This window comes from Mesoplodon densirostris, chromosome 14 (genome assembly GCF_025265405.1).
Source record: "Mesoplodon densirostris isolate mMesDen1 chromosome 14, mMesDen1 primary haplotype, whole genome shotgun sequence".
Taxonomy (NCBI): domain Eukaryota; kingdom Metazoa; phylum Chordata; class Mammalia; order Artiodactyla; family Ziphiidae; genus Mesoplodon; species Mesoplodon densirostris.
Window position 1 is genome coordinate 17,170,416 of NC_082674.1, and position 72,089 is coordinate 17,242,504.

General features: G+C 37.6%; 1 pseudogene; it reads left to right on the top strand.

Moving 5' to 3' along the window:
* The first annotated feature begins 13,034 nt into the window (after nt 1-13,034).
* Nucleotides 13,035-33,462, top strand: LOC132501299 (E3 ubiquitin-protein ligase Mdm2-like; annotated as a pseudogene).
* The last annotated feature ends 38,627 nt before the right edge of the window (nt 33,463-72,089 follow it).

Consider the following 72,089-nt stretch of genomic DNA (forward strand, 5'->3'; position numbering starts at 1 on the left):
TATTCATTAAAAGGATAATTTATTGATTTGGACATGATTGTGTGATTCATTTCATATTTAATCAATTTATTATTAGCAGGTCTGATTTAGAAATGATCACCAGGAAATAACTACTGGGGTGACTCGACACTGAACTAAAGTACACGGCTAAAGGTTGTGTGAAAATTGTGAATGTATTCTGTGGTTTCTGGGATTAGATATATCAGGGTAATACAGGAAAGATAATATTGCTTGAATTGTGCTAGAAACTATTCTGTTTAAATTCTTCAAATCATCAGACGTAAAATGATAAGAACAGAATATAGTTCTCAGAGATTTGTGTTCAAAAGTAACCTTCTATACTTAAGAAAAAAATATATATGTACGTACACATATACATTTATAAAAATATATGTATTTTTATTATTGTTAACATTTTATTAAACAAATAAAACTATGTTTCATTATTTTATTTTCCATTTTTGTTATTTTTTATATATATTCAATACTATTCTGAATCTTACATCTCAGCTATAAAGAAAATTTAGTTTCCCCAAATTTGACTCTCAGAATGTAAATAACATATCCAATAAAACATTATGAAACTAAGTAATCTTTCCTAAACTATCATTAAAGGAAATTAATTTATATCACCAGAGGAAGGATTGAATTGACTTTGTATTCTCATGTCAGAAGTTATAATTACAAAATCATTTTCAAATACAGGAACAGTTAAAGAAAATGCAGCCAAAATAAAATAGTAGGAAAAATAAAGAATTATGTTAAAAATTTTATAAATAAAATATTATATTGTTTTCCTGGATCTTATTATGATTATGGTATTTATTGTAATATCTTTTCTCATTATGAATAAATGTTTACTAATTTTATATTTTTTCCCTATAGAAGTGTTTGTCAAAATTGTATATGCTTGAGGCCAGAAGAGAACGGAGTGAGAGAGAACTCACACAATTATGCACACTTCTATGTGGGAATGAACATAAAAATATAATTCATAACCCTCAAATATAAGAATATTTAGCACACAAATGCCAAATATTTTTCTCTTTACCTTTTCCTCTTCCCCCTTTCTTCTTCCTCTCCATTATCCTTCTGTGTCCAATATCCTCCAGCTTTTCTACAGTCAGCTACCGATACATTAATGACTTTAGTTTTAGAATTTTTAAACCTAAGCTACACTTTTTTTTTTTTTTTTTTTTTTTTGCGGTATGCGGGCCTCTCACTGTTGTGGCCTCCCCCGTTGCGGAGCACAGGCTCCGGACGCGCAGGCTCCGGACGCGCAGGCTCAGCGGCCACGGCTCACGGGCCCAGCCGCTCCGCGGCATATGGGATCCTCCCAGACCTGGGCACGAACCTGTATCCCCTGCATCGGCAGGCGGACTCTCAACCACTTGCGCCACCAGGGAGGCCCTAAGCTACACTTTTAATGAGGGTGAAGACATCAATCAAAGTGGACCTAGTAGTGATCTTAGTATATGAGAAAATATGGCCAACTAGAGCTCTCAACCCACATACATCTCCAATTAGTTGTGCTACTTTGGACACGTTATTTAAAGTCGCGGGTTTCACTTTCCTCCTTTATAAAATGGAGTCGAAAAGCCTTGTGGGTGTTTGTAAATTTCAAATAAAGTAGTGCAAAGGTAAGCACAAAGAAAATATAAAAGTTTCAAATTTTTATTGCTTACTTTGTGTCTTAGTAAAAGCTTTCCATGAAAAACATGTAAATACCAGAAGAAACTGTAAAAAAAGACAACAGATACAAAAGCAATATGTTTCAGGCACATACTGAAAGAAAGAGGATACATCCCAAGTAAAAACTGTCAGATAAGAAGAGAAACTTTCACAGAGTAAAGCGAATTAAATAAACACAGTTGTCTTCGTAATTCGGCGAGCATATAGTGAAGGCAGAGAGGAAGCTCAGTCCTCTGGCGTCCCAGTGAGCACGTGGTCGAGTCTCCCCCCACAGGGGCCGCTGCTAACACGGAGGCCTGGGGTACATGACCAAATACCAGGTCATAGGGAACATGAAATTTAGTGAGAGGGTAAGGATCTTCTGTCAGCTTTGGCATCCATTTTCCAGTCACTTGACACTGTTCCCCAAAGACGTCGGCGGAGCATCTGCTCTGTTGACAGCATGAGCTGCTTGACATTTCTTCTGAGGAATGAACGATTAGGGTTCTTGGAAAGCAGGATGGAGCCCGGCAGGCAGTCGCACAGCTTCCGTCCACCTCTGCAAACCGCCTCCCAAACGTCATGGATGCGATTACATTCAAAATTTTCTCTTAATAAGTAAGTGAAGGGCTAAACCACAGCCTGCTTCTGATACCAGATCTGCTCTGGGCGCAGTTCCGAGGTTTCCACACTGACGGCAGGAAAGGATGAACGAAAGGTTTTCTTTCGAAAGCATGTGTGTCTGGTGCAGGCCTTGGGGTGGACCTGAACCACACTACACAGAGTTGATCGCCTGTTTTTATGACATTTTCTCATTACTAAGACAGCTTTTGAGTTACTATGCTGCTTATTTCTTGAAGAAAGTGTATATAATGGTATCAAATGCCTATAGTAAAAACTTGCAAGAGGTATAAGGAAAAATAAATCAGCCTTTGACTCCACGTTTCCAGGATACACTGCAATGTTAGCCACCGTCACCAGGTTCTTATGTATCCTTTAACCAGCATTTATAGATTTACAGCATTTTTTTCTTAATGACTGCTTGGTATTCCATTGCATGAAGGTATTTTCTAAAATTCCTATATTGTGTGGTATTTACATCATACCAATACTGTTTTGATAAAACTACTGCAATGAACAGCCTCACACATTCAGGGAAAGGCAACCAAATTTGGTTAAGAGCCTGGAGTGTAGAGTCAAACTATCTAGAATCAAATTTGAGTTTTTTGGTTTTTTTGGGTTTTTTTACTAGCTTTGATCTTGGGCAACTCACTTAACCTTTATTTGCTTTAGTTTCCTCATAAGTAAAATGGGATAATAAAGTAGTACTGGCTTCATGGAGTTTCGTGAGGATAAAACTAGCTGATGAGTACATACATAAGTGGAATACCTAGGCCAGTATTAATATGCCTTTTAAAAGGTATCACATACTTCTATCCCCACCCACAGAATATGAAAGAGCCAGTTTTCATTCTTCCTCAGTAGCAGAATAGTCTAACATACAAATAACCTTTGCCATTGATAGGATGAAAATTATATTTCACCGTTGTTTTAAATTTTATTTCTTAATTACAAAAAAAAGGGTATTTATATGTTCTGCACCATTCTAACTGATTTTTTGGTGAACTCTCTATTACTATTTCCTCTCCCTATTTTACCATTTTGTTGTTCATAATTTTTCTGTTAACTCATGGAGATGCTCTATATCTTAAATATGACAAGTATACTTCTATCCATGTATTTTTTATCTGTTGACATTTATTTTGATATTTATATTAGGCCAAGACTTTAAAAAAATATCTATTTTAATAATACCAAATATCAGTAAATATTAGTAAATTAAAATACCAGTATTTTAATTGATGACTTCTGGTTTCTTTTATGTGCCTTAGAAGACCTTTCATCCTCCTTTAGTAGAATGGAACAGAGAACCCAAGGGGAAAATCACCATATGTGGGTGTTCAATTTGTTTTAGAAGTGATTCTGTAGATCAGTGGGAAAAAGACTTTTTCCAAAGGGAGATTGGATATCCATATGAAAAACAAAAGTTATTTGGCCTCTTTGTCACAGTACAGCAAGTCCCCTACATATGAATGAGTTCCGTTCTGAGAGCGCATTCGTTAAGTCCAATTTGTTCCTAAGTCCAACAAAGTTAGCCTAGGTACCCAACTAACACAATTGGCTATAAAATACTGTACCATAATAGGTTTATAATACTTTTCACACAAAGAATACATAAAAAACATACAAAAAAATAGAGAAAACATTTTCAATCTTATAGTCCAGTACCTTGAAAAGTACAGTAATACAGTACAACAGCTGGCACACAGGGGCTGGCATCAAGTGAACAGGCAAGAAGAGTTACTGACTGGAGGAGGGAGAGGAGGTGGGAGATGGTAGAGCTGAAGGATCGTCAGCAATAGGAGACGGAGGGCAAGCTGCAATTTCACTCACGCCTGAGTCACATTGATGGCGCAGGTTCTGGTTCCTTGCTGGATTCAATTCTATCTACCCTCTTGAAAAAATGATCCAGTGATGTCTGGGTAGTAGCTCTTTTTTTCTTGTCATGGATGACACAGTAGCACTGGGTTGCATTCTGAATGGCTGCTGCAACCTTCGTGTACAATTCTACATTTGGGTCCTATGCCTCAAAAACTAACAGTGCCTCCTCAAATAAAGAAAATCCCCTTGCCATTTCCTGCAACGTGAATCTCTTCGGTTCTTCAGTTACTTCTTCCTCTTGTCTCTCTTTGTCCTTTCTTGGTGCTTGGAGCTTCTTAGCAGTGCCAGCTATATCACTGTTGCTTTTACACTTGCTTCCGGACATCCAGAAATAAAGATACGGTACTACTGTACTCTATACAGTACTATACAGTAAAGTACACAAAAGCATAACCACTTGTAGAGGTGTATGCATGTGACAATGTACACCAGACACGTGAACTAACTTACGTGATTGGATGTGTGAATGCACGTTTGCATCTTTGAAAGTTCGCAGCTTGAAAGTTTGTGTGTAGGAGACTTAACTGTACACACAAGATCAAATTCTGGGAGATTGTATACCTATATGTGAAAGACACAACTTTCAGAAAATCATGGAGAATAATATATTCATGACCTTGGGGTAGGAAAATAGAATAAAAGAAACTGATATGATGAACCATAAAGGAAAGTTTGATAAAATTTGACTACCAAAAGTAAAAATTCACCTCCATCAAAAGCTACAATTAAAAGGAAAACCCACAGAGTAGAAGACGCTTACAACTCATATAATCTGTTAACAAAGGCTTTATTTCCAGAATATATAAAAAGTGTCTTCAAATCAATAAGAAAAAGTACATTATTGAAATGTAGGTAACACAGTTTAAACAGAAACTCCATGAAAGAACATATCCAAATGGTTAATGTGAAAATGTGTGATGACTCATTAGTAAGCAGGGAAATGCAAATTCAATAAAAATAAAATGTCACTGCCTATCTACTACAAAAGACTGATAATGCCATATGCAGAGAGAACTTAGAACACATTGCAAGTGTTAAGTGCAGAAGCATTGCTACGTCAGCAAAGAGTTTAGCATCATCACGTGAAAGAGGATGGTAACTTGGGCAGGGTGTGCAGTTGAAGTGGTGGAAGGTAGTAACATTATGTACATATTTTGAGGAGAGATGATAGATTTGCTGTTGGAATGTACGTGGTGAGGAAGAAAAAGATAGAGTGAAGCATCATTTCAAGGACTGGTCTGAACAAACGGATGAATGAGGTTGTCATCAATCAGTGTAGGAAAGACTGTAGAAGAGCTTTTATTTTTAATGGAGGAGGGGATGGCTCCGTAATCCAGTTTCCTGCCATGTTAATTTGAAATACCAGTTATGAATCCAAGTGGCAGTGTCAAATAGGTAGTTGCAGATACAAATCTGGAGTTCAGGGATAAGAACCAGGCTAGGAAACTATACTTGGATTCATCAGTAAAGGGAAAGTATTCAAAATTATGTAACTGGAAGTAATTACCAAGGCAGTGAATATAGGGAATGAAGAAAGTCAGTAAGAAGACTGACCACTGAAGTTTAAATGTTTGTGGAGGTGAGGAAGAACCAGCCAAGGGTATGGAGGATTGGTAGTGAGATAGAAGGGCAAGCAGGAGATGGTGGTAACCTGGAAATCAATCAGAAAAAAAATATTTTTAGGAGGAGACAGTAATCAGCTGTTAAATTCTGTTGATAGGCAAGGCAAGGCAAGAACCGAGAACTGAGGCCATTGGTGACCTTGAAAATAAAATTTTCGGAAGCCTGGTGGAGATGAAATCCTGAAAGAAATGGGTTCAAAGTAGGGGAGAAACCAGTAGTAGGATATAGACAACACTTTTGAAGAGTTTTGCTGTAAGGGAAAGGAAAGAAAAGGCAATAACAAGAGAAGGAAGTAGAGTAGAGAGAATAGGATACGTGTATGCTGATGACGGAGATACAGTAGAAAGATAAATTATAATGGCATAAAAAAGAGCAGATATGGAAGCAATATCCTGGAATGGGCAAAATTCATGAAATCTCATGTGCAAGTTGACAAACTTCTGTTAGGAGTAGAAGTAATTCATTTATTATAACACCAGAGAAGAAAGATCACTGGAGCATGGCTGCAGATAGGTGGTCAGATGTATTAATAGAAGCTCCTGAAATATTTGCTAATCACTTTTATTTTCTCAGTAAAATAGGAAAGACAGACATCAGCTCTACACAGAGAAAGGGGAGGTCTATAAGGATATTTTAGGAGAGAGAAAATGATATGCTGTTATCTTCCAGAAGAGTGGGAGAGTGAATGGGCAAGGAAATAGTAATAAGAATGCCAGGAAGCAGTAAAATACTAATTTGCACAGATTTTTGTGTAAATATGCAACAATATGACTTTTTAAATCACAAAACAGTATTTTTTTCTTTTATATACTAAAATAATTTATTGTGTTCTGAGAATACTAGATGGACCCGATGTATGTGGTCATTGTTTTTAGGGAGCTTACAAAACTTCCTCCTCTGAGGTCCTCTTGGGAAGCTAAAACATTATTTCCATTCATAGTAAACTACTGAGAAAACAGGTTTTGGTTCATTCTTTAGATATGCATTCAGAACATACAAACACAAAAACTATACGAAGAAATTTAGTTTCTGAAGTATTTCATTTTAAAGGACGTAATTATTCTCATATTATTTCAAAGTAAGTTATCTGTGAATTGCTTATTTCTTATCTGTCTTCTGGATTTTAGGGGCAAAGAGGGCAAAAACGTTTTCAACACCATTCAATCTTCAGGTCCTGGAATGGTGCTAGCACATGGTAAGAGCAAAGTGACTATGTGTTGAACATATAAATTAATGGAAGGAACACAGTATATCAGAATATGCTACTTGAAGAAATACCTGAAGAGAAAAAAGAATCCCACGTATTTTCCATTTCTATATTTTACACTATTTTGTTGAAGTGGAGACTTAATAAATATTAGATAAATGTGATTAATCTATTCAAAATATTTTGACTATAAGACGTATGTAGCCCTAGAATATCACAGGAGTACAGTATAATGGAACTTACAGAGAATTTTGCTAGATATTGTTTAAAAAGATTAAGAAAAGTTCTCAGCTCACTGAATTTCCATCTTCAGCAAATAAAGAAAATGTCATTAATTATTAATGAAAGCCTTTTCACTTATTAATCTGTGAATTGTACGTGTAAGATGAATTCGCTGTTAATAACAAAATGTGAATATGAAAGATAACATGCCCAACTATCAAGTTTGCCGAACAAAGTAAAGTTCTTACCTCTCCTGGGGATGAATTTCATTAGGAAAAATACACTGAGTATTGTTAGGAATGGAGAACAATTGGGCATGGATGAGGAAGTTATGACATTGATGTATATTCCTCTATAAATACTGAGATTTATCCTGTGCATCATTCAATACATATTGGTTAAAAATAGAGTTAAAGACCTCATATCAGTGATCTAGGAACATAATGTGAGAAACATGATAAATTAAATGATTGATTGTTCATGTTTTAATGCTTCACACATTCACCGATACTGAAAAAAAATTGTTCATTTATTTAGGCTCATTAATTATGAACTTAGAATCATTTAGGGATAAAAAAAAAAACTTCCAAGTTAATATTTTGTTGTCAGTTTCTGAATAAGTTTCTTAAGAAAACTGGTGAACTGGTTAGCTATGGAATCCATTATTTCAAGTTTCTCATTTTGAATTCAATGTGAAAGTTTACTTATTTATTTATTAAATACAAGCTGTGGTGTAATTTATTTATCTATTAACTACAAACTGGTGTATTATGTTTTAATTATGAAAACATCTGTAAAATATGTATGTTATTATTGAACTAAACAATGAAAGAGATATATTTTGTACTACCAAAAGTCAAATTTCAATAGGGTTACATTGGGTTGCTTAATGGCTTTTTAAATTTTTTTTTTTTTTTTTTTTTTTTTTTGTGGTACACGGGCCTCTCACTGTTGTGGCCTCTCCCATTGCGGAGCACAGGCTCCGGATGCGCAGGCCCAGCGGCCATGGCTCACGGGCCCAGCTGCTCCGCGGCACGTGGGATCCTCCCAGACCGGGGCACGAACCCGTGTCCCCTGCATCGGCAGGCGGACTCTCAACCACTGCGCCACCAGGGAAGCCCCGGCTTTTTAAATTTTGTAAACATGACTAATTCTGTTTTATTGATGACTTAAAAACTTAAAATCATGCAAATATAATTTATTTTGCCTTGGCACTAATCCAGACAGTACTTGCAGTAAGCATACAGTTCTCTATAAATGGTACTTCTCCTCAATAGGTGAAAAGACAACTGGTAAGTATAGTGAAATTCTTTTCCTCTAAAAATAGTGATGATCCCAATAAGTTATTGCTACACATTGACTATGGTCAGAGTCTTATAAGTTTCAGGAATGAAATTTCTGTTGGCAGCCTTACATCTCCCTACTTGCAAGGAATGTGCAAGTTAGGGGACCCTGGTCTTCTCTCTTGGTCTGTTTCCTATAAGCAGGACTCCTTGAGGATGGACTATGTTTCTAAGATCTCTGGCTTTCTTTTCAGACAGAATGCTTGAAATTACTCAGCTATATATTTAGCATGTCCACCATTACACTCAGCACTCCGAAATGGATATTGCCTCTGTCATCATTTTTTTTTATGTATCAGTTTTCAGGTGTTTATTTTTAAAATCAACCACTTTACTGAATCATCACACCTTGCATGTGCATTGTAAACAATAAATCCAAACATCAGTTAAGGGCAACACTACATTACTAATTGTATCGTAACCAAGATAAACCATTCTTCACCTGAAAAAACTTTCCCACCTTCATCATATATATTTTTTCAATGACTAGAACATTAAGTCTTTCATTGTGGACCTGTATATTTATATATATTTATTTTATGTATATTTGGTAGATTTTGTGTGTGTGTGTGGCATCATTTATTGAATCATTTTAATGATTTTTGAATGTCTGACCTGGCATTGGTACGTCACCTCTGTTTGTTTGAATCAGTTCCTGACTTTAATCTTGGCTTGAAGGCTATGGGGTTATTAGCAAAGTGCTGCTCCTGTATCATACAATCCCTACCGCTTTCCCACTACATCATCACTTCATTGATTAGGCAGAGTTCATCGTACTGCTCCAACATGAGCAAAGATTCTTTTCAAGAGAACTTGACCTTTCTATAACTTCTTGCTATTGATAATTCCCTGAATTGAACTTATTTCTAAGAACTGCATCACCATTCTCACATTCATGAAAAAGAGCCAGTTTTCTCTTTGTTCTATACACAGCCAAAAGCTATGAAATAGAAGTGTCTTCTCTGGTCAGCACTTAACTCAGTAAGGCAACTGGCTACCTGAATCCAGTTCCTCTCTCAAACTCACCAGTATGATAACTTACTTCAACTCTATATGGGGATAGTAAAAGGGAGGGGGAAGAACTGCTACAATAATGGGGCTTTAACACCATGGAAAAAAACATCAGTTTGAGAGGAAGTGTTTTCCCCAAATATTCCATGTCGTTCCATATCCTAACTCACTGGGTTTAGCCACTAAGCTTATGGTCAACCAAGAATGTGATTATTCTTCTACCATGAAGGAGGTCAACATTGCTGCCTTACTGTCACGAGGCCACTTCCCCAATGATAACAACTGCTCTTCTTGATCATCTTCTGGGAATACCACGACATAATACAGATTTGGCTACCCAGTAGTCTAAGATATATTACAACAGTGCATTTACCAATTCCATTCTAGTTCCATACTGTACCTAAGACTAGGGTTTTCCAATGTTCCATCCCAAATTATTTCAAGCCACTTGGTCCAGAACAGTTTTTTAGAGATTCTGTAATGGGGTCAAATGACCACATCAAGACTGATGTAAATTTCAATAAATACATGGACCAATTTGAATACAACTCACTTGCCATTATCAGAGTTTTAAGAATAAAATTATCTATAAAGCCAAAGAAAATAAATATATGCAATTTTCGAGTCAATCTAAACAAAAAATTGTTAAAATAAATCAAAATCCCTTATTAACATATCTTATATTAGTATACTTCTTCCTGGAATCAAGAAGTCACATGTTCCTATGTTCCTTAAAAAAAAAGAAAAAAAGAAAAAAGAGGGAGGAGGAATAGGGAGAAGAAAAGAAGAAAAAGAGAGAAAAAAAAAGGAAGAAAAGCATGTTCCATGTCAAAATTCTCCAGAAGTGTAAATGCAATCATACCAATTAAGGACAAGCATCAAATTAATTTCTAAGGGTTTTTTAGTTGCTCATATTCTGGCATGAACAAGGTACCAGAATGTGGAGTACAGAGGCTCCTTGTCATTTGTCTTGCTGTGTTTCAGAGCATCTAAGTGCCTACTCTTCTGTGATCAAGTTTCCTTTCTACACTCTAAAACTTTTCTACCAGTGCTGCTTTCTCCTGACAGTAGGGTGTTTATATTGATGACAGGCAATCCTACTGGTAAAATACATTGATTTATAACTTGGACAACTCCAGTTATTTGATCTCCACATACTGCTTGATCTCATTCAGTCATATTTGGGTGTCTTCAATTTCCTGATATCCCTAAACATGTATCAACCTAATTCTGTCTGTTCTTCCAACTTGGGAGGTGCCCTCACAATAGTTCTTGGAGTCCCTCTTGATGTATAAATGTGTTCATTGTTTAGATTGTTGGGAAAACAGCTGTGCTTAATTTTCTCTGTTGAATGTCCTTTTACATTTTTTAAAATAATATATGTCTCAGACCCTGCCGGAATCCTCTGTTGTAAGAAATGTGCTTCCTTTCATTTCTGGTTCTGTCAGAACATTCCTCTTTTTGTTCTCCTGAGTAGGGAAATCGTTTCTAAGAGTATGACTTCTCTGAACCCCAAACCTAGCCCAGATCTGGATTCTACTTATTGAGATCTGCCTGTTTTCCCCCTGGTTCATATCATCCATCCTTTATCTTGCCTTGTTTTATAAAATTTCCACAACATATTCTTTGAGAAAACTACTGGGGTCCAGGGCAGGCCACTCCAAAATGCACCTCAATTTTATATTGATAATTTGGAGTTAAAGTTACCTATGAAATGGCCGATGCAAGAGGAACAAACACTTTGACTCCCGGTCTCTGTCTTCTTGAAAGCAGGAAATAAATCTCTCATACGAAAGGTGTCCTCCTTGTACAGGGAGGTATAAAAATATCCCTATCATCAGAGATAGGGAATTCAGAGTCCAGAAATCTGTATAAATACACCTTGTTACTTTGTTAATTTACTACCCAAGCCCAAACTTTGCTGAAGTCCCTTATTAATTAAGCACCCAAAGCTATTTCTTTATCTTGTCAACTCCTCACAAATTTATTGTTTCTTTGTGTAAAAAGATATAAAATCTGCCTGCTTTGGGTCACTCTCTGAGCATCATTTTATGATCTCCTGTACACATGAAATGAAATTGGGTTTTCTCCTGTTAATCTGTCTTGTTTCACTTTTATTATTAGTCCAGCCACAAGAACTCAAGAGGGATAGAGGGGGGAGATTTCCTCCTCCCGACAGAATGGGTAAGACTGGTGACTCTGTTTATAATAATCAATTTACCTTGAAACTCACTCAACAATCATTTGAGCATCTTACACGGATACTCCTAGTCTTCTCCTATTACACCTGTTCCAATAGTATATAAGCTGTTATTATAATTTATCACAATCTTCAAGGACACAGTTTTCCATTCGTTTTTAGTGTGTACTTTATCTGTAGCTTTGAGATGGCATTTCTCCATAGTTTCCTGGGTCCTAGCTCCATCCAAAGAAATTATTTCAGTCTGATCTCTGTAATCTTAACTATATTCTTCTGTTAGCTTTCTCAAACCCTGATCACTTTTTCTGGCTGCTTATCAATAAAAATATTTACCTCTTGTCTAGCCAAAACCTTAAAAGTAGGTAAATCTTGGTATATTGTGTCCTATACATTTTTTTACCCTTTCATTTGAACCACGGCCTCTGAACCCTTGAATTTCTTTGAGGAATATGCCTTTTCTCTTTTTGCTTGGTTCTCCTAGATCATCCTCCGTCGTTTTCAAAGATAGACTTTTCTTCCGATACCATCTCCTATTCATCTAAACCACGCTTCAGTTTCTCTACCATTTTCCTATGCTCCAACACTGTTTTCATACCAGGCTAATTTTCAAGATTAATTCACCCAGGTGTAAGCTTTCTTGAATAATAATAATTGAAGAGTATAATAATAATAATAATTGAAGAGGTGGTTCAAGTATTTGTGATCAGCTCTCCTCTAACTGGATCTGTGTGAAGCTTATATATTCCAACCTGGCAGGAGCTTTCATTTCTATTTGTCTGTTCATCAATACAATCTATCATATTTCAGTACATAGGGCTACTACTTGGATTTCCAATATTCACAAGCTAATTATCAAATGATGGGTATAACTTTAAGGTATGTTAATAATAATAATAACAAAGGACATATAATTTTCTAGCTGGCCTTGCATCAGCCCTGGTGAAAAATAGTAGTTACAACCTCACAGCTTTATAAAAAAAAAAAGAACTTAGTAACCTACAAACCCGTCTGAGAAACAACACAGAGGTTATTAACTGCACAGAAATTACTCTAAACTGGGTATTAACTGGGTATTAACAAGCTTTAAAGAAAACCATGAAGATAAGATACCATGTCCTGGTTTCCTCAAAATGTCTCCACATGTAACTTTAGACTTCACAATTCTTACGTGTCACTGCTTGATGAATGAGTTGTGAGGATATGAGGATACTACACAACCAAACCCACAGGTCTCGCCACTGAAGGGCCAGGAGCCATGACTGTGAACCTGGAGCAGAGCAACTGTGAACCTCCGACAGACAGGAGAAAGACAGGAGGTGGACCACACACACTCAGTCTCCTCTTCCCAACCCCACTATCAAGGTAAGCTCTCCTTCCTCCTGGGGGTGAGTTATGGAGGGGCCAGAGACTGGCCTGAAGTAGTATCTCAGTGGGCATCCTGCTCTACAGATGAACATTTCGGATGGGGGCAGGTCATGGGGGAACTTTCCATTTCTGAGACTTGTAAGCACACTTATACATGTTCTTCAAGGAAAGGCTTTTGACTGATGGAGAACAAACAGTTTCACATTAAGCCCCACTGTGTACTCAAGCTTTCTGTATCAGAGAACTCTTTTGGACCTTCACTCATAGAAATATAAGACAAGGGAATCCAAATGTAACAGGAGGATCTGTGGCCATCTAATCCTGCTGTCCTGTTAGCTTAACCCAGAGCAATGTCTTCTTTTCTGTGTGAATTTTCTTCTGAATTTTCTTGATCCATTAAAAGACAGACTCATGTTTGTTACCTGCTGGAGTCCATTGCAGATCTCCGCTGCTGCTGAAGTTGCCTGTGGTGTGAATGTAGACAAAGCAACTTTAATCTGATTTGTGCTGTCCATTGTTGGGTGATATCTCTATTTGCAAGCGAGCAAGAGAGCAACTACTCAGAGGAGATGGACTTTTTTTCCCTAGATAAAGGTATAGTATGGGATTTATATAATAGTAGCAACTTTATTTTGACTAGTAGGTATGTTATGTAATTCCTGAGATCCCAGCAGCCTTTACTGAATTTCCAGAAATAAAAGGTAGGGACTGAAAGAAAAATACAATAGAAATGTATCTCTAATGGTGAAGACCTAGAATAATAGCTTATCACATTGAAAGAACAGCATAGTCTTAATTAACATATATAAGAATTAGGCTGATATTGCTACTAACCCCTTTAGGTTATAAAAAAGAAAGCTGGCGCAGTTGTTTTCATCTAAAAAATTATTAAGGGACCAATACATTCACACGGCCAGTGTGGTCGTCTTCACTGGGTATACGGCTTAGTTTCAGTGCCTTGAGAGTTACTACCAGTCGGTTTTGGTTTCTGAGATTTTCTAGAATGTGTGCCTTAACATAGTGCCTGATGTAGGGTTTATCATTTCAGTAGCCACATCCAGGAATTGATTCTGTACCACATTTGGAAAGGTAACATGTATGCTCTCTGAGGTTGCCTTGCGCTGTTGAGTTATCTTCTAAGATAATATATCCCACACACATATTTTTGGAGCTGGACTAAACTTGAAGGTATTATAGTAGCTTCCCTAAATATTTCTGACCTGAGATGATAATAATTATAATAGTAGTAATAAGTCTATCACTTTAGGTATTACCATAGACACAGAATTTATCTATTAGTTACCAGTTAAAATTAAACTGATTTACACTCTATATTTAAAAGATATTAATATACTCTTCCATATACTCCTGTTAAAAACCTGAGAAATGGATAAGGTAATATGTCTGTTTAAGAGATAATAAATCTGCCTTATGAAGAAATAAGCAACAAGTTTATGAACATTCAATAAACAGGTGGCTAACTTGAAGCCAGGTTTATATCTCTCCTGAATCTGCATCCTTAACCATTCCATGAAACTTTCTCTAAGGAGTAGAATACTTTAGCATACAAGCTGACAAGGTGCTTCTTTATAGGACCCAGGTAGCCTAGTTCATACAGCCCTTAAGCAGGAATATTAGTAGTGTTGAGCAGAAAAATAAGTCTGAGCCAAGGAACCTGTGTGATGTCCACCTGAGCCTCCCCATGACAACAAATATGTCCCAACAGGTTTGAAGTCTCAACAGACAGGGGATCAAGACCACCTCCCTGTACAACACTCTTTTTTGTCTGTACACCCTATAGCTGCATCACGATACATCCCAAAGCCTTGATAAATCAGTTTAGTCCTGGCAGTGAAGGCAAAAAAAAATCTTACAAGCTGCTGGAGAGCTAAAGAACATTCCCTAAATATCTACAGCAAAAGCAAAACCTGGATAAAGGTTTGAGGAAAATAATGAGGAGGATGTTACAAGGAGTGCAAACACCACTACAAAGGTACTAGCATAACTCTGAGAAATTTTCATCCTTGGGAAATTCCAAGCAGCCTTTGACTACCAGAGTGCTCATTCACCACTGTATTATTTCCTAGGGCAGACTTACAATCTGTGAGGTGAAGAGTGAGAAGGGGTAACCACCAAGGTGAGACTACTCATTGGACAGAATGTCAAGGTCAGGAGCAATGAAAATAGTGAATGTCCTTTGTCTGACCATTATTTGACAACAGTGCAGTTCTTTCATGGGGCTGACATCTAGTCACTTGGAGAAAAACGCTTTGAACTTTTAGTTTTGGAAAATAGACCTCATACAAGACAACACATAATAGGATGATAGAGTATTTTTTTTTCTGGTCCAGTCAAATACTTGGCATCAAGTAGTGGGGGAAAAAGTAGAAAAAAAAATCCTAGCCTAAGCTTTTTCTGTAATCATCTAAAATTATCTAGATTAAACTTGAATCTATCTACTGTACCTCATTAAACACCCTGTTCCACTGCCTGCCCTTTCTATCTGAAAATGTTCTCTCATTTTCAAATCGAATTTCTCTCCCATTAACTTACTGCTTAGGTATACTTTAATGGCTTTCCTTTCAATGTAAGCCCATTTGTTTTGGCTGTGAAATTATCTCATTTCATTGTATAAAGCCCAGCTTCATTTCTAATTTTCAGTAATTGTGTCCATTTCTAGGTGAAAAATGTAAGCCCAAACAAAAGCCCTCTTAAAACTGGCCTGTCGTTTTCAATTCTTTCGCTTGCAGACAGTGGTTGTTAATTTTCCTTACAATAATGCATGTCTGTTCTCACCCCCCCCCCCCAATGTACTGTTGTAACTAATACAGTGAAGCATCTGCACCTTGCTGTATGAGGTCATCCTCTGATAGGAAGCTGACAGCTTCACACAGTAATAGATAGTACAGGTGTTGTAGCCCTCAGGTAACCCATCACCCGTTTGCTTTCTGAATAAAAGCTATTCAGAACCACAGTCCTATCCTTAATTTTCCATTAACTAGAAGTCCACTGGCTGAAAGCTTTGTCATGTAGAAACTCTGAAAAAAGTATATTTTATTTTAATCCTCAATATATATTCCCCTACACACTCACACTTAAAACATGCACACATTGGATATACATTAGCATGCATGCACACTCACAAATATACACTCAGAAAAAAAAATCACATATATTATATAATACACTCCACACACACACACACACGCACACGCACACACACACACACAGAGTCTTTTAAAACCTTGTTTCAAAATGAGTTGCCAATACCCTTCAGTCTTTGATTTGTGTCAATTTGCCAACGGGGGAGAATGAATGGAAGATGACATTCCAAGTAGAGAAATGAGCTTATAGAAAGACACCATGTGCAGAAAGGACCTTGAAATTTTGCAAAACATGGCAAGGTAAGTACATCTGGTAAAGAAAAAAAAAACCACAAAAATGAGTTTGTAGCTGAAACTTGGAGTAAAACTGCGAAGAGCTTTATGTGCCAATCCTCAGACCCTGGGCATGATCCAAACACACGGTGTGTGAATCAAGTATCTGAACTTAATCCAAGTGATACGAAGGGCATGAAAATCATTTGAAAGAAAATAAAACTTATCAACCACTTTTATACACATGCACAAAATTATTAGTTAAAATGCATTTATACGTCTTCCCTTAATGATCCATAAAACACAGAAGCAAATAATAATAATAATAAATACCTATGTAGAAGGAGAACAGGTAGTAGGGTGATTATCAGTATAAGAATGAGGAAACCCAGATTTGAGGCATCTAAATGAATTTTCAAGTTCACACAATTCCACTGCATTGATGCTTTCTAACTGAGTAGCTTGAACACTACTACACCAATCTGGAGAAGGTTGCTAAGAAGAATTGCCAAAGAGGTAGACTGGCTCATAAAAATGGGTCTCAGTGTAGGTGCACTAAATGATTTCCAAGTTCCCATAGGAAGACCAGGCACCAGAGCAAAGAAGCATAGAAATGTGAAAGATTAATATTATATCTAGATTCAGGGAAAGATTTTGACAGAAATGTTTGCTAGGGGATTATTTATAATGAGAAAAAATGGAAATAATGTATGTGTTACTGAATGTGAAGGCTAAATAAATAATGTGTGTTACATATTTCAATATCATGTGGGCATCAGGAACAATTTTTAATTAAATGGAAAATGATTCACTGGATAATGTTAAGAAAAACAAAATACACACACAAACAAACATCAAAAAAATAACAATCAAAAAACCCCCAAAACTATACACACAGCCACATTCGTTTTCAAATATAATTATAATTTATCCATTCATCCAGCTCTGTGTCATCTATTGATTCTCCAACTAACCATGTTTTCAATCTGTCTATCTACCAGGCTTATAAAGGAGACTGGAAGGAAACACATTAATTAGATATTAGGGCTTTTTTTTCCTTTTAAAATTATTTTTCTCCATATTCTTCCCTGTGTGGTAGAGAAACCTGGTGAGGGAACTCACGTGCCACTAGTTCCTAAGGTAGATAATTTTGCCTCCTCTTTAAAATACACACTATTAGTTACTTATTGGCTTGTATTCAAATGACAAGTGAGGAATCAGGGCACAAGAAACTACAACACAATTATAAGTCAATAAGCATTTGCCATAAGTGCCTACTATGTGCTGAGCAAGGGAGATTCCCTGTCTTCATGGAGTCAGGTGGTGTCTATAGATGATTTAAAAAACCCATAGCAATGCAAATGTGATACATGTGATAAACAAGGAAATGCAAGGTATTTGGAAACTACATATTCAGAACATAGAATCTGGTTTAGGAAAAAGTCAAAAGGCTTACAGAAGAAGAGCTATTGAGACTAAGATCCTAAAGGAATTTTAGCAATATATGTCCAGAAAGAAAGATCAGGACGTATGAAGGCACTGGCATGTGAGAATCCTGCCACATTTGAGAAACTGAATGGTATTCAGATCAACTGGACCATAAGGTGTATGTTTTGGGGGGAAAGAATTTAAAGACAAGGCTTTAGAAGTAGGCAGTGGCAAGTCGTAAGTGCTTCTAGAAGTATAAAAAGAAACTTAGGGTCTATCCAGAGGGCAGAAAGATTCCACTGGAGCTAGCTGAGGGGTAGAGGTAATCAGGTCAGCATTGTAGTGGGTTTATTCTGGCTGCACTGTAGAGTGCTAATTGGTTGTAAATAAGATTGGATGGAGGAATATCTGTTAGGAGGCTGTTTCAGTAGTCTCCAAAAGAGATGATGGGGGACTTGATTCTTTCAGTAAAAACAGAAATGAAGGAATGATGATAATCCATAGACTTTAGATGCAATGATATAGATAGAATGGTGAGGCCCCAAGTATAACTGAATTGTTTTCTTGAGAGAGTTTGGATGATATATAAGTAGCAGAAGGTGTAAAAAAATAGCTTTTTCATATGAAAAACTTAAATTATCATTTAAAAAGATTATGTCATATATATTACAGCATACCTAAAAACATTTATAGAAGCGCTAGCCTTGGGACTCTCTGGAGAGTTTTTGTTTGTGTGTGCCTATATGTGTGTGTTGGGGGGAGTGTAATTTGAGACTCCGGGGACAAAATTAGAGAGAGTGAGGAACAGCAGACATCCTTGGAGAGGTGTGGGAAACACAGGTTTGAGTGTTCCCAGAGATAATGGGCGCTGGGTGGGGGCTACTTGGAGGTCTGTGTCTCCACCTGTGCTGGGGAGAAGAATGTCATAGGAAATGAACTTGGAAGTGCATGGAAAAAATATAATTATGGCATAGATGCAATTCATACCCACTTCTCAATGACATTTGGGTACAACTGTATTTTTCAAGTTTTCTACAATAAGCAGATATCATAAGACCCTTGACATTTACAAGGGATAAATCCCAAGATCTTTGCCAATTTCTAGCTCTGCAAATACACAGGAGTTTGTATAGTCTCTTGAGCTTCTCAAAAATTGTATTTTCTTCAAGAGAAATAAGTCTCTAGTGCATTTCCTTACATGATCAGCAAGTCTTACTGCTTCTAACCCTAACTACAGCACATATGTGGATTCTACCCTCACTTTTCAAACTTCACTATGACCACTCTAGTTTAAACCACATCATCTTTTCCTTGGAGAACTTCAATAGCCACTAAAACTGTTATCCACGTTTCCATTTTTGAACTATACATAGACCAGAATATTTATAAAATGTATATGATATCTCACTCCTCTGATTAATATCTTTCAACATCTTTCCCTAATTTTTAGAAACTAAAATCCACACTCATACTGCTATGACTTAAAAAGTTCTTCATAATCTAAACTTCCTAAATGTAGAAATTTTTCTTGCACTACCCTTTTCCATCTTTAATATGCTGCAGCCACTCTGACCTCTGGGAGTACAAACTGACAATAACCAGCATATAACCTTACTGTGGAAAAGATTAAAATTCATCCTTAGAGATACCGAAAACAATTTCAAATCACAGACATTCAGCAGTGTTCATGGTTTTAGTCAACATGAGCTAAGGTATGCTGCTTTAACAGATAACCATAAATCTTTTGGGCTTCACACAAAAATGATAACTTTATTTATAAAAATTTGCTCTAGGTCTAGGAAACTCTCAGTGGCAGCTGTCTTCCACCCAGCCTGCGGCACTCTTGGGACTTGGCCATCACAATAGGAGGACTCCTTGATAAAAGCTGCAGTAGTAGAATAATGAAATTAAAAACTTCTCAGAGTAGTTTTACTGCCTCTGCTTGAAAGTGACGTGTTTTACCAGCCAGAACCAGTCACATGGCCTCATCTCACTATAAGGAGGTTGTTGTTCCTGTAACTTGAGGCAGGAAAGGAGAATTGAATACTGACGGTCACTGGTAAATTCTGCTACAGTTTTTCCTCCCAGTTCTAATACATTAAGTTTAATCTTCATGCTAACAAACCCCCTTGCCAAGGAAGACCACCTCAATCTTATCCAACAAGAGCTTTAAAGTTTAGGTGTTGTGCAATAACGGTCTCTCCATCAGATCTGGACGTGGCTCCTCTTGGACTGGGAACCTATGAACTCAAATGACATTCATCTCTTCCTTCCCATACACGCTTTGTATATAATGGTAAAACAAGGCTAGGATAATTGTAATAAACATTTGCGTCCTGAGAAAAGAAAACTGAGAGTTACTGGTCACTAGAAAAACTCTGAAATCCCACTGAGTGGACATAGTGTGAACCACCTATCTTGAAGGTAGAGAATATTCCTTATCTTCTCTCCCAGGAGAAATTCCCTTTTCCGTTGTTCTCAGAGGCTTCCTAGCTCCACCTTCCGAAAGCTTTTTTTCCCTCTGTCTCTCATTATCTTCCGTGTCCTTATCTGAAGTGGACTTTGGGGAATAGGCCCTTCCTAACAATTATAACAGTTTATCAATCCACTATCTGCCTGCAGAAGTGTGAGGGCCCAAGGATCATTTTGACAATGAACATTAACATTTACTGGATGCTTTCTATGTGATAGAAATCACACTAAGCAACTGCATGCATTTAATCCTCACAATGACCTCTAGAAATGGTATTATAATTACTCTTGTTTAAACTGCCCAGTGTTCCATAGCTAGTCCATAATGGAACTTGGATGCTAACCCTGCTCTGTTCTGATACCAATCTGCAATGTTTCCCTTACTTCTATTGTCTTTATACCTCAGAGTTAAAGGAATTGTTTCAGGAATTGTTAAAAGTAATTCTTGGGGGTAGCTGAACATAATCAATACTTCTGACCCGTTCAAAGTCTCAAGGAATAACAGGCTTTTTCAGTCTAGGCTCCAAGTGTCTTTAGCGATATGATACTCCACACACACATACATACATACACACATGGTAGGGCTCTTACATATTTGAATCCATCCAGATCCATGTATCAGGAACCATACATTTCTTTACAGGTTCTCAGGTCCAGTATTTTCTCTGATTTTATTTATTTATCTGTTCTCTTACTTTTTTTCTATCCAGATTGATTTACTGAGTCAATTTTGAATAGTGTAAGAAAAGGCTCCACTACAAATAAATCTGATCTTTACCACAAGGTATTTTAAATATTGATATTAATTTATTGGGCATTGACCTTTAATCTGATCTTTGTTTTAAGGCACTTAAGGCTTTTGAGAAGTTTTAACAAAAGATAGGAAGGCCTTTAATGTATTCATTGTTACATGGCTAAGTTCTTACAGATTTTTTACTTTCAAAGTTTTTATAATATTCATCCCTTATATTCTGGGATCAAAAGCTGTCTGCTTCACCAATACTGAAAAACCTGGAATGCTTGTAATTCCATCATTCCTTTCCACAGCCAATTATTTCCTGAGCTCATCCCTTTCTTGAAACATCATATAAAGTGTGGCCAATTTTATTCAAAACACACTAACGAAATTCTATTTCCCAACGTTTTCCCTACGCTCTGAGTTCAAGAGGAAAAGTTCATCCTTTATATGCTCTAATTCTTAAATTACTCCAGGCAAGAGCTGTACCACTCTATCACATATGACAAGTGCTCTCCCACTTTTTGATATAAATCATCATATTTTAAGGCACCTATGACAGCAATGTCACACAGTTTAGGTTTTTGTGATGACAGCACCCCACCTCCAGTGCTAATTCTCTGTATTAGGTAGGGAAGTGTCTTGGTGGTTCCCAAGATCATCCCTATGCTAAGTAATTCACTAAAAGGACTCATAGAACTCAGAAGTCATGGTACTCATGGTTATGGTTTATCACAGTGAAAAGATACAAGACAAAATCAGCAAAGGTGCATCAGCCAAGTCTGGAGGAAACCAGGAGCAAGCTTCCAAGAGTTTTCTCCCAGTGGAGTCACCCAAGATATACAATTCTTCCTGCTATAAACTGTAACAAACATATGTGAAGTGTTGTCTACCAGGAAGTCTTCTTGAGCCTAAGTCTCAGGTTTTGATTGGGGGTTGACCATGTAAAAACACACTGCCTTCACGACTGACTGCAATTACCAAAACTAGAGACTGTCAAGAAGAAAGCAAGTGCCTACCATAAATCCCACTGTTTGCACGAACTGTCTGGGTAAACTGGTAGAATTTCCTTCAAAGCTCCAGACATACAAAACACACTTATCAGAACATTTTAAACGTTCAATTGCCTGTAGCCCACCAAGGGCCAGGTGAGAAAATCAGCTTGTCTGGGAATGTACAAGTTTTAAGCAACTCAAACCTGATGAATTTACTGTTTCCTGCACATGCATATTAGAATATACTGTGATAACCAAAACAACCCTCTAATTTCATTGACTTAATACAACAAAAGCATTTCACCACCACTGCCTATCCCATTTATGTCAACTTTATTAAAAACCTGGAGGACTCTCCATGGCACTTGATTGCCACTCAATAACCCATGTTGCTTCAGTTCTTTGGTTCTGCCAAGTGAGCATAAAGCTTTGTCTGCCATTGCAGTGGCAGAGGAAGAAGATGCTGGAGAACCCCATAGGGATCTTCATTGCATCAACCTGTAGCAGATGCTATTTTTGCTCTCATTTCATTGGTTTTCACAGGGCTCTACCTAACTTCAAGGGGCAGGGATTTTAGACTTGTATATGCTCAAGATGGAACAGAGAGCCAGTTGTCAATGAGAACTAGTGGTATCCATCATATTTTCAAATTATCAGTATTGTGGATGTTAAATCTGTGAATGACAAAGAGCTCATACATTTAGTTTATAATCAAGAAAATCATTTAAAAAATTACTGAGGAGTTAAAAAAAAAGAAAGCCAACCAAGTGAACTAATGGGAACCGAAAGGTTTCCCTTGAAATGAAAAAGTTTGTCCTCTTGTTTACTCAGATGTCAGTATCAAATCTTTTGAAAAAGAATAGTACTTTCCCCCAAACTAGAGAGGTACCATCTCCTAATAAAAACAAGTAAATATTTTAATTACTTTGAGAGCCTGTAGAAAAATCTGAGACAGTCTTCTAAGAGGAAGGAAAATTTCTCCGCAGCCTGATGGTATAAACCCTTCTGAGGGGTAAAGGTGGAATTTCTACAAATTTTAAACAGGTTAGCTATTGAATGCTTTCTATGGGCCTGCCCTTTTGGTAAGAAATTTACATTTACATATATCAGATTAATTATTCCTCACAAGAATCTTTTGAAAGAAGCATTTTAACAACTCCATTTTACAGATAAAGAGTCTAGGATTAGACAGGTAAATCAGGTATATTAGGAAGAGTCAGAGTCAGAACGTAAACCCAAGTCTGTCCTGCTCTAAAATACATGCTTATAAACTACTAGACAAATTTTTTGCTCAAGGGAAGAAGATGAGCTCAGAGACTTGAATGAGGCTGTGGTCACCAGGCATGGAGAGATGAAGCAACTGAGACGATCATTCACTCTAAATAAGTTTGCTGTCCTATTCATCTTCCAGCCGTTACCATAAAAATGATGAACATGTGTCCGGAAATAAGGAATGTTATTAACTATAATTTCTCTTATTTTTATGCTGACTTGTTATCCAGCTTATCTTGATGTGTAGAGAATTGTGGTTCAAGGTAGGGCAGAACACATAAGGATGCAGAAGACATAGAAGGGCAGGGGATAAAAGAGGATGGGGGTACAGAAGGTCAGAGCCTTGGGGATATAGCAGGGCCAATGGTAAAACAGGGCAGGCAAAGAAGAAATAGATAAGATTATTGCCCTAAAAGATTTTATTGCTTAGGCAGAGAAATAGAATAGATGCATAAAAATGATAGCTAGCATCTTGAATTCATGTATTTTCTGCTAAAAGTCCAACAGATGATCAGAACAAGATATCACTCAAGGAAGAATGTTATTATATATAGTCTGATTCACAGAAGATGTTGCAAAATGAGCCGATTAGGGAAGGAAATGACCAAAATTATGAATGGTGAGTATGGTAAATTTGGTAGAACATGGAATTCAGAATCAGATTTGAAACGAACTTTTCCCTCTTTACATGACTTTAAGTTAGTGCAATGTTTTTAGCCTCAATTGTTATCTGTAAAGTGGGGATAATAATACCTATATCTCAGGTTTGGTGGAGCATTAAATGAAGTAATGTATATAACATGCCCTGCACCTTTCCTGAAACAATGTGTCTGTTCTTCCTCATCTTTGCTTCAAGCCTGGGATGATCACTGTTCCTCTGCCAATCAACCCCTTAATTAAAGAAACATTTACTGAATTCTTGCTAGATAGTATTCAGTCCTCTAGTTGTTTCAGACTGAGTGGGGAGCAAACCAGGTTTCTGCTTTCTTAGACTTTATATTTTGTGGGAGTCATAAAAAGCAGAGTAACTAAATAAATACACATGCTTATTTCACATGGTGATACATTTTATGAGGTATTAAAAGTGTGATGTGATAGTGAAGGGTAGAGGGGTGTACAACCTCTCTGATAAGGTGATACCTGAATGAGGGGAAATGGAGATGACTTTTTCCAGGGGGAATAACATGTGTAAAGACACAAATTTGATGGCTGAGCTTCAAGTATTGGTGGAAGGAAAGAGTGGCCGGAGCTTTGTAAACATGGGGGGGAATGATAGGAGAGAAGCTGGCGTGAAGGCATGGTCCAGAAGACATAGGTTGTTTTCAACCTCAGTAAAGTGTCTGGGTTTATTCTCAGAAGCATCTGTGACAACGACAGAGAGCCCATGCCAAGGACCCAAGGAGGAGGTGCCGTGGGAGAAACCCTGTGGGCAGATGATGAGGACTCAGTGCCATGACTGGGAATTTAAACAGCCTCCTATGATCTCTTCCGAGCTAGATCCAGCTCTTCCCCAGCAGCCCAGAACCTTTTTCTTGCTTGACCAAATGTGATCATTAAACAGCTCACAGTTTTCTCAGCACATTTTTTTTTCCAGGCCATTGAAACATGTAGCCTGGTCCAGCCATGCTGAATTTTCATTCCAATGAATAAACTCCCTTTCACTGCCTCTCTGACTGTCCCTTCTGCAATTTCCGGGATGTTTCTCCTATTTGGTTCCTAGTCATGCCTCTGTTACTGTTTTCATTATTTTAAAAATGGAGAGGATGTGTTTCTGCTGAAGTTGCCCAATCTTGTTTTCACTCTATTGGACGCCAAAGTGTGCTATCTGGATGCCGGCAGATGGATGAGGCAGAAAAGCCACTGATTTGATTTTCCCTTTCAATTTTCAGATCTTTCACTGCTTGCCTGGTTTTGTTTTCTCTCCTAACAGTGCATCTAAATATATGCCTTTCCTTTCTCTCGAGGTAATCCTTTTTATTTCTTTTACCTGTAACATTTGCCTTTGATGGTTTCTGGATATGCCTTTAGGATCAAAGATGTTCTGTTTTATGCTTAGTTATCATGTCTGTGCTTTAACTTAGTTATTTCCTTTTGTACTGTGATTTCTATTTTTGGCTTATTTTTTTCAGCGTTCTCTTTTTAGAGATTCTTTTACTTAGCATGTCACAATAGGGTTTTTCAAATAAACTTTTTGGCCTCCAGAACTTTTAATGTGTCAGATGGTATCTTATTGTTGGTATTTTGAAAGAAATATACCACCTCAGAGAGGCTCAGTATTCCCACACAAGTTCTGTGTTCTTCCTCCTGTTTTAACATCCTGCAATTAGTTGGTATACACTCCCTAAATGAGGTCTCCACTGAAGCCAAAAAGCAGCTACCCAACCATTGTGCAGTAAATCTAAGAAGCCTGCTCAAGTAAGTGTCTTTAGGAAATTTAAAATAATTTCCTGCTACTGCTCCCTTACTTCCCAGAAATCAAAACAAACACAGGAATTCAAAATGCCGTGTCACGTGTCCACGATGGCGTTAGAGTGCACACAAATTGTTATGTTTATGAAAGGACATCTTCCTAGATAAATATTTGGAATCTCTCTATATTGTATAATTGCCATCTTTATTATTTCCTCCTTCTGTTTTAATTTTTTAAGGACACCTAGTTTTCCTTGTTAGCTGACAGAGTTTACCCTCAGCTATATATATTGTGTTTTGTAACAATACTTATTCGTTTATGTTTGTCTAAATTATTTGCAGTTTTCATGCTTTAATATACTTTTCAATGACATACAGGGTTGACTTCTATGGACATGCACCATTCCTTTTTCATATAAGTTTTGTTCAATTTTAACCCCAGATTTCAAGTAAACATTTAAAGTTTGTCAAGAAATATATCATACCTATATCTCTAGGTATTTCTACAATTTGCTGGTTGAAGAGTGGTATTGATAAAATTATAGACAGACATTAGTATGCATCAGCATCCTATTTCATTTTGTTTGAATGCATATATTTTCATCATTATAAAAACAATATAACCACAGTGTAAAATTATGAGAAATTTAAAAATGAAAACTTACTATCTTAATGTAATCATACTATCTTACTATAAACACTGCTTGAACTTCATATCATATAGGTTCAGTTCTTGGGATGCTTATGATGCTCCTATACATCCAGAACTTGCTAGATCCTGGGAAGATAAAGAAGAAATGGAACATCCTCTGAGCTCACAAAGGGTCCCAGTGGAGATGGAAGCCTCCTACAAAGCCAACAAAGAGACCACCTTATAATAATGTGTCAGAGTCTAGGATAGAACTGTTAGCAGGAACCTTAGGTGTACATAGAAAGGAAGTAGAGATAGAGTCTCAGAAAAGATAATTCCTGGGTGTTACCTTAAGGAGTAAGTTAGGCTGCCTCAAAATAGGAAGGACAGGAAGATCATTCCAGGAAAAAGAAATACACAAATCAAAGCTCATACCACAGCTTCACTTGGAGTACTATAAATAATTCACTGTTGCAGGAATATAACCTAAGTGCTGAGAAATATTAGACATTAAATTTTTGGCCACTTCAATCTAGTCTGTGCATCACACGTTTGAAAATAGTTTTAATCAAAGGAAATGTAAATATAAAGCTGTATTTACTTTTATACACACATATGTATATGTATGTATATATATATTTATGCATATGCATGCATATATACATATGGCTGGGTGTGTGGCATATTGCATTTAATATAAAGTCATATGGCTACACTGCACTTTACTTAACAATTATGTTGCATATTACATATTGTTAAATATAAATTTAAAATAAATATTGTTCAATATTAAATATTATTAAATATTGTTAACTAAAAAATAATATTATGGCTACTGCTCAAATTAATATCATTAATTTTAGGTTTTTGTTTTTATTTTGTGTAGCCTGGATTATTCCTTTAGAGTATGTTTCAAGGCTTAATCTAACAAAACATAAAACACCTTCATGTGTTTTATGCTTTATGTTATCATGGCTCTTTATATATATTAGAAATTACTTAATAAGATGGTTTTTGCACAATTTAACCTCCCATCCACAATGCAAGTTTGAATTCATACATTTCCCAACAGCCACGGCTAACACTGGTGATATTTTTCCCCGTAAGGGTTTGCTAATTTATTTGGCAGAATATATCTTAGTCTTTAGTATCAGTCCTTGTGATACGATGAGAATTATTCTCATGTCTTAATGATGTTATAAGGATTAAGTAATGAATGAAAATTGCCTAACACACTGGCACATGTAAGTGTTCGATAAATTATGGCTATCATGTTATTGTTATCACTCATACTAATAAAGACAATCTTGATCTATTTTTTTTCTCTTCCTGGATCTATTGGGGAATTAATAACTTAATCAATACTTAATGCTCATGTTAGAAAGCATTTTTATTTTATACTAATGATTGACTACCAGCACACAAAGCCCACAACTAAGATAAGGTGCAAATGTAATGCAACGATTTCAAATCTCCCCCAAAATATCAGTCCATGTAGACTCTTCAGCTTCATTACAATTTAGTTAAATTCCTAAGATTCAAATCAAGGAAAAATAAATAATGTATCCAAATGGATCTGCCACATTCAGGGAGGGAAAATGACTCTTAGCTCTGTATATTATATCAAAAATCTTCACTTATACTAGAAAATATAAAAAAGTGGAAGTGAATCAAGTGTCTTAAATACAAGATCAGTTAAAGAAAAATGATGGAAGGAAAAATGTGGAAATAAATGTGTACTTTGTAGATATTATGATATTGAGCTTTAAGCACCTGTGTATAACCTTCGTGTTGGCCAAAAATGTTAGGCTGAGCTATAAAAACAATTAAATAAAAATAAGATTATAAAAAAAAGAATATATCAGTGTAAAGCATATCAAAGAACGTATCACTGATAGTTACAGCAGTGGTACATTTTGTCTCCTTTCCTGAATAACCCAATCTCTCCTTTTTTTAATAGTCAGGTTTATTGAAATAAAATGTACATATAGTAAAATTCACCCTTTTTAGGTATTTATCTCAAAGCATTTGTTCATTCAACCGAAGACGTCAAATTTATAGTCATAATGTTGTTCATAATGTTCCTGTATATTTTAATGTCTTTGGATCTGAGGTGAGGCTCCCTCTTTTATTCTTGATATTGGTAATTTGTATCTTCTCTCTTTTTTTCTTAATTAGTCTGGCCAGAGTTTTATCAATTTTATTATTGATCTTTTCAGTTTTGGTTTTTTGATTTTCTGTATTTATTTTATATTTTGAGTTTTATTTAGTTTTGCTCTTTTTTTTTGAATTTAATTTGCTCTTCTTTTTCTACTTTCTTAAGTTGAATCTCCAAAGACTGATTAGAAACATTTCTTTTTTTCCCAGTGTTAACCAATTTTTCCTAAGCACCACTTAAACCGATCACATAAATATTGATATGTTGTATTTTCACTTTCATTTAATTCAAAATCTCTCCTAATCTCTTTTTTGTTTTCTTCTTTGACACAGGATTTATTCAGGGGTATATTTTTAAAGTTCAAAATATTTGATAATTTTCCAATTATTATCTATTGATTTCTAGTTTCATTCCATTGTGGTCTGAGGATATACGTTGTGCAGTTTCATTCTAGAATCTGTGTCACAGAATATGATCTATCTTGGTGAATAATGTGTGTGCACTTGAAAAAAAAATGTATTCTTCTGTTTTTAGGTTTCTGCTCTCTGTCCTGTAAATGTTAAGTAGGTCAAGTTAGTTGATAGTGTTGTTCTTACTGATTTTTACTTTACTTATCCTATCAATTACTGAGATATCTCCAACTATAATTGTAGATTTTAAACTAGTCATTTTTAAAATGCCATGTGTAGTGGCACTGATTCTTTTTTTTTTTTTTTTTGCGGTACGCGGGCCTCTCACTGTTGTGGCCTCTCCCGTTGCAGAGCACAGGCTCCGGATGCGCAGGCTCAGTGGCCATGGCTCACGGGTGCAGCCGCTCCGCGGCATGTGGGATCTTCCCGGACCGGGGCACGAACCCGTGTCCCCTGCCTCGGCAGGTGGACTCTCAACCACTGCGCCACCAGGGAAGCCCATGATTCTTAATGCCTAATAAATTAGCAAACTTTTTATATTTGCTTAAAGCCACATAAGTAGTCAAAATGTGTCTGCTAAATTCAATGTAATTTGGGTTTTAGTCACGATAAGAAGCATCAGATACTTTTCACTGAGCAACAAATAATAGCAACTATTTATGTGTTCACGGATAATATAATCAAAGACATATTTTGGTATTTGGTGATCTATCTCTATTTTTAAAACTTTCTAAATGTCACTAACCAAAAGGCAAGACACTAGAATTCTTCTGACATTAAGATCCTGGGCAATGACTTTTAGAAAATTCCCATTTTAAGGCTTAATTGCATCAGCTGTAAAAGAACAAAGGTCAGCTGAATGAGATTTTAAGGCTGCTTTCTGTGACCTCATCCTCTTCATCAAAATCAGCATACTTATTTTATTTATAATTTGTTTTATTTGTAGGGCCTACCACTTTTTTTCTATGAGGTAACTTACCAAAATGAGCCTCACTTTGTCAATTACAAAATAAGATCATAACACAGCCCTACCTATATACCAGGAAGTTGTAATAAATGAGAAGATAACTAGAAAATTTATTTTGCCCTGGTCAAGAATTGTATACAACCAAGTTGATATTATCATAATGATCATTATCTGCCAAAAACACTGACACGGTAGTGAAAGTTGCTACTTTCCTCTGAAATACACAAAATAACACTTCTGCCCCAGAAACTTAATTATACCTGTCCTATCATTTTGTGTAAGTCTTTGAATGGTCTTATATTGTTTCTAACTCAACATTTCATGATCTTTCCTTCCCTAGGCAGCTAATTAAATCAGTGATGGAACTGTTCAATTCATACTAAGGCAATCAGGAATTTCTATTTCTTCTCAACTAGTTCCCTCAATAATTGCAGTTCCTTTTTCTAGAATCTCAAAGAAACAAGATTGAATGAACTTAATGGCTTACTTTCAGAGCCACAAACAGAACTGACTTCTCAAGATTTTGGCCAACTGGCATCTATCTGAATGGAAGATGGTTTGACTGGTCAAAACTGAGCTAGAGGGACTTCCCTGGTGGTGCAGTGGCTAAGAAACCACCTGCCAATGCAGGGGACACGGGTTTGAGCCCTGGTCTGGGAAGATCCCACTTGCAGAGGAGCAACTAAGCCCATGCACCACAGCTACTGAGCCTGCGAGCCACAACTACTGAGCCTGCGAGCCACAACTACTGAAGCCCGCGTGCCTAGAGCCTGTGCTCCGCAACAAGAGAAGCCACCGCAATGAGAAGCCCAGGCACCACAACTAAGAGTAACCCCTGCTTGCTGCGACTAGAGAAAGCCAGCACATAGGAATGAGGACCCAACGCAGCCATAAATAAATAAATAAATTAATTAATTAATTTAAAAATGAGCTAGACTGTGCCCTAATGTGGCTTTTGATTAATCTACTCAAATGCTTCTGAATTTGTGCCATCTATTTTAAAAAGAAATCGAAAGCATGATTTCTTATTTTTCATCCAGAGAGGATTAGTGGAGAGAAAATTAAGTTCCCTCATCTAAGTAAGTACCTCAGGGAACTATTCACCTATCAATGTATAGGAGAGTTTCAGCCTGTAGCTTACCCAATTTCATTAGCATTAATGGGAGTTTTTTGTGAAATCCTGTGTGAATCATCGCTTTAGGAGTTCTGTAAGAGTATGTTGATTACTGCTATTTTTGTAATGGCTCTGTTCTGCAGTTCCAACTTTTAACTCATTAGGCTTGCAATAGATGCTAAATTTTGGAAGGAATCAGACTTGGACTTCTGAAGGTAATTAAATCAGAGCAGTATCACACAGAATCATTCACGATTGTGAATGTTAGATGCTGTTACGTGTTAGGTCCCAGGTGTTCTACTGGCTTGCTGTCTACAGTGTGAAAAGACTGAAATTTAAGTTTTTAGCTTTCACCTAATTATGTTATGTTTTATTACTGTGTACTCATCTACGAATATTCTTACTAAAGCCCTCTTTCTTTCCTTCGTTGATGGGCCATGAATTCTGCACCCATTCGGATGATCCTTCAAGCACCCTGCCTTCCCTTTTACTCAGCTTCATAATATTTAGTGACCTTTATATAGCATGAAAAGAGAATTTGTGTCCAAACCTGGGCAATTTTGAAAATGAAAAGGGGAACTGGTGGAGGATGGGGAGACGTGAGTGCACACGTGCAAACGCGCAGGGAGACCCGAGCAAGCCGGAGCCCCTTGAGCCTGTGAGGTCTGCGTGCCTGAAAGGAAGATGCGCAGAGAAGCCCAGCCGGAGGGGTATCCCTAATACCTCTAGGGGTCCCGCTTCTTTCACCCCCCCAGAAACCTCCTCCAGACCTAGTGTGTTCCTGAGCCCCAGAGGCCTGGGATATGAGTGGTTTGGGAATTCAGAGGAAGAAGCGATGACTTCTGAGAAGAAAATTCAGATGAACTACCTGGCGAATGACAAAGAAAGCACAGAAATCTGATAGTGTTTCTCTTTCTTTGATGAAAGCCTGGTTTTCTGCGTAATGAGAGATATATGTTGTGGAAGAAGTAGCAGATAATTCACAGAGCTGCCATCAAATCTGGACCGTGACGCTGGTGTGAGTGAACATTCAGGTGGTTGGAGCAGGATTCAGTTTCAGATGAATTCTCTGGAATTTGAAGTTGAGTCTCGATTCAGAAGACGATAGCTTTAGTGCGGAAGAATAACTCTCGAGAAAGATGGCGAGGTATATCAAGTTCCTGTACATCCGACATGGAAGAGTGATACAAGACTCACTTGAAGAAGATCCTGAAATGTCTTTAATTGACTACTGGAAGTGTACTTTATGAAATGAAATAAACCCTCCCCTTCCACTGCCTTGCAACAGACGTTGGACCTTTTATGAGACTTAGCTTCCTGAAGATAAAGGGAAAATGTCAGAGAAAGCCAGTCTAGAAAACTCAACACAAGGAGAAGATGGATTTGATGTTCCTGATTGGGAAAAACAAAAAACAAAACCCTACAGTGAATGATTTCAGAGTCATATGCTGAAGGAAATGATCGAATTCACCTGAGCCTCCCAGTCCCAAGAAGGTGAGCACTAGTCTCAGCTATCAACCCTTATAGCACCACTTCTAACAGCCAGGAAGATGTCAGTGAGTTTGAGAGGGAAGAAACACAAGACAAAGAGGAGAGTATGGCATCTAGCTTTTCTCTTAATGTCACTGATCCGTGTGTGATTTGCCACCGTCCACCTAAAAATAGTTGCACCCTCTGTGGCAACACAGGACATCTTATGGAATGTTTCACATGTACAAAGAACCTTTAAAAAGTATGTAAGATGAGTAACTTCTAGAGATTTGCTGTACAAAATAGTTTATACATATGTATACACATATACATATGTAGTTAACAACATAGTATTGTGCACTTAAAATATGTTGAGGATAGGGCTTCCCTGGTGGCGCAGTGGTTGAGAGTCCGCCTGTCGATGCAGGGGACACAGGTTCGTGCCCTGGTCTGGGAAGATCCCACATGCCGCGGAGCGGCTGGGCCCGTGAGCCATGGACGCTGAGCCTGTGCATCCGGAGCCTGTGCTCCGCAACGGGAGAGGCCACAACAGTGAGAGGCCCGCGTACCGAAAAAAAAAAAAAAATGTTGAGCATAGATCTCATGTTAAGTGTTCTTACACACAAACAAGAACATAAGGAATTTGTTGGAGGTGATGGATTTGGTTAGTACCTTGATCGTGGTGATAACATTACAGGTGTATGTTTATGTCCAAACTCATCAAAATGTATACATTAAATATGTGCAATTCTTTTGTATATCAATTATATATCAAAAAGCTTTAAAAAAGAGAGAGAGAGAAGTAAGCCTTGCCCAGTATGAAGACAGCTAATTCAAATGATTCTGCTAATTTATTTCCCCGAGTTGACCTATCCATAAAAGTAGCATTATATATTTCTAACCATATAACCCTAAACATTTAGACAACCATAACAAGTGCTTTTATTTTTTTACATATATCAAAGCAAGAAAGTATCTCAGTACATGTATATTTTTTCTCTTAATAGTATAATTTACCTACTTTGGTGGGATAGTGAATATTTGCTTTCATTTAGGAAAATGTAACTTCTATTTATATTTTATATTTGGATTTTAATACAATTTGAATTGGATATACAGCTCATCCTTTACCCCTACTTCTTATATTTTAAATCTTATCCACTTTCTATTAAATGAGAAGTATCTGAGATATGTGTGTGTGTGTGTGTGTGTGTGTGTGTATACACATATATAGAGCATTTAAATGTAACTTATTTAGTACTTTTCATGCAAGGAGAAAAATTTTGTGTGAAATATTCAATATTAATATTTTAGATACCCTTTAATCTTGTGAGTCTTAGTTCCTCTGCTCTTTCAGAGCCTCTTAAAATACTCTTTCCAGATAAAAAAATAAATTGGTAGTTATATTTGGTGTTATGTAGTTAAATTGTACTTCTTTTTCTTTGGCTACCTTAAGATATAAAGAATTGGTGGTAAAGACGTTGTCGATTGAGAAGTCTTTGAGAATAATCATCATTTATCCACAAGACAAAACTTTTTAAGGCTCCATAGTAGAATATGGAGTTGTCCTGGTGGGAGTGGGGCTCAACTCTGTATATCAGGCCTTTTTTCACACTCAATTTCAGGATTTAGTGGAATCTATTGTTTCCTCTAAGTTGAAAACAAATCTAAGACACTCTGAAGTACCCTCTTGGTCTGGATTCCATGGTTCCTGGCAGTTTCCTAGGTTTCAGACATTTGCTTAAGGCTAATTCTAGGAACCAGTGAATTCAGAAAGATGAATTCAGAAATGTGATAACAGAAAAAAAATGTTCATTTTAAAACTAGCCAGAAAGGTCATAGCTTTTTTCTGAATTATCCAAAAATTATGTATCACTTTTCTTCAAGAAAGACAGGGTCAGAACATAGGATTCTAAAGTACCTCTCAAACTGTGTACATTAACTTTCTGATTTATGTTTAAATGTGAGTCATATTTGAAGAAAAGTAGTATAGATTACCATTTTTATTTAGGTTCCAATGTTTCTCTCCTGTATATGACAGTTGTATGTACTTAGGTGAGGGCAATAAAATCAACTGAACTGTAAGTTTAGAATAGGAGTGAGGGGTCATTTTGGACAGCAACTTGTATGCTAGTCACTGACAGAACATGGCTATTATAAATTTCAAAACCAAAAATACACACTCACACACACACGACTTACCATGTATGCATATGTAAGTAGGAAACAAACGGCTGAAGAGATCAGTCCTCAGCCAAAGAGTGATACTCAAATACAGTAGAGCTTTATTAGTTTGTAATTTATAATATATCAAATAGAACAAAGTAGAATTCATCCTTTCTGTGGAAAGTTGGTGGTAATAATGAGAATATAAACAATGTATATCCAGGGTATATGCATGGGATGATTATACTATTTATAAAATACTCATATCTATGTGAAAATGGAGTCTCATTCCAAATGCCTATGGATTACTAATGTAGTCTTGATTATATTTTAAGTTTAGTATTCATATTTATTGATTTACAAATAAATACATGATTTATTAAGGGCTTGATTAAGAAAAAACTGAAAGGGGAACTATTAACAATTATGTAAGGATGACAAGCATAAAATAGAGTCACCTTACCTCTAACCCCAACCTTCTGATATACCCCCTCACCCTGGTACACCCCTGGTCCTTAAATTCTGGAAAAGTTTCATTTATAACACCCTAGTTTTTTAATACAACTTTCTACCCTCCAAGTTTTCCACTTAGTATTATTCTCAACTTATCTGTATCCTATTCTACTCCTTTGCACATCCTTCTCAATTCTGAATAGATTTCAAGTCAACCCACTCTCTGATATCCTCCTTTCACCTGGTCTATTGTCATTCTCTCGCACCCACCTTACAGAACACTGATTTTGGACCACACCAATTGTACTTCCTTAATCAAGAGCCAGGCTAGGTACACTGTTCAGAGAAGAATGAACACCTCACAAAGTACTGTTCCTTTAAACATGTTTTCACTAACATGAAATAGGCCCTCAAGACCCTCTGGCAATCCTGCTCTCTCATCATCAGTACACTGGTTATTTTAAGGCCATCTCCCTTAAGCCTTCTACATTCTACCTCTTATTTCCGAGAAAATAGATGCCATTTAAATTGGAAATGTGTCAACGCCAGACCCACAAAGGTAAATTAACCTGGACCCTTATTTTTGTCTTTTACACTCATCAGCGTGTAAGAGAGACCTTCCTCCTTTGTAAGATTAATTCATTCACTTCTCTTCTGGAATGTATAGCTTTCGACTTTCCAAGAGACCTTGCTACATTGATTGTTCCCTCTTTTAAAACAATTAGCTAACATGGGTTGAAAGTATACTGACACACATTTACAGATGAAAAGACTGAGACCGGGACGAATGTCCAAAGTCATGCTGCTTGAAAATGGAAGAGTTACAATGGAGATTGCTATGTGTGACGCCACTGACAGAGGAATTACTTGCTACCATACACTGACTGCATCACATAGTCATCTCAACAGCCTCAGCTCTCTCTCGCCCTAAATGTAATCTCGGAATCAGTGTCTACTCTTCCTGTCTCTCATTTTCGTATCTCCCATTTACTCATTCGTTCACAAGAATCAGGCTTTGCCTTGCTAGGTTCCACTGACAGCTCAATTTCGCTGTGATCATCTGTGAGCTCCTTGCTGTCAAAACCACTTCTCCGTTCTGAGTCTTACTTGATATTTGATGTTTTTAATCACTCAGTGTTTTAAAAAATGTTCTTTCACTGGGCTCTGTGACATCACAAGTTTTAGCTTTCCTTCTACCTCTGGCTGCTCTTTCTTGGTTTCCTTCATATATTCCTATTTCCTTAAATGGTTCTCAATTATTGATTGTCAATAGGATTTAGTCCTCGGCCACATCATCTGTCGTGATGACATAGAGGAGTACCTGTTTTGCAGAGCTTCCCAGAAACGCAAGGAAAGTCTGTTTGAGCTCTTATTCACCACCATCACCTCCACCCTCTCACACACACTTAAAGTTTTAGAGTTTTCTCTTTTAATATGGGCAGTGCAAATCTTTGAACTACTAATTGGCACTATGGCTGAAGAAGTATTTTGGTGGCCACCCTTAAATATGAAGGGTGCTGTCTTTTTGGTTCCTCAATCTTCAGCTGGGATTTCTCACACCCACTTCTGATGCAGCCTGATAAGCCAATTTTCACTCCTTTTTTACCTTTTCATCATCTCCCTTCAGTGTTACTAGTGCTAAGGTGGAAACCATTGTCATGTGCAGCCCTTTTCTTCATTAGACATTGCAGATGTCCAGATAAGAGTTTGAGTTCTTGAAAATATCTGCCAACTGGTGGGTTATGGGGCTGCAGAGATCGTTCTCAATTTTATAGAAACTATAAAGTGTGACTTATAAATAATAATCTTAGGAGTTTTATGGTTTAAGACTGAGGTCTGTGAATCCTCTAACTTGCAGATCTGTTTGCATTCCTGACTCTTCTCCAGTTTGGATCTGCGAACATCAGTAGTTGTGCAACAAAGGTACTCTCACTGGTAATTCAGCAATGAGTGGTGTTAACACAGGGTTGACCCCAGTTTACTTAGGGAACAGACTTGGCTTCATGGCCAGCATGGACCTGTTTACTGGCAAACGGAGAACAGGTGTGATCTCTAATAAGCAAGTGCTGGGATATAACATTAGCAAATTTTGCTGCCAAGTTCTTGAATTCGTCTTAACCCAAAGGCAATTATGGTATTCAGTGAAGAAACAGTATAGGATAGAGTGTACTTTTCTTTAATTAGATTTCTTTGCCCATTATTTGCCCACCCTTTATCTTTTATTTCCCAAGGTACTATTTTAGTCACTACAGAACAGAGATAGGGGACTAAGGAAGAAAGGAAAAGTTAGTTGAAATTCAAGAAGAAAGTACAGGCTAAGGCCGAAAGTCCTAGTGTACCAGGTAGTCTGACATGGACATCTGTGCATATCTATATTATTGTACAGAGAGCACTACTAAATTTTCAGTATCCCGTTTTAGAGAGAAAGATTTTCAGAAAAAAAGGGACATTTCTTTACTAGTCTAAATAAACCACAGTGTCCAGCATTGTGGCTAATCCAGAGTAGTCAATAAATATTTATATTCTAGATTTCACTAAATAAACCTTTGCAACCACCAAGAAAGCCTCAATGCAGTATTTGTCTTCTCAGGAAATAATAGCAACAATTTTGACCATATTCCACTAAAGGCTGTAGTTTTACTGTTACCTCTAGATGAATTTCAGATATGAAACTTTTCATATAATGATAATATCCTACTAAAATGTTAGACAGTTGGCTCCATTCATTACAAAAATGTTTGTGAAAGAACCAGGAAAAGTTTGTTGGTAATCTGTATATCTTCTTTGGAGAAATGTCTATTTAGGTCTTCTGCCCATTTTTGAATTGGGTTGTATGTTTTTTTGATATTGAGCTGCATGAACTGCTTGTAAATTTTGGAGATTAATCCTTTGTCAGTTGCTCCATTTGCAAATATTTTCTCCTATTCTGGGGGTTGTCTTTTTGTCTTGTTTATGGTTTCCTTTAAATACAGGTCAGATCCATAATAGTACCTTTATATCACACACACCAAGGTATAAATTTTTGGACTAGTCTGATGCTGCCATGTACCCCTACATACCAGCTTCAACACCACAGTTAAGAGTCATACAAGATAGGTCATGATAATTCATAGTATAACCTTCCCAGGTTTGTTCTTTCTTTCCATGCTCTCAAGAGTCTATACACACACACACACACACACACACACACACACACACAGATGTATACATACATATAAATGTTTATTATATAAATATAAATGACATTATGGGGGATGTAAAACAGTACTTTGAAAATGAATTTCAACTTGGAAATATGCATCAAGATTTCCCTTGAGGGCTTCCCTGGTGGCACAGTGGTTGAGAGTCTGCCTGCCGATGCAGGGGACACGGGTTCGTGCCCTGGTCTGGGAGGATCCCACATGCCGTGGAGCGGCTGGGCCCGTGAGCCATGGCTGCTGAGCCTGCGTGTCCGGAGCCTGTGCTCCGCAACAGGAGAGGCCACAGCAGTGAGAGGCCCGTGTACCGCAAAAAAAAAAAAAAAAAGATTTCCCTTGAATATCCATACGTTTTGATCCAAGAATTCTAGGTCCAACAATTGATTCCATAGTTATTGAGAAACACAGTAAATATTGTATGCAATATAAAAAATGGACAAATATACTCAATAATTCCCTACTATTTATTTATTTATTTTTGGCTGTGTTGGATCTTTGTTGCTGCTTGGGGGTTTTCTCTGGTTGCGGTGAGTGGGGCTACTCTTCGTTGCGGTGTGCGGGCTTCTCACTGCGGTGGCTTCTCTTGTCGCAGAGCACAGGCTCTAGGTGTGTGGGCTTCTGTAGTTGTGGCTCGCGGGCTCTAGAGCGCAGGCTCAGTAGTTGTGGCACACGGGCTTAGTTGCTTGCTCCACAGCATGTGAGATCTTCCTGGACCAGGACTCGAACCCATGTCCTCTGCATTGGCAGGCGGATTCTTAACCACTGCACCACCAGGGAAGCCCTCTACTATTTAATTAAATATAATATACTCATACTGTCAAATATTATTCAGCCCTTCCTAGAGATCACATTTCAAAAGAACATTAAAAATGGAATAAATACCCGTAAGGTAATTTTAAGTGAAAAAGCAGCATATAAAACTGTTACACATATAATTGCAATGGTGATGCCTTGGGCATTATATATATTTTATTTTTCCTACCTTTTACACTTTTTCTGTACTAAAAGTTGTTTTATTTTTATGGTCGTAAAAATTAAGGGGCTGTTAAAGGAAGATTTTCTAATAGTTAAAATCAGAAACAGCTAATAGAATGGGATCTAACAGGGTTAAATATAATGTCTACGTTTAGGAATAAATATCTGAGGAGACAAAAAATTAATAAATATTCATGATCTTAATGACTCAAGATCAGTTTTAGGCAACAGTTTGCAATGGCTCCTGACAAGACAAATGTAGTCTGTGAATTATTGTAATATTTCTATTAGGAAAATTGAAAGTGAAAACTCCTCTATACTTTGACTTGGTCTGGCCATATTTGGAGTATTGTGTTGGGTCCAAGAACCACATTTAAAGAGGATCAGTGACCTGTAAGCTAGTGTGGCCAGAATTACAAATGGCTTCCATGGGGAATTACAAACTCCTCCAGAGTAGTTGTGCTAGAAGGGGCATCTGTTTTGGATAAATATAAAGGTATATTTCTCAGGGCTAGAACTGTAACAAAATGGAATCTGTTTTCTTGTGACATCATTATCTTGCTTTCACAAAAGCTAATGGGAGAGTATCTGAGTGGCCCCCTTGACAAGAAACCTGGTCCACAAATAACAGATTAGCTCCACCACCATGCTTCCAAATCTGTAGAATCCTGAGATCTGTAAGGCAAAACAAAATCTGCGTGTTTTCAGGATAAAGGAACTTCCTTCATTATGAGGATTCCTTCCCCATTAATAAAACATGAAAAATATCGAAGAAAAGGAGATGAGTCTGAATCACAGAACAGAACGACTTTTGTAATGTAGCATGTTATAAGACTCTTGAAGCAGATGTACATAGAAAGTTTGCCAAATTATTTTACAATAATATTATAAAATATTTTTCTCAATTAAAAAGCTTGTGGCTATCAACCTAAGAAAATCCTGTTGGAATGTATGTGTTCAAACCTGTCTTCAAAAACTACTTAATATGTTGATAATTACTTATGAGTCTATTTAATGTCTGGTTTTGAATTGCTTTTTCTGTGATTCACAAAAAAGTAGTACAAGTATGCCAGATGGCAATGCATAAGATGAGAATAATTTCATGCTTTTGCTTAACAAAGTAGTGTAACTTGGTTTACTGTGAGAAGGAAAAGTATTTTTAGGATGTCCGTCTTCACATTTAAACGTAAGTATGTAGGTATGTGTGTGTATGCATGTACATAAACGCAGAGTATAATCTATAAAGGAATTTTTCACATCTGTATCTTGTTTAGTTAGTACATTTTGTGTATTCGTCAATGCAACTTAATGGGCATGTACTTTGCAGTAAATTTTCTTTGTGATATGTTTATTTCATTACAGAATAGGGGTGAGAAGATGAGTCTGACAAAAAAAAATTTTTTTTAAGTACCTGCATTAAGACCCTTATTCAACAAATACAATATGACTATTAACCAAAGCCAAGATAGTAAACTCAGGAGGGCAAACCTATTATTCAAACATTTCTACTGGAACTACATGGACTGCACAGTTATAAGGCATATTTACTAATGGAGTGAAACCCCAGATTACACAGTATGGATGTGCTAGGTAATTATGAGCTCATGTAACAAACTATGTGATTTTGCTTATTCCTGATCAGAAATGGACTTAAGGTAATAGATACATTTTTAATAAAATAAATGGAAACTATTTAAAAGATTGGGCAAAAACAAAGTCCTACTTAATAGTCTGTTCTTTTGTTATTTTCTGCCACAGATTTTAGCTAACATTTTGTATTTAGCTGCAATATAAACATAAATCAGCTAAAAGCAGAAAATGTCTTCAAAGCACCCTATACTTCCAATGCATTGCCAATCCTGTTCTCTGATTTCTCATTTCATAAAAATCTCAGAAAGCTATCTTCTCTTTAATGCTTCTCCACAAAACCTCCATCTTATTTCTGCAAAATCACCGATCTCATCTAAAATTGCAAAAACTAACGTTATCTTTCTTGCATTTCATGTCAAACAAATTAACCTCTTCTCTTTTATTCTCATCTCTTTCCAATTGCCTTAACTTCTTGCTGCCAGTTGGTGAACATCTGCTGTTCCAAACCATACCAAATCATTTTACTTTCCTCTGGCTCTTTTGTTCATATTCAAGTATTTTTTTTTAATTACTAAAAAAGTCTTGATGCTTGTACACGCTAGGTAAACCTCAAAGGCATCTGCTATTTTCAGAGTCCCTTTATCTTATAAAAGACATCCTTTGCCATTTTGCCTGAAGCTATTATGTCCTTCTTTGAAGTTTCATATAGTTAGGTCTCCTCCACTGAACCCTTCATAACTCCACTTTCCCTTCCTTTTAATCATAGACACATTATTAACCATCCTTGGATTCTCAGTCAACAATGAGTAGCTAATAAGCAAGTTAATTTCCCAATATTTATGTGAGGGTTGGATCAAGAACCAAAATAATTTATGTTAATAATTTTGATTTACTGAATTAATGGCTCTATAATAACTGGTACTAAATTGGTCTTAATCTATCTAAGTGAACCAAAAACAATGAACCAATTGTGAACCAATCCTACACCCTTATAAGCCTCAGGGGTCATACCTCTGTTACAAAATGCTAGGGATAAAATGAGAGTACAACTTGCCTACTTAACTACCCTTGAATCCTTAGGATTCTGGAGTCACAATAGAAGAATAGGTATACAGATCCCTGCTTGGCATTTGAAATCACTATGCTGATCTGTCATCATCCTGTAAGTAATATATAAATGCTATCTGCAGCTGCAAAAGGATTCCTGCCTTCTGCACCCAATTCACTTATTTGAAAGGAAAACAACCTCAGTCTTCACAGGTATGGTGCCTGCCTTCTCTACAATTAATTAGGCTCCATTCGTTTACATAATATTAAGGAGCATTTCAGGCACTGATCTTTCAAGTTGCCAACAAAACACACATTGTTTTCAGTTTCTTAAAACATAAATAATCTGTAGACTTCTGTGCTAGGTTAACTCAACTGATTGTTTTTCCTGCCCCCTCCCCACTTTGTCACTTGACAGCTTGAAACTGGGCCTGCAAAAGCTCATTTGCATTCTGGCAGCAAGGCTGGAGAATAAACCCAGCAAACGTGTCTATTTGTGTACTTCAGTATATGACTGTGCTGGCTTCAATCAAGACTTATTTTCAGTATCATGGCCAACAAAAGCATTAAACGAGTTTTCTCAGACATGAGTGATAAGCTGTAGAATGTATTTCTTTAAAGGAATTTTTTTTTCTGGTGACGCTTATGGAATGCAATAAAAATAAAATAGAAGCAAGAGTGCAAATCTCACTAGAAATTCAATGCTACCTTGACATTTGAACTCTTTCTCTGACACACTAAATACCTTCATTATAGTTTAGGTTGTACCTGATTATAAGTTTGAAAGGTTACAGTTTTATTTCAAAAGGAAATCTTTTTTAAAAAATCAGTATTTCACACTGAAGTTTAAAGACTGCATTCTCAACCCAAGATTGTCATTTCACACACAGATCCCTTTTGGGAGTTGATGCTGATATTGGCTTCTTAGAATGAAAAACATCTAAAGTCTATTTTTTTCAGGCACTAGTATTGTTTCAACATAATCGCTTCTGGATATTTTTTCTAATTCTTCCCCCATGAAAATAGCTGGTACATTTTTATTTAAATCATTTCTTCCTTAAGTACTCACCCTCCCAGGGACAAACATTTAGCCTACCCCAATTATTTTTCTGACTATAAACTCACATGGTTTCATCTACAAAATGGAAATCTCTGTGTGTGTGTGTGTGTGTGTGTGTGTGTGTGTGTGTGAGAGAGAGAGAGAGAGAGAGAGAGAGAGAGAGAGAGAGAGAGAGAGAGAGATCTGTGTGTTACTGGAAAAGTACAAGTGAAATAAAAAAAATCACTTTCCTTGTGTTCTGTGTAATGCTGTAGTATCGTGTTAATGACAAGAGCTGATACTCTCAGTGATTCAGTCAACACATTATTCTTTTCACAACATAATCTCCTTCATCTAAAAGAGAAATATATTTTTAGCCAACTCTCTGGGACCAAGTCATTGATTTATGAATATAAGGTGAAGGACTTTATGAATTTTTTCCTGACCTCCATCTGTCATTTCCTCAGTCATATCTATTTTAAGAAATATAAAACAAATTGCCATAATGGGGCACATTATCACCTTGATATATCACACAGGAAGAACTCCTGCTTCTTATCACACCCATACAGAAAATTAGCTTTACACTGTCCTAAGCTGGTTTTCTCTCTCTTCTTTATTATTTTATACTGATGATGATATACATTACTCAAATGCTGATTCATTCTGAACATGCTCACAAGAAACTGGAGTAAGTAACTTCAAGTCTTTTTGAGATAACGACAAACAACCAGACACAATTGTTCCTGCATCTGAGAATTTCTGGGAAATTAATCCACCAAAGCTGCCTGACAGATCATTACAGTGACTGCTAACGTTTCCTTTAGGACATATGAGTTCACATTCTAACAACACTATCATTTATGTCTTTGACAGACATCACATCTGTTAAGCCTCAGGCCTCATCCCAAATAAGCATGAAAATCAATTGCTTACACCATTAATCATTAGGGAAATGCAAACAAAAACTACAAGATACTGCCTAAAATCCATTAAGATGTCTACTACCAAAAAACCAGAAAATAACAAGTGTTGGTGAAGATGTGGAGAAACTGGGTACAGTTGGTTGGATTGTAAAATGGTGCAGCCGCTATGGAAAACAACATGGTGGTTCCTGAAAAAATTAAACATAAAATTCCCATCTGATCGAGCAATTCCACTTCTGGGTATATATGCAAAAGAACTGAAAGTAGAGTCTCAGTGAGATATTTGTACACCAATGTTCATAGCAGCATTATTCACAAGAGCTAAAATGTGGAACTAGCCCAAGTTTTAACTGATAGATAAATAGATAAGCACATGTGGTACGTATATATGATGGAATATTATTTAGCCTTGAAAAGGAAGAACATTGTACAATATGCTATGACATGGATGAACTTTGAGAACATTACGCTAAATGAAATAAGCCAGGCATGTGCACATGCGCGCGCACACACACACACACACACACACACACACACAATATGGTTCCACTTATATGAGGTCCTTAGAGTAGTTAAAGCCATAGAGGTAGAAAGTAGAATGCTGTTTTTCCAGGGGATGAGGGGAAAGGGGGAAGAGAGGGTTATTGTTTAATGGGTGTAGAGCTGCAGTTTTACAAGATGAAAAGCATTTTGGAGATGGCTGGTGGTGATAGTAACACACTACGAACATATTTAATACCACTGAGCTATATACTTTAAAATGGTTAAGATGAGAAATTTTATGTTTATGTATTTTGCCATAGTAAAAAAAAAACAGAAAAAATACACAATCACTTAGTTTTTAAAAGAAATATAATTAGATAGGAACCAAAAAATTGAAAATTTGAGGGATATTTGGCTGCAACTCCAAGTAGTCTCATTTTAGAGCTGTTTCTAATTACACATAGAATTTAAATTCTTCTCCACACTTTGACTCATTTTCTCACTTCCTTTCTTTCTTCCTCTCATATATACAGTCACTCACACACACATGCACATCCTACGTACTACAAAGAAAGTCTGGATGGAAAAAAATATGAGGATATGAGTAGTGACAATTTATTCTCATGAGGATATGAGTAGTGACAATTTATTCTCTTGCTAGATGTGGAGTGGTCATAAGCCAATACATTATAAAAGACCAAATTAGAAGTTGACGCATGAATAGGGTCCATTTCAGGAAAAGATACAATATGTTTTAGGCAGACTGATATTAATATAATACAGTTTCCTTGTTAGGTATTGTGAGTTTTCCTGTGTGGTCTTGGAATCCCTGATAATATACTTCATAATGGGAGAATATCACCTTTATTCACATGCAGAGATTTGGAGCTCTCCTTAGGGGCTGGTATTTTTACTTCTGCATAAACAAATGACAGTTGATGAAAGGGACCTGATTTAAATGAGGCTTATAAAGGAGTGAGCAACCAGAGTGTCATTAATCAAATCAAGATGTACAAATAATTACTTTGCTTGGCTTTGATCACAGCTGAGTATTAGTCTTATCCTGACTCCTACATTTTAAGAACATGGACAAACTAAAGTTTTGTTGGAGGAGGGTGATCTGGAGGACAAAATATCTAGAATCCAAATTAGGACTGAGAAAGAGCTACTGGTATGGTAACTATTTGCTTGGATACATAGGCAAGCCATTGATTGTATAGTTTTATGCATCTGAGGCACTACCATAAGGGAAAGAAAGAATAGTCTCCTACTGTGTAGCTTTAGAAAATAAAACTAGGTCAAAGGGGTCACAGTTGTTAATATGTGAGGTTTTATCTCATTTTAAAGAAAAGTTTTGTAACAATTATTGCTGTCCAACCACACAATGGGACCCTTTTGAAGTACTCTTCGACCTGTCACTGGGAGAATTCAAGTAGACTGTTCATCTACAAGGAGTCAAAGGGAATTCTGCATTGATAGAAGTTGGAAAGTGAGACCTTAAATCTATTTCTATCCCCAAGATTAAAAATTCTAGTAAATCAGACAAATCGGAAACTTGCAATTATCTCTTTGAAAAACTCTTGGACTTAGAAATATATTGGGATGAGCCAATGTACTCATTTACTTTTAATATTAAACAATAAAGAAGGTGCTTTAAAGGACATTCATAAGTTGTAATGATCACTAAAGTGAGTCCATGACATTTTATGACAGAACTAAATGAAGTTTTTAAGTAAGTTTGGAGAAACTTAGGGCAGGACTTTTACTATGTTGAGTGCTAAAGTTAACACAAAAGTAATAATGACCTTGTTAGCTATGACACTAAAAGCATGAACAAAAAAAGAAAGAAATAGATAAATTGGACCTCATTAAAATAAAATAAAATATTTGGGCATCAAAAAATATACAGAGAATGAAAGGAAAACTTAGAGAATGGGAGAAAATATTGGCAAATCATATATCAGATAAAGGTCTAGTATCCAGAATATACAAAGAAGCTCTATGACTCAACAACAAAAATTATTAAATTTAAAAATGGAGTAAGGACTAGAATTGATATTGGTCCAAAGAAGATATTCAGAGGCTCAGTAAACACATGAAAAGATGCTCAACATCACTATTCATTAGGGAATGCAAATCAAAACTATAATGAGATACCATTTCATACCAACTAGGATGGCTAGAATAAAAAAAGTGGAAAATAACAAGCACTGGTGAGGAAAGGCAGAAAATGGAAACTTGTATGTGCTGATAAGAAAACAAAATGGTTCAGTGGCAGTGGAAGTTTGTTGGTGCCTCAGAAAATTAAAGATAGAATTACCACATGACCCCACAATTCTACTCCTAGGTATGTACCCCAAAGAATTGAAAACAGGAACTCAAACAAATACATGTACACGTATGTTCATAGCAGCACTATTCATGACAGCCAAAAGGTAGAAATAGCCCCGATGTCCATCAATGGAGGAATGGATAAAGAAAATATGTTATAAACATATAATGGAATTATTATTCAGCCATAAAAATGAATGAAGTACTGATATGTGCTATTACATGGATGAACCTATAACACCTAATGTCATATATCACACAATTCTATTTACATGAAATATCTATTATAGATAAATTCATAGAGAAGGAATATAGATTATTGTTTGCCAGATGCTGGAGAAAGGGGGAAATGTGTACAGAGTTTTACTCTGGAGAGATTTTCGAAATGTTTTGGAGTTAAATAGAGGTAATGATTACATGACATTGTAACATTTAGTAGAACATTGTACTAAATGCCACTTAGTTATTCATTTCTTTTTTTTAATTTCTTTTTTAAATAAATTTCTTTATTTATTTATATTTATTTTTGGCTGTATTGGGTCTTTGTTGCTGTGCGCGGGCTTTCTCTAGTTGCGGTGAGCAGGGGCTTCTCAATGCGGTGGCTTCTCTTCTTGAGGAGCGCGGGCTCTAGGAGTGTGGGCTTCAGTAGTTGTGGCATGTGGGCTCAGTAGTTGCGGCTTGGGGGCTCTAGAGTGCAGGCTCAGTAGCTGTGGTGCACGGCACGGGTTTAGTTGCTCAGCAGCATGTGGGATCTTCCCGGATAAGGGATCGAACCCATGTCCCCTGCATTGGCAGGTGGATTCTTAACTATTGTGTCACCAGGGAAGTCCCTAGTTATTCATTTTTAAACAGTTTTATGTCTTGTGAATTTCACGTGAATAAGTTACTTAAAAAATACTACTGTACTCTGGAGGGGATGGTTAGAGGTTAGTTCAACGTTTAAATACCTAAAAGATTCAAGCTTTCTCACATCTTTATTTAGTTCAAAGACGTGGCACCTTGAGAAACTGGAAGGATCCTGGAGAATGCCTGCATTCTACAAGAGCCCTAATCAAGTGGTAGGCCCAGTTGTAGCTGCAGTGCTCAAAGTGGTGTTAATCTAATAGATTAATAAGGTCTCAGGTACATGATGTGCAGCCACTGACTTGGCAAATGTGTTCTTTTCCATTCAGATTAGAAAACAAGGTCAGAAACAGTTTGTATTCATGCGGGACAGACAACAATATTTATTTACAATTCTGCTCAGGACTACATTAAGCCTCCTGCCTTCTCTCATAATATAGTCCTAAGAGATCTGAACCACCTGGGCATCTGAACACCACCACCACCACGCTGCCTCATTACCCTAAAGACATCATGCTGAGTTGGCAAGACGAGAAAGAAGTGACTAGTGCTCTCTAGGTAGGCCTTGGTTAGATGCACATCCCAGAGAAGGGAAAATAAACCTTCCAAGATTCAGAGACTGGACACTTCAGTACAATTTGGAAGGATCTAGTATCGGAAGAGGGCCATGATATCCTTTCCAAGTAAAAGACAAATTGCTGCATCTTGCATCTTCCACCACAAACACAGTGCCCAATAGACCCCTTTGGGTCTACAGGCAACACAACCACACCTAGGAATAATTACTGGGAAACATGAAAGACTGTAAGGTTTCCTGGAGTAAGAAAGGACACTGGAGCAGGTCCAGGCCATAGTGCAATCAGTGCCACCACTTGGGCCACACAATCTAGCAAATGCTACGGTGTTGGAGGGAAAGGATGCACTATGGTAGGTCTAGTGGGAGAGTCACAATGCAGGCCCCCCTGGCATTCTGGGGCCATGTGACTGACCACCTAGAATTATAAGCTCTTTAAGAAATACACATCTTTTGACTTCAGACTGAGTCCTGTTAGTGTTGGAGCACTAGAATGCGGGACACAAAGTGACAATGCCTTTGGAATTTCCCATTATGAGCTGGGTTCTGTCAGGTTCATGAAGTCATGGGGTCAGAGAGGCCTAGCAGCACCTGTCCATATGCACATCTGGAAATGAACCTGAGCAGGAGCAGAGAGCACACATTACATCCATGATGTACAGACCAGACCCCACACCACCTGTAGAGTTGCATCACTGCCTGTCCATCAGTTTGCACCCATGGCCACAAGGAGGTTTCCTCCAGCTGAGGGAGGAGGGAAGCAGCCAGCCTTGGTTTATGGCTAGTTCAGCTTGGTATGTGAGTGCAAACAAAACGTGCACAGTGACTGCAGGCCCACATTCCTAGGTGGCCCTGAAAGATAGTTGAGAGTGATAATTTTCCAAATGAGCTAAGCTAAGAGCAATTGCCTATTTTTTTGGAAGAAGAAATGGCCTAAGCTGTCGTGTTAAGGGCCTAGGAGGAGAAGAACTAGAAGACTGGAGTCATCCTCCAGATAAAGACATGAGTAGGTCATATGGAAGTGGGCACAAAATGTGATTTTTGTGTTACACGTTAGCCCCTTTTGGAAGGCATGCACCACAGGAGAGACTCCGAACAACCAAATAGGCAATGTAACTGAGTCAGTTATCCTTAGCCAGCCTTTGTCATCATCCACTCCAGGAGTGGCATGATGGGCACATGAACGGAGTGGTCATGATAACAAAACCAGAGGCTATAAATGGGCCCAATGGTGCAGACTCCCTCTTACCAAGGCAGATCTACTGATACCTCTGAATGCCTAACTTGTTGGTAAGAGAGACCAACACTGAACACCCAGTATGGCACTGCCCCTTGAGGAGACCAACTGGCTATTAGGGACAAGTTGATTACATTGAACCCTTTTTATCCTGAAAAGACCATCCGTTCAACCTCATATGGATAATAAACACGTTCTCGGTATGGGCTTTCTCTTCCTCCCCCACACAGTTATCTGCGTGCTTACAACATACCTGATCCACAGACATGACTTCACACACTTCATCAGATCAGGGACTGACGTGAAGTGAAGGAAGCACAGAAGGAGAAGGTGGTACTGGAATGGCCCCCGCCTATGAGAGTCATGGGTCATATCATACACGATGCCATTGAGAGGCTTCTGGACTCATAGAACACTATGATGAACCCCTGAAAGTGCAGCGGAAATGCCGATTCAAAGCAAACACCCAGAAAGGAACGGGTATCGCTCTTCCTAACCCAGAGCGTTTATTGAAACAAAGATGGCTCTGTAAGGTGCTCTGTCCCCAGAGGAAGGACTTGTGTGTTTGGAAACCAAGGGCTGGAGGGCTGAGTGGCCCTGCTTACCATCATTCCCAATGATTCACAGGGGGACCTCATAGTTTTGTCCCCATAACTTGAGGCTCTTCAGGGTTGGAGGTCCTGGTCCCCTAAGGGTTACACTCTTGCTAAGGGACACAGATAGGAATCCTACTGAACTAAAGGCTAACCCAGGCACTTTGGACTCCTTGTTCCCAGGGAAAGGCAGGCAAAAAGGGAGTCATTATATTAGCAGGTGTAATTGTCCTTGGTCAAGAGGATGAGATAAGTGTCCTTTTATGCAATATGGAGGCAAACAGAAATACCTGTGAACCCAGTACCTGTGGGCTTGGGCACCTCCTGGTACTTGCTTGCCACACTGAGTTGTGCATGGTTAATGGCAGCCATCCAGAACTTAAAAGAGAAGGACTATCAGAGCTTCATACCATTCAGGAAGGAAGGTTTGGGTCACACCCCCAGGTGAGCCACCCAGCCCAGATGCAGGGGTAGCTGAGGACAAGGGGACTTAGAATGTATTGTGGAGGCTCAGCTGCAGCCTGAGATCATTTGCAGCAATGGGGTCTCTAATTCATCCCATTGACTGTCCTCTTCTGAGTTTCCCCTCAGAAAAGAAAGCCACAGAAGACGTGGAGGAACTGCTCCCAAGCCTGAGTAAAGAAGCAGACCTGAACAGTGCAAGAAGGAAGGATGCATCTCACCGACCTTTTCTCACAGACTGTAACTGACAAAGGACCTCAGCTGCTGGGCTTCGGAATCATTGCTGAATTATCCCCAGATCACACTCCCTTGGGTCGCTTCCAGCCAATGACCGGGGTGGCAGGGACACTAAGAACTTCTACATATTGACATAGAAATTTATAAACAACTCAATAGCACAAGAGATTAGAGAAATCATCAGGCATTTATCAGAAAAGGAAAGCAAATAGTAAACATGAAAAAGTGCTCAGTTAGCAAATAATCAGGACACTCAAACAGTGACAGCAGTTTGCTATTTTACAATTATCAGATTGACAGATAATAATAAGGACCATGCGGAAGAGGAGAAGTAGTAGTGATCTGACAAGCCCAAAAGTCTTTGAGGTCTTAGGGAAACGCGGACTTGTATATGTGGTGGTATAAACTGATCTAGTTATTTGGAAGAGCAGTATGGCAAAATTTAGTAAAAACTAAGATATCTAATTTCTAAAATCAGGTGCATCAGCCATGTTTCAGTTGAATATAATGAAAACAAAACTAGAGATCAGAAACAGAAAGTAATTCAAGACAGCAGGGTAGGAGCATATCATATTGTCAGAAAGGCTGAAGGAACAAGCCCCGTGCAGGGCCCTTGAGAATGATTTCCATGGCAGCCCCTCTCTCCGGCCCACCTGGGATGTTGCTGTCCCTGCCACAATGAGGACACTGGGGCATCAGGATGGAATACCACCATAGAGCTGTTATCCCAGGGTCAGAAGCTGTCACCACAATCGCCAGATCCAGGGCCATAGCACAACTGCAGTTCACAGGCAAAAGTGTGCCCTGTATCCCAGATCTGGACAGTGGGACAGTGGGACATTGTCTGTTGCTGGAAAAATAAAGAAATAAAAAGCCTCCGTGCCTGCTTATCAGCAGAACAGCCTCGCCTTCACCTCACTTTTTCCCTTCCGAGTTTCCATGTGAATATCTGACTGGAAATCTAAAACAAGCCTGCTATGACAGACGGAAGGGAACCCCTAACTTTCCAGATTTTGCGATATGGTCAGGCAAACAAGGGAACATCTAAAATGGAAGCTGAGCACCAATCTAGGAAATCCATCACACCCAGCAATTTCACTTTTAAGCATACACCCTGAGCACTCTTTGTTCATAGGGGAGGTATCGGTGTTTTGGACGGCTAATTCATTATTGTGCCAGGTACTTTTTGTAGGATATTAATTAATTTTTTAATTTTTAAATTTTTTTATACAGCAGGTTCTTATTGGTCATCCATTTTATACACATCAGTGTATACATGTCAATTCCAATCTCCCAATTCATCCCACCACCACCACCCCCCCCAGCCGCTTTCCCCCTTTGGTGTCCATACGTTTATTCTCATCCCTGGACCCCTGGTATCAATTGCCAGTAGTGTCCTCCAGATATCAGTATGAACAAGCTGCACAGACACATTTCCAAACATATCCCAGGAGGAGAGTATACCCAACACACGTGAACAATTTCCCTGAAGTGTTTTCAGCGTATTTGCATATGGCTATACACAGGAGCCTTGGCAACTATAGTGAAAAAAATAACAGCCTATATGACCAGCAATAGTGGGATAAAATGGAGAGAGACACTCTGCTGTATAACTTGCAGCAATTAAAATGCATGAGTCATCTACATGGTATCAAGAAGAACAATTCTCAAGCAGATCATCTCTTATGGGGGAAAAAAAAAACAAGTTGGAAAAGGGCTGCTACTATTGTGTCCAACACTTGACAATACTGTAGATAGAACTTCAGGATTTGTAGAAAAAATTAGCCTCTTGAGCAAGTGTGAGTCCTGCCTTTTGGGAATACAAATGGCTCCCACTACTTCGTTCGTTCTTCTGCATGTCTGTTGACATCAGATGATTAGAGATTACAAGGTAGCAAAGTCCATAATGATGTCAGTACACACAGAGTATGATAATATTTGTACAGCAGACTGTGGTAATTTGATAAGGCTGTTTGAGGCCAGAGGTGACAAGCCCAGGGGCTGTGAGTGCCTGGAGTTTTAACCCAGCCTCCACAGGGGCTGGAAGGATAAATACTGCAAGTAACTTTAACCCATTTGATGGGTCAGCCTTTGGGAAGATCTGCATTAATAAGGATCAACAAACAATGTTCACATCGGCCTCACCATTTATTCTGCTAAATCAGACCTTTCCTTAAAGGAGTTAGATTTTTGAGAATACTATCATCAATACAAACAAATTAAATGTAATGAAATGAAATGTATCTAGGAGAGGTAGCCTACAAGGACAGACATCCTGTTGAGTCCATTTTGGTATCTCCACCTACTCCCTGAGAGTTAAGCCCAGTTCTTGGTACACCTCAATGTTTGTTAACTTAAGGGCTTCTGTTTTCATTGTCAGCGTTCCCATGCTGACTGCCATTCAATCCCTCGCTTGCAGCCCTCGCCTTTATTATGTGATGATGAAAAGGGCAGAGAATTAAAAGATTCTGATTACAGAGTATTCCCATAGGAAGATTTTGTCCTAAAAAGAATGTCCAGGGCTGTCTGGTGAGCAAATACAGGCTGTTCTCAAATCCATGGAATTCTCCCCAAACCCTGAAAACAGCTCCAGTCTTCTCAGTCACCACAGACTAAATCAGTTAGAGAGGAGTACACAAAGGAAGATTTACTTTTACAGTGTGCTCAAAAAATTTTGTTACAAATTCTGCCAAGCCTGTTTCAGAACAACAGAAAAATGTTTTTAAAAGTAAAAGAGGGGGGCTTCCCTGGTGGCGCAGTGGTTGAGAGTCCGCCTGCTGATGCAGGGGACGCGGGTTCGTGCCCAGGTCCAGGAGGATCCCACGTGCTGCGGAGCGGCTGGGCCCGTGAGCCATGGCCCCTGAGCTTGCGCGTCCGGAGCCTGGACTCCGCAGTGGGAGGGGCCACAACAGTGAGAGGTCTGCGTACCACAAAAAAAAAAAAAAAAAAAAGTAAAAGAGGAAGAAAATGAAGAAGAAGGAAGAGGAGAAGAAGCAGGGGAAGAGGATGGGAGGAAGACGAGGAGGAATGGGGGGGGCAGCAACACCAACAACGATTTCTTTTACCTCTCTTCAAGCAAATCAGACCATCCCATGTGGTCTTAATGCTTTCTTGCCCTTTGAGCCAATCCCAAGGTCCTGGAAGTCTTTTCTTTTGAGGAGCAAGTCCCCTTCTCTCCTTGGAAGAAGTAATGCTCCTTTCCCTCTTCAGGATGTTTTGGGGTTGGTTTGCTTCCTATCACACCCTCTGCCTCACCTGGTCTCTCTGATCTTTTCTGATTGTTAAAGCGACGAAGAGATGGCAGGTGAAGCAGTGCACATGTTGGAACTCACACACGATACTGCTTCCATCAACACTTGATCCCTCCTTTCTTCCCAAAGCTCTATTTTAGTGCCTCCTGCTCATGAATCAAATGTTTTCTGCCTCTGAACCACATCATGCACCTGGCTGAAGCACTGGTTAGATTTTCTCTCTGGGGTATAGTTTGTGTGAAGCCCACTGAGTTGAAAGTCCTTCTGCATTTGCTCTTTTGGACACCTGGGAGGCAGAGACACTGCAGAGCGTTTTGTATTCTAGCTGCTAAATGTTGGAAAGTCAGATGGAGACAGAAAGTTCAAGGTCTGGCCACATTAAGCTTTGGTATCACAGGGCTGCACACTTTGACTATCATTTGTGAGGCAGGAACACTGGCTTCAGAAACATTTTACATTTGAGACCTAAGAACAGCCAAATCCTCTAAGTCTTCCATTTTATTCATTCACCAGCCCCAAATCATAAACCCTGTCACAAAAATCACTTGTTCTGGGGCTTCCCTGGTGGCGCAGTGGTTGAGAATCTGCCTGCCAATGCAGGGGACACGGGTTCGAGCCCTGGTCTGGGAAGATCCCACATGCCGTGGAGCAACTAGGCCTGTGAGCCACAACTACTGAGCCTGCGCTCCACAGAAAGAGAGGCCGCGACAGTGAGAGGCCCGCGCACCGCGATGAAGAGTGGCCCCCCACTCGCCACAACTAGAGAAAGCCCTCACGCAGAAACGAAGACCCAACACAGCCAAAAATAAATAAATAAATAAGCTTTCATTTAAAAAAAAAAATCACTTGTTCTGAGGCACTGTACAAATGAAAGGGCAGAGTTTTCTTATGTTTTCCGGGAGCCTGAACATGGATTTATCTCACAAGAAAGTGAGAGAAAGGGCCTGGGTTAGCATGTCCAGTTCACCGTTTTCCAAAGAGGCTACAGGGAATGATAACACCAGTGGGAATTTAGCTACGATAGGTAAAACATTTATCCTGGAATCCAAAATACAGATACTCAAATAACAAGGTACTTCTCAAAGCCCCATAAAATGGTAATTGAGGGAGAGGCATTCAGCCTGCTAGAAAAAACCAAGACTTTAGAATAGCATAGACTGGAGAAGTGGAGATTGATACAGACTAGGCTACCTCTTAGCTGTAGGCACCTGGGGAATTCTCTTGCCCTCTCTGAACTTAAGTTTCCATATCAGCAACATGTGTCTAATGCCATCTGACTTTAGGGATTGTTGTGAAATTTGTTAAGTATCTACTACATGTGCCTACTTATGACTGAAACACCATACATTTCTTAATGATATGCCTTATAAAAATCAAAGAGAGTGATTTCTTCTGATGATGTAGTGTTTGGTGTCCTGAAGTATTAACAGAACTCAAAGCCTTCCTGAAAACCAGATCTTTGAAAATCTTGGTACACTAAATGGGTTCTTGCTTATTTATATAGTTAATATAAATTTAATTGCTCACCAGGCTCCCAGCACCTAGCTGAGAACAAAATACAGTTGACCCTTGAACAACATGGTTTTGAATTGCCTGCGTCCACATATAGGCCACATTTTCAATAAATACAAGAGTACGACATATCTGCCATTGGTTGAATCCCTGGATGCAGAATGGTGGATATGGAGGGCCAACTATGGGACTTGAACATCGTGGACTTTGATATCTGAGGAGTCCTGGAACCAATCATGCACAGGTACCTAGGGATGGCTGTAGTGGAGGATCAATCTTCCCAGTTCATATGTTAATGCAAAGATCGGGGAAATGTATGGCCAGATTTTTAGACAAACTCAAAAACCCAACCTGAAGGTTATATTTTAGTCAAAATTATAAGTATTGCTTGTAGAAATTTATGAGTATGATAATTTTTAAATCAAATACATAGATTTTTTGAGACAATGTCAATACTTGAAAGAGAATCTGTTAGGATAATTATAATTTACTGAAAAATTCTATGAGCATAGAGAAAAATTAAACAAGTTTTTTGTTTTATTTTTTTAATAATGATTGGATAAAAATAAGAGCTTACCCCCAGTGTGCTGAAGCCTGAGATACAGCTCAGTTCTAGGCAATTAAAACACTTAAGGACTGAAGAGGAAAATTTGGAAACTCATTATTTTTTATTAGTAAAACCAAAGGGATATTTTATGATATCCTGAGGAGACTGCCCTAGCCTTAGGGGAAGCTTAAAGATGTACAGGAAGATTTAAAGCTCAGCCCCAAACTCCTTGTAGTCAGAGGGGCTTTTCAGTCTTACCCTTAAGGTAGATATTTCAAAAGCCTCAGCCCTACTTACTTGCCTCTCACAATCTCCCATTAGTGAAAGGCCATTTTTTCTGAGACTCTTTTGAACCATGCATTTTAAACTGTTGAATCTGCTCTGAAATTTTGTCTCAGAAATCCATACTCTCTATTCAGTTACTCTTTCCCAGGAGCCCCTACTCCCAGATCAGCTGAAGTTTCCACAATTATCGATCCATTGCAGGAAAGGCTGGGTTCAGAGCCACCTATCTGCCAATGCATGTTTGTGCAGAATCTTTATTAATTGCCCAGGGGAGCTCCATTGAGCCCTTTAGAGTTGTAAATTTCACGCTTACAAGGATCTCTTCCTTTCCCCTAATTTTACATGCCAGCTTACCAACCTCCTTTTTCTTACAGCCAACACTGACATCTCAGCTTTGACCCTGTCCAGAGCTAAAGCAGAATGGCATGAAATATATTCAATTCTTGTCTCAGTTTTCCTAACGCATTAAGTCTGTCACCCCCTTTTAGTGTGTGTCCGATCAGTATACCTTAGGTCTCCCTTTCTAATTGTTTGGGCCATGTGTCATTTAGTGCGTTTTATCTTTGGGTTGCTTGAAGGAATGGAAAGTTTCTCTCCCCTGAGATCTAGAGCAGCATTATAATAATAGACAATGAAATTTGTGAGGACAGCCCAGAGCTGAACAATTCATATGAGATTAAAAATACAGAATTTCGGGCTTCCCTGGTGGCGCAGTGGTTGAGTCCGCCTGCCGATGCAGGGGACACGGGTTCATGCCCCGGTCCAGGAAGATCCCACATGCCGCGGAGCGGCTGGGCCCGTGAGCCATGGCCACTGAGCCTGCATTGCTCCGCAACGGGAGAGGCCACAACAGTGAGAGGCCTGCATACCACAAAAAAAAAAAAAAATATATATATATATATATATATATATATATATATATATATATATATATATACAGAATTTCATAGTGTTTCTTTATCTGAGTGGAGAATCATTATTAATAAAGTTTATTTGTATGGATTATTCATAGTCTTAACGAAACAATAGAAAGGTAGATAGAAATAATACTGTGGATTATACAACTGGCCTTGAAGTTAATTGAGTCAGTTTCCTAGTAAATGTCAGCCCATGGGCTAGCCTAATAACCTTAATACCAACCTTCTTCTCTTCATTTGTAAAACTGGGATAATAATTCCTATTAAACCTGGTTTCAGTGTTGTTGTAGGATTCAAATGAAAACACATTAAAAAGTGAATTGAAATGTGAAAAGCATAACCACATGGCAATTCAATACTATTAGATTCTAAAACTTGTTATGATAAAAGGGGACTATATATTCCAGAAAAAGCAGTTTTCCTTCAGGAAAATTAATTACTCTTCAATCAGATAGAGACTTGCATGTTGTGGATGAACAATAAAGATGCATCAAATTGAAATCCAGGGCCTCCCTGGTGGCGCAAGTGGTTGAGAGTCCGCCTGCCGATGCAGGGGATACGGGTTCGTGCCCCGGTCTGGGAGGATCCCATATGCCGCGGAGCGGCTGGGCCCGTGAGCCATGGCCGCTGAGCCTGCGCGTCCGGAGCCTGCGCGTCCGGAGCCTGTGCTCCGCAACGGGGGAGGCCACAACAGTGAGAGGCCCGCATACCGCAAAAAAAAAAAAAAAAAAAAAATTGAAATCCATGTCGGTGGTAAGTAAATTCTGAAACATTTAATAGTTGTGTAACTATGAGAGTTGTTTAGCGACTCACAGCCTCAGTATTTTTGATCTATAAATTACGATAATGTGAATATGTATTTTATAAAATGGTTATAAGAATTAAGTGAACTAACGCATGCTTGACACAATACCTGGCACAGTAGTGCTCAAAAATGGTTTTATATATGCTAATTCAGCCCCAGGGAAGGGACAATATAACTTCTTTTAAAATATCAATATTACACTGAAAGGGAAACATATAAATCTCTCAAATTGCTAAATTGCTTATTGGTTTAAGACATAGTTAAGACTATTAGCTCCATAATTGTTGGGATTTAGTCTATTGTGCTCACTTTTCTGTCTACCACAGTCACTCACCTGATAATCACTGCCTAAGTACTGTTACTTTTTGTTTGATTGTTTTAGGCACTGAGAATGTAAAATTTAATACAAATGATTCCTAACCTTGGGTAGTTAAGGAACGTTTTGACAAAAATGCAGGGTCGATCTTAACTAGGCATCTGATTTTTTAACTGTTTTGTAGTTCTTAATATCTGTTTTTAAAAACTGATATATAAGTATCATATTGCAGTGGGTTGAATAAATTTATATCCCCTCAAACCTCAGAATGGGACCTTATTTGGGAATAGGACATTTGCATATTTAAATAAATACCTCAAGATAAAACAATCCTGGATTTGGGCTGGGCTCTAAATTCAATGACTGATGTCTTTATAATAGAAAGGAGAGGGTGATTTGACACACACACAGACCATAGGGAAGAAGGTGGCAGAGATGAGAGTGATGTTGCCAGAAACTAAAAACACCAGGAGCCACCAGAAGCTGGAAGAGGCAAAGAAGGAGTCTCCCTTAGAGCCTTCAGAAGGTGGATGGCCCTACCAGCACTTCAATTTTAGACTTTATGCCTCCATAACTATGAGAAAATAAATTTCTGTTGTTTTAAATTATGATTGGTTGTAATGTCCCTAGGAAAGAAATACACGCATACCAAAAAAATCTATCCTTTTAAAGTGTACACTTTAGAACGTTCTGGTATATTCACAAATTTGTGCAAAAATTCCAAATTCCAAAACATTTTCACCACCCAAAAAAGAAACACTCTAACCAATAACAGTCACTCCCCATTCTTCCCTCCCCCCAGTCCCTGGCAACCACTAATCTTTTTCTGTCCATGGATTTCCAAGTCCGGACATTTCATATAAATGGAATTGTGTGTATGGATATGCCATATTTGTTTATTCACCCATCAGTTAATGAACATTTGGACTGTTCTCATATTTAGGCTATTATGAATAATGCTACTTATGAACATTTGTTTTCAAATTTCGTGAGGTGATATGTTTTCCGTTCTTTTGAGTGTATGTGCAGTAATGGAATTTCTGGGTCATACGGTAACTCTGTGTTTAAATTTCTGAAGAATAGTTAAATTTTTCAATGTGGCTGGACCTTTTTAAATTACCACCAACTTTGCATAAGCTTTCCATTTCACTACATCCTTACCAGTACTTGCTATTTTTCATCTATTGATTATATCCATCCTACAGGGTATAAAGTAGTGTCTTATTGTGGTTTTGATTTGAATTCCCCTAATGACAAATGATGTTCTTTTCTTGTGCTTATTGGTTATTAATCAGTCTTCTTTAGAGAAAAAAAAAAAAACACTTTTAAAACCCTTTGCTCGGGGCTTCCCTGGTGGCACAGTGGTTGAGAGTCCGCCTGCCGATGCAGGGGACATGGGTTCGTGCCCCGGTCCGGGAAGATCCCACGTGCCGCGGAACGGCTGGGCCCGTGAGTCATAGCCGCTGAGCCTGCGTGTCCAGAGCCTGTGCTCCGCAACGGGAGAGGCCACAACAGTGAGAGGCCCGTGTACCGCAAAAAACAAAAAAACAAAAAAACAAACCCTTTGCTCATTTTAAAATTGGATTGTATTCTTATTGTTGAGCTGCAAGTGCTATTTTCATATTGTGAATACTGGACCTAAACTCGTTATATGATTTGCAAATATTTTATCACATTTTCTGGCCTTTTCCCTTCCTTGATAGTGTCTTCTGACACAAAAAAAAGTTTTTAATGTTGATGAAATCCAATTTTTCTATTGTATTCTTTGGTTATTTATGTTTTTGGTGTCAGATCTAAGAAACTATAGCCTAATCCAATGTCACAGGCTTAAGTTTACTTCCAAGACTCTAATAGTCGTATCTTTTACATTTAGGTTTTTGACCCATGTTGAGTTAGTATTTAAATAAGATATGACAAAGTGATTAAATCTGGATATAAAGTTGCCCCATATCATTTGTTGAGAAGATTATTCTTTCCCCGATGAATTGTCTTGCACCCTTATTGAAAATAAATTAATCAGATATGTATGGGTTTATTTCCGGATTCTCAATTGAATTCCATTGATTTATTTGTCATCCACCAAGAAGCAAGTTGATCTTTAAATTGCAAATCTAATCACGCTATTCACACATTTAGAATAATTTAGTAATTTCAAATTTTCCTTAGGACAAAACCCTACATGTCAGGGCCTCTGTCTTGTTCTCCAACCTTGCCTTGCACAGTTCGCTTCCTTTCAAATAACGTTACTCTTAAGTTAACCCCAAAATGTACCCATCTTGTTTCTGCAACAGGAGCCACACTCTATTATCAGAGGCCCTTTTCTTCTTTTCCTCTTTATCTTATTGTTTGAATATTACTTCTTTGAAGGATAATATTTGATTACTTGTACTTATTTATTTTCTCTTAGGGCCCTGTGATTTTCCATCACATATTACATCTGTTATGTATTTGTTATGTGTCTGTTTTATATCCTACTAATCCACTATGGAAAGAGACCCACTGTGCTTTGTTCAACACTTTAAACCCAGTTTTCAGTGGCATGCCTAGCACATCATAGATATGGAGCAAATATTAGTTAAATGAATAAATAAATGAATGGATCAACTTCTGTACACCCAGGCCTAGACGCCTTTTCACAGAATGCCCAGTATCAGTGGGACTGGATACCCAAACATATTGATACAAATATTTTGAACAAGAAACTTACTGACACGATACCAACTAAGAAATAGTATAATTTCTTATTTTTAGCTGGCATTGTGTGAATTATGACTACTCCAATATAAAGATAACGTTGACAGACTTAGATTTTACATCCAAATGAGATGTTTTTCCTTGAAAGAGCCATCATTTTTGTACATTGTGCTCCCAGCAATGGTGTAATTGTCTAATTGGTAATTCCTACTTTTGTTAATACCAACGCAAATTTACAAGACAAAAAATAAAAGTCTCATTATTTCATTTTTTGTACTGGATTTCAGTCCAAGAATAGAAAGTCTTCCAGCTCAGAGAGGGAATGGGTATCTACCATGACTGCATCTTTCCTTTGCAATCTCCTCCTAACATGATTCTTCATTCACAGATAATCACAGATAACTAGACATCATTAAGCATTTGAGAAGAGGAAAAATAAATAAATTTGAAAGAGAATGGCAACAATGAAAGACTGAACAATAACTCTGAGGAAAATAGACAAACCAGTAAAGAGAAGCAAACTTTACAAAATGCGTTTGTAAAACAACACAAGACTGTTTTAAATAAAGCAATCTGACAATAAAAATTTATATGTCCATATACATATGCATATATATAATTATATGTGTTATTTATTAACTTTAAAATATACATTTGATAACTTGCTTAAATTTTATAAAACTAGATAATATAAATTACAAAATAGACATGGATAATAAAACAAGATGGTTATCTGCAAATATAGTTGAAACACATGCTCAGAATATAGATAAACAAAGAACACAGGCATGGAAGAGGAGCAAAGGGTAAGCACACTGAGAAGTAAGCCACAGGTTTTCAGCTTACTCCTAGTAAGAGGTCCAGAATGAGAAAGAGGAACAATGGAAGGGAGGAAATAATCAGAGAAACAATGGATCTAAGGGAAAAACATGGTCAGATTTTAAATGTCTATCCATGTTAACTGAAACAGAATTAATGAAAAAATTTTAAACCCTGAGATGCATTCATGATTTTTTACAACTACAAGGATAAAGAGAACATTATAAAATTGTTCAAAAGTAAAACAAGTTACTTATTCCAGATGATCAGACTTCTTATCAGGAATACTGCATCTATAGACAAGTGATATATCTTCAGAATTTGGATGAAAAACATTTTCCAAGGACTTGGAGATACAGTCAAACCATTAATACGCATGAGATATAGGGAACAAATGTAAAAGAATTCTGTTCACATGGGTAAAAGACAGATTGGCAACTGAAACTGATCCAGAAAGTGGAGTTCACCAATTATTGACACTTGGTAGATTCTTCTTTAAGCCGTAATTTTAATTACACTAGGTTGTATTTTCTTCTCTAAAGAGTCATTTATTTTATTTACCTCCATAGTGAATTGTGCTTGAAGTTTTATACTGATATTAGTCATCATGTTTTAAAATCAAACTATGGGGGAAAACAGACTCCACTCTTGGAGGGCACACACAAAGTAGTGTGAGCATCAGGACCCAGTGGAAAGGGGCAGTGACCCCATAGGAGACTGAATCAGACATACCTGCTAGTGTTGGAGGGTCTCCTGCAGGGGGGGGGGGAACTGTGGCTCACCATGGGGACAAGGACACTGGCAGCAGAAGTTCTGGGGAGAACTCCCTGGCATGAGCCATCCAGATTATGCCATTAGCCCCACCAAAGAGCCTGTAGGCTCCAGTGCTGGGTCCCCGCAGGCCAAACAACCAACAGGGAGAGAACTCAGCCCCACCCACCAGCAGACAAGCAGATTAAAGTTTTACTGAGCTCTGTCCACCAGAGCAACAACCAGCTCTAGCCACCACCACTCCCTCCTATCAGGAAACATGGACAAACCTCTTAGATAGCCTCATCCACCAGAGGGCAGACAGAAGAAACAATAAGAACTACAATTCTGCACCCTGTGGAACAAAAACCACATTCACAGAAACACAGACAAAATGAAAAGGCAGAGGACTATGTACCAGATGAATGAACAAGATAAATCCCCAGAAAAACAGCTAAATGAAGTGGAGATGGCAACCTTCCAGAAAAAAAATTCAGGATAGTGATAGTGAAGATGACCCAGGACCTTGGAAAAAGAGGCAAAGATTGAAAAGATGCAAGAAATGTTTAACAAAAACCTAGAAGAATTAAAGAAAAAACACCTGGAAGATTTAAAGAACAAACAAACAGAAGTGAACAATACAATAACTGAAATGAAAACTATGCTAGAAGGAATCAATATCATAATAACTGAGGCAGAAGAATGGGTAAGTGACCTGGAAGACAGAATGGTGAAATTCACTGCTGAAGAACAGAATAAAGAAAACAGAATGAAAAGAAATTAAGACAACCGAAGAGACATCTGGGACAACATTAAATACATCATCATTCGCATTAGAGGGGTCCCAGGAGGAGAAGAGAGAGGGAAAGGACCTGAGAAAATATTTGAAGAGATTATAGTTGAAAACCTCCCTAACATGGGAAAGGAAAGAGCCACCCAAGTACAGGAATGCAGAGAGGTCCAAGCAAGATAAACCCAAGCAGAAACAAGCCGAGACACATAGTAATCAAACTGACAAGAATTAAAGACAAAGAAAAATTATTAAAAGCAACAAGGGAAAAACGACAAATAACATACAAGGGAACTCCCATAATGTTAGCAGCTGATTTCTCAGCAGAGACTCTACGAACCATAAGGGAGTGGCACGATATATTTAAAGTGATGAAAGGGAAGAACCTACAACGAAGATTACTCTACTAAGCAAGGATCTCATTCAGATTCAATGGAGAAATCAAAAGCTTTATAGACAAGCAAAAGCTAAAAGAATTCAGCACCGCCAAACAAGCTTTACAACAAATACTAAAGGAACTTCTCTAAGTGGAGAACACAAGAAAAGAAAAGGACCTACAAAAACAAGCCCAGAACAATTAAGAAAATGGTAATAGGAACATACATATTGATAATTACCTTAAATGTGAATGGATTAAATGATCCAACAAAAAGATACAGGCTCGCTGAATGGATACAAAAACAAGAGCCATATATATGCTGTCTACAAGAGACCCACTTCATACCTAGGAACACATACAGACTAAAAGTGAGGGGATGGAAAAAGAAATTCCATGTAAATGGAAATCAAAAGAAAGCTGGAGTAGCAATACTCATATCAGATAAAATAGATTTTAAAATAAAGAATGTTACAAGATACAAGGAAGGACACTACATAATGATCAAGGGATCAATCCAAGAAGAAGATATAACAATTATAAATGTTTATACACCCAACATAGGAGCACCTCAAAATATAAGGCAACTGCTAACAGCTATAAAAGAGGAAATCGACAGTAACACAACAAGAGGGGAACTTTAACACCCCACTTACACCAATGGACAGAAAATAAATAGCGAAACACAGCTTTAAATGACACGATAGACCAGACAGATTTAATTGATATTTATAGAACATTCCATCTGACCAGAGCAGATTTAACTTTCTTCTCAAACGCATACGGAACATTCTCCAGGAGAGATCACATTTTGGGGCACAAATCAAGCCTCACTAAATTTAAGAAAATTGAAATCATATCAAACATCTTTTCGACCACAATGCTATGAGATTAGAAATCAATTACAGGGAAAAAAACGTAAAAAACACAAACACATGGAGGCTAAACATTACGTTACTAAATAACCAACAGATCACTGAAGAAATAAAAGAGAAAATCAAAAAATACCTAGAGAAAAATGACAATAAAAACACAACGATCCAAAACCTATGGGATGCAGCAAATTGCAGTTCTAAGAGGGAAGGCTATAGCAATACAATCCTACCTAAACAAACTAGAAAAATCTCAAATAAAGAAAGTAACATTACACTTAAAAGAACAAGAGAAAGAAGAAAAAACAAAACCCAAAGTTAGTAGAAGGAAACAAATCATAAAGATCAGAGCAGAAATAAATGAAATAGAAACAAAGAAACAACAGCAAAGATCAATAAAACTAAAAGTTGGTTCTTTGAGAAGATAAACAAAAGCTACTCATCAGGAAAAAGAGGGAGAGGACTCAAATCAACAAAATTAGAAATGAAAAAGAAGAAGTTACAATGGACACTGTAGAAATACAAAGCATTATAAGAGACTATTACAAGCAACTCCATGCCAATTAAATGGACATCTGAAAGAAATGGACAAATTCTTAGAAAGATATAACCTTCCAAGACTGAACCAGGAAGAATAGAAAATATAAACAAAGCAATCAAAAGTAATGAAATTGAAACTGTGATTAAAAATCTTCCAAGAAACAAAAGTCCAGGACCAGATGGCTTCACAGGTGAGTTCTATCAAACAGAGAAGAGCTAATACCCATCCTTCTCAAACTTTTCCAAAAAATTGCAACAGAACACTCCCAAACTCATTCTACAAGGCCAAAATCACCCTGATACCAAAATGAGACAAAGATACTACAAAAAAAGAAAATTAGAGACCAATATCACTGATGAATATAGATGCAAAAATCCTCAACAAAATACTAGCAAACAGAATCCAGCTACACATTAAAAGAATCATACACCATGATCAAGTGGTACTTATGCTAGGGATGCAAGGATTCTTCAATATACGCAAATCAATCAACGTGATACACCACATTAACAAATTGAAGAATAAAACCAGATGATCATCTCAATAGATGCAGGAAAACCTTTTGACAAATTCAAACGCATTTATGATAAAAACTCACCAGAAAGTGGGCATAGAGGGAAGCTACCTCAACACAATAAAGACCTTATATGACAAACCCACAGCAAACATCATACTCAGTGGTGAAAGACTGAAAGCATTTCCTCTAAGATCAGGAACAAGACAAGGATGTCTGCTCTCGCCACTATTATTCAGCAAAATTTTGGATATCCTAGCCACAGCAATCAGGGAAGAAAAAAAAATAAAAGGAATCCAAATTGGAAAAGAAGAAGTAAAACTGTCACTGTTTGCAGATGACATGATACTATACACAGAGAATCCTAAAGATGCCACCAGAAAACTATGAGAGCTAATCAATGAATTTGGTAAAGTTGCAGGATACAAAATTAATGCACGGAAATCTCTTGCATTCCTATACAACTAACAGTGAAAGATCAGAAACAGAAATTAAGGAAACAATCCCTTTCACCATTGCAACAAAAAGAATAAAATATCTAGGAATAAACCTACCTAAGGAGGTAAAAGACCTGCACTCAGATAACTATAAGACACTGATAAAAGAAATCAAAGATGACACAAACAGATGGAGGGATATACCATGTTCTTGAATTGGAAGAACCAATATTGTGAAAATGACCATATTATCCAAAGCAATCTACAGATTCAATGCAATCCCTAATAAATTACCAATGGCATTTTTTACACAACTAGAACAATAAAATCTTAAAATTTCTATGGAGACAAAAAAGACCCCATATAGCCAAAGCAATCTTGAGGGAAAAAATGGAGCTGGAGGAATCAGACTCCCTGACTTCAGACTATGCTATAAAGCTACAGTAATCAAGACAATATGGTACTGGCACAAAAACAGAAACATAAATCAATGGAACAGTCTAGAAAGCCCAGAGATAAACCAACACACCTATGGTCAACTAATCTACAACAAAGGAGGCAAGGATATACAATGGAGAAAAGACAGCCTCTTCAATAATCGGTGCTGGGAAAACTGGACAGCTACATGTAAAAGATTGAAATTAGAACACTCCCTAACACCATACACAAAAATAAACTCAAGATGGATTAAAGACCTAAATGTAAGACTGGACACTATAAAACTCTTAGAGGAAAACCTAGGAAGAACACTCTGACACAAATCACAGCAAGATTTTTTTTTGACCCACCTCCTAGAGTAATGGAAATAAAAACAAAAATAAACAAATGGGACCTAATGAAACTTAAAACCTTTTGCACAGCAAAGGAAACCATAAACAAGATGAAAGACAACCCTTAGAATGGGAGAAAATATTTGCAAACAAATCAACGGACAAAGGATTAATCTCCAAAATATATAAACAGCTCATGCAGCTCAATATTAAAAAACAAACAACCAAATCAAAAAATGGGCAGACTTAAATAGACATTTCTCCACAGAAGACATACAGATGGCCAAGAGGAACAATGAGAAGTGCTCAACATCAATAATTATGAGATAAATGCAAATCAAAACTACAATGGGTTATCACCTCACACCAGTTAGAATGGGCATCATCAGAAAATCTACAAACAACAAATGCTGGAGAGGGTGTGGAGAAGAGGGGACCTTCTTGCACTGTTGGTGGGAATGTAAATTGATACAGCCACTATGGAGAACAGTATGGAGGTTCCTTAAAAAACTAAAAATAGAATTACCATATGACCCAGCAATCCCCTACTGGGCATATACTCAGAGCAAAACATAATTCAAAAAGACACACACACTACAATGTTCATTGCAGCACTATTTACAATAGCCAGGTCATGGAAACAACCTAAATGCCCACTGACAGACAAATGGTTATAGAAGATGTGGTACATATATACAATGGAATATTACTCAGTCACAAAAAGGAACGAAATTGGGTCATTTGTAGAGACGTGGGTAGACACAGAGATTGTCATACAGAGTGAAGTAAGTCAGAAAGAGAAAAACAAATATCGTGTATTAACGCATATACGTGGAATGTAGAAAAATGGTACAGATGAACTGGTTTTCAAAGCAGAAATAGAGACACAGATGTAGAGAACAAACCTATGGACCCTAAGGGGGGAAAGCGGGGGTTGGGGTGGTGGTGGAATGAATTGGGAGGTTGGGGTTGACATATATACGTTAATATGTATAAAATAGATAATAAGAACCTGCTATATAAAAAATTTAATTTAATTTAAAAAAGATATGATTGACAGACACACACACACACACACACAGTGGACTATTACTCAGCCATAAAAAAGAATGATATTTTGCCATTTGCAGCAACATGGATGGACTTGGAGGGTATAATAAATAAATAAATAAATAAATAAATAAATAAATAAATAAATAAAATCAAACTATAGACACAATTTTAAAAATCCAATTATAGATTCAGGAGGAATGTAATGTTATAACTCTTGATGTAAAATAACAGAATGACTAAGATAAATGGAAAAGGATTAGTAGGAATGTTAGTAAAGAAACAAGTGCCCTAATTCCACATATTTTATTAAAGAAAGAACAACAGATTCTGTCTACCATGGATGCATCAAGGAATAATAATTTTAACTGATTATTTTAATTAATGATGTCAATCAAAAGGGAAATGAAATACTTGCTCACACATTCATACATATGTCCTAAAAATTAGGCAGTAAAGTTGTAGAAGGTAGATGTTTAATGGTATGAATATAATATACCTCTAATTTTCATGTTATTTCAAAATTTCTATCTATCGATGACAGCACATATCTATGAATTCACTATTTAAAGAGAAAAGATAACCACATAAAAACAGAATAAGCTCTTAACACTATTTGTCTCTAGGGAGTGAAATTAAGTTTGGGTGGGGGATGGAAGCTTTTAATTTTTTAAAATTTTCTTTGCTGCATGGATTATTTTTTACCCAAAGGCATATATTAGTTCTATAATTAATAACCTACCAGGTTAGGAAAATAATTTTAAAATGTATGTACCCTGATCTAATATCCTCATTTATTCACCATAATTGGACCTAAAGAATCAGGACTGGTTGTAATAAATAAATCTATCCTCGAAGGATAAAAGCTCAGCATTAGAGACTATTAAAAATACTGTCAATACCAGGACCTTTCCCAGTAGTGGCCTCTTATAGTCTTGAGGGCAACGTAGGGTTAGGTTACAAAATCTTGGGCTATACTAATACCACAGTCGTGGCACCTAAATAGAGTTCACACTTTTCTACCAACTCTACAAAGACCCTGAGTGGAGAATGCTGGTTTCCATATTTCCATGTCTTCTTCTATTTTCAGTCTTCTCACAAATAGGCCTTCTCCTCTCCTCAAGAAAACTCAAGCAACCATGGGTTCATAAGTAGAGGATTTTGATGTTTATTGTTCCCAAAGCCTCCACCTCCTCCTTTTACATTCCATAAAGTCCCTGCATTCTGTACTTCCTTTTGCCATATCATTTTATGTATCAAATAGAAGGTTATAAAAGATAAGCCAATCAGAACAAAAGGCATTTTGTAAAAGTGGACAAGCATTTAGTCTCAGAGAAGAAATAGTCCATATCTGGTACCCATACAAAGAAAACAATAGAGGTTAGTACACTGCAAATCAAGAGGCTTTTCTGTTCCTCTAGGTTCCAAAATTTTCTACTTGAACAGTAGACTTAATATTAATCATAATAAGTCACTGGGGCATTTGTATATCCAATGCTTAGCCTTCAATACTAACAGAAAGTATTCACATGTTTCTTTATAGATTTTATATCCTCTGCACCTAAAAGCAGTGTGTGCTGGGTCTGTTTGACTCCAAAGGGAGTTCTTAGACTACACATGTTACAAGGCATCAGCCTCCCCAAAGGACTACTTTCTAGGGCACACCACTTATCAAATGGGTATGCACTGACTATTAGCTATCAGGTACAGTGATAGTCACACATAGGGATTTCAGTGTCCTTTGAAGGATTAACCCATCTCATTAATGTTAAGTGAACAACTAGACATAAAATTCCATACCATTATGTATCTGCCACCAAATTTGTTTTTCAGTCTATTCGTTAAGAACATCTCCATCCTGGCACCAGAGATGGAGAGATTACAACCCTTGGGTACACCTTGCTTAATAATAAATTTGTAATATAGTTAAATTTTTCACATTTTTGGAACCACTATACTACCAACACAAATATATCACATTTTGGATTTTAAAATGTGACATGTATATAAATGAAGATTTAATAGACTTCAATGAACTGGTACATTAGACAAGTCTTCAAAATCAAAACCAAGTTTATTCAACTTTTCATGCTTGTACATATGAGTAGTTTAAAATCCAATGCAGAAATATTACTAGGTTTAGTAAATGGCATTATGAATCTGATTTTGCTCTAAGTCAGGACCAATCCTTGTCACCTGTCATTCTTCAGTTATTTCTACCCATCAGATGCCCAGTACCTGAAATAGCCTAGAGCAATTCCTATTAGGAAATCAAATTGCCTAGCTAGTACAGCCTAACTGCATATTAATTCTATGCATTATATAACCTTAAATATCATCAAGACAAGATTCCAAATCTTTATTTTAGAAATTGAGAAGATGGATACAGGAAGCAAAGACACGTGGAAAGGACCACACAGAACACAAAAAACCCAAAAAAAGACCCAAAGGTCTGAGGATTTTTTAATATCATCCCGGGATGAAAGGGAGATATTGGGTTGAGGGATATTACACCTATAGTGCAATGATCCACAGCACATAGCAGGCTGCCCTTTTGTCTACCACTTTTAGTTTGAATGGCATCCACCTCCAGATCCACTTTGGAATCTAGTGACATTGAGATTTAGAATATCACATTGAGATTTAAAATAGTCTGGTCTCAAGGCATGTTCCATAATTCCCATAAACATCTCCTTCTAAAGCCACAAGAGCCTGAAGTTGTTTTAAAAAATCAGATAAGGGATCACACAGTATCAGGGCAGGGAACAAGGGCAGGGAACAAGGAAATAGTGGTCACAATAGCAGGCTCTGCAACACCTGTGTTGTAATCAAGATCCTTCCCTGGTTTTATCTGAGAATACTCTTCTGGCAGAGAATATGAGCAGTGGAGGCAGTCTGCTTTGGTAATAATGCCAAATGTTATAAGACTAAAGATACAGTGAATACCTTTCACTCTATGGAGCACTCCCAACTTACTACTCAATACCAACAGCATCCTACTTTTCATGTTGCTACCAAAAGTGAGAATGTATACCGTGTTTGGGTTGCCTTCCATGAGATACCTACGAAGTCTCTCCTTCAATGCCTCCCAACTAATTGGGCTGATACCAAAATAAAGGCAAATTATTTTATCTTCATGCATGTTTCTGAAGTGGTCAGAACTTGATCTGTAGACATTTTTGAAACTTCATAGGAAAGGAGATCACAACAAAATACAATAACTGTGCATGTTTAAGATACTTAGTTTCCTCTGTTTTCTCTAAAATGACCCACACTGAGAAAATTGCTTAACATGCACAAGGTAACCCATTTTATAAGCCACTAATGGAGAAGCTGCAGCAATTAATTAGCTCCAACCAGTTCAAGTCAAACTGTTATTAACAAAATCTGAAAGTTAAATAGAGGTTCATTATTCCCCCAGCCACTGGCTCCCCCTCCCTGGGGTATGTTTAACTTGTAGCAATGATTTTGGCTTTGCCTGATTAAATCTCATTATGAGAAAGGAATAAGCACTTGTGCCCAAGTGTGAAGGAACCCAGAGGTGTGCCAAGCCATCCATTAATCTGGAGACGGTCAGAAATTGGCATGGCAGACACTTCTCTTCCATTTCAGTCTGGAGCATGGTGAGAAATACTGTTCCAAGTCTTTTGCTTTTCCTTATGGGTTCCTTTTACACTTCATTGAAAAATGGCCCATCTGTGTCTTTCAATTTAAGAAAACCATTGTTAAACAGATTTGTGTTACTTTCTACTCTTCTATGAACCCTCCAAGGGAACACAGGGGACACTGCATGTCCAACATACAGTGTTGGACAGTTGGCAGTATGTGAAAAGGAACCAAGACAGTGTTTATAGTCAGTTTTCCAAAGAAAGCAAAGGCTGAGGCAGGCCTATAGCTTAATAATCAAGAACGAGCCCAGTAAGCAGGAACAGCCTTGCTGAAGTTAACTCATAACGTGCCATTAGCTCTCCTCCTGCTTATAAGACTGTGTTTGTCACACCCAGCAATAAAAGATATTTATAGATAGAATCTCTGTATAGGTCCACAGGCATTTTTATCCTCTCTATACCTTCAGCTGGGAGAATACATATAACAAACTATATACAT